This window comes from Adiantum capillus-veneris, chromosome 26 (assembly GCF_014529385.1).
Source record: "Adiantum capillus-veneris isolate H3 chromosome 26, ASM1452938v2, whole genome shotgun sequence".
Taxonomy (NCBI): domain Eukaryota; kingdom Viridiplantae; phylum Streptophyta; class Polypodiopsida; order Polypodiales; family Pteridaceae; genus Adiantum; species Adiantum capillus-veneris.
Genome location: NC_140956.1, coordinates 83,732,179 through 83,804,267, shown reverse-complemented (window position 1 = coordinate 83,804,267; position 72,089 = coordinate 83,732,179). Strand labels below are relative to the sequence as shown.

The following is a 72,089-nucleotide window of genomic DNA, read 5'->3' as shown; positions in this document are numbered from 1 at the left end:
CAACAAAAGAACTTTTCTTCAATGAACAAGGGGGGGTCTCATCCTTAAGAGCAACACACCAACGAGTCCATAAATCTGTAAAACCGTGTACATAGGCATCAACACCTTGACAAGAACCTTGCTTAAGAGCATTGAGCTCATTCCATACTGCATTTGCATCTTCAAAAACTTAGAAACGCTCTAAAAAAACTTCTATAAACTTGTCAAGACTCAAACCATAAGAAGAAGCCACTGCCTCTTGAGCTTCCAAATCCATGAACCAAACACGGGCCTCATCTTTCAAAAGCAATCCAAATAGCCTCAAAATCTTCTCCTCATCACACATATTGTTGCTTATGCATGCCACCTCGACTTGCTCCAGAAAGTCTTCCGCATCTTCACCACTTCTTCCATGAAATTCCGGATAAGAGAAAGCCATGGCTACCCAAGTTTAATGCTTTGAGAACCCCTTTGAACACACATGCAAGAACCCAAAACTTTTGACTACCTAATCCCCAGAAACTTCAATGGAGCTCAGCTTTAGATAAGGACAAACACATGCACATCAAATGAGTTTTCATAGTTGATCATCGGAATTACAACAGGCGAAGGACATTCCAGTATCTCTCTTAATCTTCTTGGCCCGAACATAAAGACTAGGCGCTGTTGGGAAAAGATCTTCCTAGACACATGAACATTAATCTAGATTCTTTGAGTTAAATGAAATGGAGTGAATTGAGGGCTATTTTGAACATCCATTAAAGCCAACCATGCAGCTCCCAAGAAGGCACACCTGTCTTATCCTCTGATTTTGCCAAAATTTCAGTAGCATAACAGCATAAATTCCTTAAAAGACCAAAAAACCAGCCATCATAACTTGGAAAATTTTTGGCAGAGTTTCCCCAGAAATAGAGCAGTAGGAACCCAAAATATAGACTGTATATGTATGCATAAACTGTCAACAATAGAACCCGAGCATCAAGTAGGACTCACTAGTACATAGCCTATGGCGAGGTCCCAAAAAGGGTGCTCCAGCTACCTATATCACCGAAAGGATCTCCACATTTGAGAATCCCCCAGCTCAAAAAAAACCTCACGCTATCGACCCTCACACGAAGGCTAATGCAAATCGCATATAGTCAAGTCTCAGAAATGACTATCTTCCAGACCAAGTCTCAGAAATGGCTGGGACTGCCAAATACAACCAAGTATGGCTCCACAAATGCGTACAATGGCAGTTTCCACAAGTAACGTACAATCCAGCATACAATGCGCTCAAATAGGCGCCAAGTGATGCATACCCACAACAACTGCAAGTGACCCAATGCTAGTATATCACTGTACTCCAGCTACCTATACCTGTGTGAATCACCTGTACCTGTACCTATTCCTGTAACCTGTAATCTGCAACCTGCAACCTGTAATCCCAAATCTCGAAGCAGAAGGTACTCGAAGAAGATCCTCTGTGGGGGCGCCAAAAGAATGTGAGCGGGATGAAAACACACACAGCGCCTCTATAACGACCCGACACACACTCTTGGGAAGATACACACACACACACACTATGGGGCACCACTCGGCTTACACAACACACCTGGCCGAGACAGGGAACACACCTCTGGAGTGAGAGGAGAGAGACTATCCACTTGCCCACTCCACACAGACACACACACACACACACACACACACCCAAAAAACTCAGCTCAAAAGAGGAGAATTTCTGATGTTTAGATACAATTGAGCTTGGGCCAACACCAATGGGGCAAATAGCTCACACAATATGGATAAAATAAGCCAGATACAATCACAAACTAGAGCAGAAGCTTCGCTCATAGGAGAAGATTACACAGAAAAAAGCAGGAAAAGAGCGAGGAATTTGGCAAAATGGATAGAGCCATCGCGTCCGGAACGGCCCAAAACCCCAGTCTACAATGTCAAAGTGCTCAAATCCGACCTCGGATGAGCAGTTTAGGGCCAAAACAGGCTCCAAAATGGGCAAAAACACACCTGCGGCTGTTCCTCCTCTCTTCTCCATGCTTTTTCTGGTCTTCTCTCTTGTTTTTCAGTTCCCACACTTAGATTTATTAGTTGGGCACCCTTGGCCTTTTAGATGACCTCAAACGGACCCCGAACAGGCCAAAAACTGACCTCACAGTGCATAGTTGTCACCTTTTTTGCATCATCCGCACACCTGGCACTCATTTCTTTTCAATAATGCGTCTCGCAACCACGTGAAGTGGCCCCAAAAAGTGGTCCTAATGATGACCTTTCTGCATAACTCTCACAAGAAAACACCACTTTGTGTCCGTATTCATCCACGTGCAAATATTGACCCCGTTCGGCCTCCTGACGCCACTCGATGCCATCTGACGCACCTGCTTACCTCATGTCGTCGGCCCGCGGAAAGCTTCCTCAAGAAGTTTTACGCGCTACCAACTCCTCCTTATTGTAGAAAAAACACAGTGGTACTGGTAATAGTGAAAATCGATGCACTATGTACACCGTGTCCTACCTCTACACATGTGGGCCCCACGTAACCACCTGGCTCTGAAAAATGGGCAATTCTTTATTCGATGCACCATGCATGTGTATGTACATATGCGCAATCCCTTGCTCCGAAAAACTCCTGACAACGCTTCAACTCTAATGGTAGGGTCATAAAAGTTGAGTGGAGAGACACATTCTTGACCATACAAGGCACAAAATGGGGTCATACCAATGCTTTGATGATGAGAAGCATTGTAAGCATACTTCACTAGAGGTAAAAATTTAATCCATCTCTTAGGTTCTCTACTGCAATAAGCTCTAAGAATATCTTTGATGACTTGGTAACTGGTTCTGTTTGGCCATCTGATTGAGGATGGTATGCGGTACTAAAGTTTAACTCTGTTCCAATTGCCTTGAAGAGTGAGGTCCAAAAGTTTGAAGTGAACTTCACATCTCCATCGCTTACAATCTGTTTGAGCAATCCATGCAATCTGTAAATCTCTTTAATAAATAGTCGTGCAATGTCAGAGGCGGTAAAGGTTGTCTTGAATGGTATGAGATGTGCAACCTTCGTGAGTAGGTCAACAACTACCATGAGTGAATTATAACCTCCTTGTACCGTAGGTAATCCAATGACGAAGTCTATACTTATGCATTCCCATTTTATTTGGGGAATGTCCAGTGGTTGAAGTTTACCGAGAAGTTTATTTCTCTCAGCTTTAATCCTTTGGCATGTCAAGCATTGACGAACATAGCGTAGAACATCTGCCTTTTGCCCAGTCCAATAGAAACTTTTTTGTACGGCATTGAGAGTCTTCGCATATCCTAGGTGTCCTAAAGTAGGGCTATCATGGGCCTCAAATAAGATAGCCTTCTTTAAGTTAGGGTCCTTTGGTACACATAACCTATCTCTATAGTAGAGACAAGGTCCATCATGTGAGAAGTGTAACATTGAAGGTATATTCTTTGAGTCCCCAGATCGAACAAGGTTAAGCTGCCTTTGATACTCTGGATCAGATGACGCAACTTCTTTAATCTTTTCAATGGTTGTGTTGCTGGGTATAGATATGAGGCTCAAAAAAGGTTTTCAAATGAGTAATTCTGCAACCATGTTTTCTTTTCTGGGACAATAGATAATGTCAAAGTCAAATTCTTGCAAAAATTCTACCCATTGTCTTTGTCGCATATTAAAAGTTGCTTGCGTAAAAATCCACTTTAAGCTCTTATGGTCGGTTATAAGTTGAAACTTCCTTCCCAATAAGTAGTGTCTCCATAGCTTCAGAGAAAGAATGACTGCCAATAGTTTGAGGTCATGGGTGGGGTAGTTCCTTTCATGAACCTTAAGCTTATGTGAGGTGAAATCTATTGGTCTGCCTTCTTGAGCTAATAATCCTCCAACTACTATTCCACTAGCATCAGTGATGACTTTAAAGGCCTAGCTAAAATCTGGTAGCTTTAGGCATGGTGTTGTAGTCACATACTGCTTAAGTTGATCAAATCTTTCTTGGTGTAGTGGTCCCCAACTTATCTTCACTCCTTTATTCAAAAGATCGGTCAAGGGTGAAGCAATCACTGCATAATCTTTTATAAAGATTCTATACCATCTTGTGATTCCCAAGAATCCTCTAAGCTCACTTTCATTTGATGGCTGAGTCCATTAAACAATGTCTTGAACTTTAGCAGGGTCCACTGAGATTCCTTCATGCGAAACAATAAATCCCAAATACTCAATCCTTGGAGTGAAAAATGAACACTTGCTCATCTTTGCGTATAGTTTGTGTTCTCGAAGAATATCCAACAACTTTCTCAGGTGGTCTTCATGTTCTTCTTCATCCTTTAAGTAGATTAGAATATCATCAAAGAAGACAAGAAAAAAGTCATCTAGGAATGGCCTGAAAATATCTTGCATCAATCTATTGAATGTAGCCGGAGCATTAGTGAGACCAAATGACATTACTATGAACTCAAAATTTCCATATCGAGTGTTGAAAGCTGTCTTTGGAATATCTGATTCCTTTATTTTGATTTGATAATAACTAGATCTTAGATCTATCTTTGAGAAAACCTTGGAACCATGTAGTTTGTCTAGCAATTCATTGATTGGTGGGATAGGGTAGTTTTTCTTAACTGTTACCTGGTTTAGTCCTCTGTAATCAAGGCAGAGTCGTAAAGTCCCATCTTTCTTCTTCTAAAAGAGTACTAGAGCTCCCCAACTTGATTTACTCGGTCTAATAAATCCTTGTTCTATAAGTTGACGAAGCTGTTCTTTAAATTCAATGGCCTCTTGTAGCGCCATTTTATAAGGTCTCTTTGACACTGGCTCACTTCCTAGAAGAATCTCTATCTCATGATCAATCTCTCGATTTGGAGGAAGAGAGGTGAGATCTTTAGGGAAGACATTTGAATATTCATGAAGCCAAGAGGGTTTTGAAATGCTTGATTTTGAATCCATCTTGTTCAACTTGACTAAAAATATTTGTTGTCTGACCATCATACCTTTGAGTAGATGGTTGGCTTTAACTAATTGAATCTTTGGAATCCCATTCTTTCCATGTACTTCAACTTGCTTTGCTTGACTATCTCTAAAGCTCATAGTACCTAGGCCATAGTCACGTGCTAGCGTGAATCTTAGATAACCAATCCATCCCAAGAATTCCATCATACATCCCAACTGGTAAGGTTCTAAAGAAAGCTGAAGTAGCATGTCCTCCTAGTTCAAAGTCAATGGTTCCCACAGAATATCATGATACCACGGTTTTTCCATTAGCCAATTCTACTATCATGGGTTTATCTTGTTTTTGATTCAGGTTCAACTTTCGCAAGCATTTTGGGGATAGAAAAGAATGAGTACTGCCACAATCAATGAGGAGGTTAAAAGGTTTACATTGATGGGTTGCTGGTGTTTGAATAACAACAAATTGTCTTTGGGCTCCAGGGTTGTCAATAGCTACATAAATTCTTGCTCTCTCTTCTTCTTCACCAAGGGTAGGCTCTCCTAAGACTGCATGTATATGGGCATTCCTACCTTGACCTATTCCAAAGGCTCTCGCTGTGCTTCCTTGTCCTCTACCTCGTCCACCACCTTGTCTATTGTTATCTCCAGCAGGATGGTGTCTTTGATCTACTTCAGTTGTTGCTTCTACTCTATTAGTCAAACGTGGATATCTGTTCCGATAATGTCCCAACTCTCCACATTCAAAGCCTTATTGGACGTCTGGCACTGTTAAAACTCTGATTTTGTTCAACTCTCCTTCTAATTCCTTGCTCCTTCATTAAGGGCTTATCTTGTAGTAAAGAATCTTGCATAGAAGTAGGTTTGATGGCTTCTAATCGCGAGCTGATTGGTTCTCTTAAACCTTGACAAAAACGAGCTACCTGCTGCTCTATGGTCATTGGCGAAGCGTAACACCTAAGCCTTACAAACTTTGAGTAGTACTCTTCCAAGGTTAAACTGTATTGCTTCAAGCTAAAAAACTTATTCATCTTCAATGCTTCGTGTGCAGGAGGTAAGTATCTTTCCTTCACTACCTGCTTAATTTCCCTCCAACTCTGGGAGTTCTTCAATACTCCCATGTCACGACAATGTTGTTTCCACCATAATTTCGCTTCACCAGAGAGACGAAACATCCCTAGCATCGCTTGATTTGCAGGTGCACTCTTTGCAGCCACCAAGAAGTAATCATCCATAGCTTCAATCCATACTTCTGCATCCTTCTCAATATCAATACCCTCTCCTTAAAAAGAAGGTGGTTGCATTTGTTTCAGCAATAACGTCTTCTCCTGAATCTCCGTATAGATAGCATCATTCTAAGGGTTTTCCCTATAGGAGTGATTTGAGGGTTCTCCTGAGTATACACATACATTAACATTAATATTCGTAACAACTCAAAACATTAGGATATTTTCTAGACTTAGACTTATCTAGTCCACTAAAGGTTCAACCACATAACTTTACCAATTTTGACTTACACACCAGTCTATTAGAACTTAACCATATGACAACCAATTATGACTTATTCAGTCCATCAAAACTTAGTCACATGACTTAACCAGTCATGACTTACCCAGCCCATCAAAACTTGGTCAATGACTTAACCAGCCATGATTCATCCATCCACCCAAAAAAAAACTCACTTTCATGACTTAACCAGTCAAAAAATTTCCCTGTAGAAAAACAACTCAATCAAATGACTTAACCGGTCAAACAATTCTTTTGAAGCAAAACATTACTATTCATAAATTCATCAAAAAGCCATATAGGGGTCTACAAAAGATCTCTCCATGAGAATATATAATAGAGATCTCAACCATAGTTGTAATACACATCAACTGACATGTCGTAAAAGATTGGTGGTTGGTGATGTGGATGTAAGAAGTGAAACACAAGAGGAAGCTCGGGGTAGCCAATGAGATCTTTTTCCTTGAAGGTCGGTCGAGTATGATTGTCAATAACAACTTGATTGTTAGGGATAACTGATGTCACTCTATCATTAACCCATTGATTACGATTTTCGACTCCATCAGGGGCCATGACAGTCAGTGGTGCTCATAAAATTGAAAGTATGAAAGCAACTTCAATTCTTCAGCCCACTTGATTCGATGTAGGTCAATCTCCAAGTGTTCAATGTGCCATGCTCGGATAGCAAAGGTTGTTCCATGAACCCAACGACTTGTATATAACCGTGTATTTGGTGGATCAAACTTGATGTGATGTACCAAAACCTTGTCAAGGATGCGGAACACATTCTCACGAAATTCGAATATTGGTGATTGGAAAGCAGTGTGATATATTTCCTTAAAGATAGTTAAATAGTCGGTGTCCATAAACTTGTGCTACAAAACAGATAGGGTAGCAGTGCCAAGCAAGTTTTCATGCAATCAAGCCCAAGACTAATACAGACGGTTAAAAAATCAAACTTTAAACATAAGGCTCTGATACCAATTGTGAGGTCCCCAACCCCAAGAAGAATGGGACGACTTGATAGATGGCCTTATTTTATTCTCCTTTTCCATTGATGACAGCCTACTCCGTTTTCACAAAGTATAGATACGAGCAACAGAAGAGAGGAAGTCCTCTATCCATCGTTTATGTGGTTATAAGGGTCATACGCCACAAGCCAGGTCGATAAATCTAGGATTCTAATGAAGTTGTTTCCTAACATAAAGATGAAATCCCATTGACATATTTAGAATCCATAAACAACGCCTTTTTTCCCACGTTTAAGAGGCACGGCCGCCATACATAAACCATAAATATGATATGAGACTTAATTTAAACTAAATAGTAATTTTATGTCACGTAGATTTGGGCCATTTCGACTCTTGGCACAATGAGTCTCTAATTTCACTTCTCTTAATAAGAGGGAGTGGAGAGTTTCTCGACTAATCCAGACCACCCATCCTTGATCGGAAATCTGAGCCAGCCCCCACTTTCCACCCCATACTCACACGTTTTAACTTGTTTTCTAATTACTACCACACTGCTTTACATATACAAACAATGTTCTTTAATTAATTCCAGACATAGATTCTTTCATCCAGCCCTTCAAACGTCACCAAAACATTTCTTTCTCAAACATGGTTTAATGAAGAAAGTCCTATGATTCGTTAAAAATGAATCTTTAAATTATTCTTAAGAGTTGCCGCTACCAGCGGACTTTCTCTATCTAACCAACAGAGCCTTTGTAAAGGATTTACTTATTCGCTAACCGCGAAATGCGCATACTTTCCCAGTCGCTAACCGCAAGGGAGCATCTCGCTAATCGCAAGGCATCCTGCTATCCACAAGGTATCTTGCTAACTGCAAGAGACAAAAAGAGAGATGATAACCTCAGCTTAATCTCCGCTAACCACGAAATCACCTCGCTAATCACGAGTTCCATCTGAAAACAAGATAGTATTTCAGCAATTGTGTTCTTTATGTGATTTCTCAAACAAGATTAACTAACTTCTAATATCAAATAGAGATAGTTTATCAAACAATAATCATAAATCAAACAATTCCTTCTGTACTCTATGAAATCATATGCTTGTTTCTTGTGATATAATCACGTTTTTTGGACAGTTTAAGGAAATTCTTAGGCTTGACTTACCGGTCATCATGTAAAATGATGCAGAATTGTAAATTCATCTTACCGGATTAGCAACACGTTCGACTACCTCTTGTGGTTGAGGTTGTACGGCTTCAACTTCTTCCGCAACCAATACCTCCACTTGAGCCACGTTTGGAGTAGTTGATGCCTTCCTCTGCATCTTTTTTGGAGGTGGAGTGACATGAGCGTCCTTTGAGCTTCGAGTCACTCGCTTCGGGGCCATCGTATTGCGAAGGAGAAGAGAGAAAGTGAGAAAGAGAACTCAATAATTTGAGAGGTAACACGATGATGGTAGAGAAAGAAGTTGGAGATGGAGATGGCATGAGGGTAAGAGCTTGAGGGAGAGAGGTTGAGGGAGAGAAGGTAACTCCGACGTGAAAGCAAGAGAGCTTCCGCTTCTGAGAGTGTGTGTCCTCAAAGTGAAGGGAGGGGGGTCTTTATATAGGCTCTCAAGGACAGCTAAGAATAGAGGGAGGAAGGAGAGATAAGTTCGCGCACATTCACGGGGTTGAAAAAAAATTTTATTTTGTTTTTTTGCTTTTTTTACGGACACGTATTTCGATGCGCGATTTCGAACCTCTTGGATGAAACTTGGCTCCCAAGAAAAGAGCTCTAAACTAAGCTCCTCCTCTCTTTCTTTCCTTCTCCTCTAAAATTACTCCTCCTTTCCTAAAATTGCTCTCCCTTCCTAAAGTTACTCTCTCTTTTAAAAAGAGTCAACTCTTATCTTTAGATATAATCTTGAGGCTTAAGTTTCCATCAACCTTATTGTTTTCAAGTGAATAAGGTTCATAATTAATAGTTCTAAAGTCCGATTTTTGATGTGATCGTTCCATTAGAATGCTCTTTGACTTAATAAAATGCAACTCTCAAATATTTGTAAAGTAAATGAAATACTTTTATTGAAAAATTTTGGGTACATTACAGATGCTTGATTGACAGTAATGTAAGGTTCTAAAGTAAAAAGCAAAGGCGTTTCCATGTTCCAGTAGGTCAGACGGACATTTGGTTCATTTTTAAGAAAATATGCTATTTTTAGCTTTTCCATGCTTTTTATGCTTTTGAGTGCTTTTTTGCAAAAAGCAAGGTCGGATCCATAACCTGCGTGTTCCGGGAAAGCTATGGTTCAATTTTGTAAAAATCTGTTTTTCGAGTGCTTTTCATTCTATTTTTAGCTTTTCACAATTTTTAGTGCATTTTAGTGAAAAGCGAGTCCGCTTTCTTATTCCAGTGGACAAGGAGAACACGTGGTTCAATTTTAGAAAATTTTACTTTTTCTTTTCTTTTTACGCTATTTGTAGCTTTTTGGTGTTTTTAAAAAGCAATGTGCTTTTTAGGATGACCTAAACATAAGAATATTAGTTTCAATATCCATCAAATTTAAAAATTACCATCCGGAGAAAAACGGGAATTATTTTTATAAAAACAAGTATTGTAAATACACCGGGGCAGCAAGTCATAATTATGTCGAGACATAACGATGCGGCATAGTCTAGCCAAGGTTTCATTAGTTGGCCGGATACTATTCAATTGATCAACTTTATTGTAAAAATTGGATGGTAATTGGGTGAGTTGACCACCAAAAGCCAAGCCATGTTTTTAGCAAAGTGCCCAAAAGCTTTCAGCTATTCCTGATTGAAAAACTAGCGCTAGTTTTTGGCTTGGGGCTCACTCTAGGTTTGTCCAATGCCTATAAATTCACCTGCAGTGCTTAGTTTTCAGTGCCATCCATTGCGTCTACTACCGTAAGGCAATACTTACCTATTATACGGCATGGTGTAAGCTCTTAATCACCATCTCCATAAGACCTTCTCTCTTGTTTAGAGGAAGAAGAAGAAGAAGAAGAAGAAGGATATTCTCTATCTACTTGCTTACTATCTCCTCTCTCGTTTCACGGTGTACGCGCTCTCGGAAAGCTCTCGTGGTGAACACCTCTACGTGGCTCTCATGACCTCTCTCTTGAAGCAAAGAAAGAAGCCTTTCAACAGCCCCTAATGAATTCTAAATGGTGAGAAGCTCTAAAATCCATAGCCATCATCATCTCTCTCTCTTTGTTGTTTTTCTGAGTAGACACCCTCTCGGTGATCGCTTTTTCATATATGAGTGTATATATGGATTTGTCCCATGATTATTTTATCATGTTTAAGACGTTGATTTGTGCTAGAGGGATGAAGTGCAAATATGATGCATCAACTTTGCATGGTTGGATGTTGTCAATATTGGATTTTTATATCATCTTTAGTTTTTGGTCGAACTTAATCTATGCATGAAAATATCATGTCTTAAGATTCATGTGTGTAGACTCCGATTGACTGCAATGGATATGTCAAACTCCAAGTGTGGGAGTTGGTTCAATGTGAATATGATTTGTGCTTAAGGGTTGAGATTCCCTCATGGACTATGGTTGTGATTTTATGGTGGAAACCGGTGTGGCTCTTGGATTTTTTCTTTTGGATATGGTTATACTGCCGAAATGTTGCCAAAATTTTGCACCCATGTTATGTTCTAAAGTGGTTATGTAGAATTGGTTGTGCCTCACCCGAGTTGGGTGGAGTGCTCACCCTTGTGATATGATTGGATTATGGTTTATGGTTTTGGGATTAGATCATGAAGTGATCTCAATGGTTTATGGTAGACATGTAAGGGTAGAGACCCTGTACAGTCTAACTGATTGAACAAGATTGTGTGTGCATATGGAAGGTGCTATTGTGATTGGACTCATGTGTTATGTTTCTCATGACAGCGTCCCTGCAAGGCTAGGATCACCTACATCGCTTAGTGTAGCATTTAATGGCCTAGTAGAAAATAACATGAACATAGTGAGCATTTCATTAGGATAGATTTCTAGTGAGCATAACAAGAGTGCTTGGGTGGATAGAGCAACAAAAAGCATAACACCTAGATAGATAGGAATGAACAATACTTCAAAAGAGAGAAAAATTAAGCTATTGACAACAATTGAGGATCCGATTTACATGGAGCCGGTCCCCCCTCCAAAAGGCTTTGTATTATAGGTTTCCCCTATCAAGGGAGACATTTTACAATACAATTCTTTGTGTTCCTTCAATCACTAGCTAGTGCAATGAAGATGGAAGATTCAAGCACTTAGCAAACACTTATAAAACACAACATCAATTCCCTCATGGTCTCAGACCCAAGACCTCACATACATTCGAAGATGGTGAGAGCTAGTGGCTTATGAGAGTAGAATGAGAGGAAGAAGGATTAGTCTTATAAGAAAGATGTACATCTCCTCACATAATCACTTATATTAGCATAGGATAGCTTAGTAATTAGCATGGTAGAGGAGATGAGCATGCATTGAAGCTTGGCTCTTGGTTGGATTTGCATCACAAAGCCAAGAGTTGTTGGTGTAGGCCTCCCTTCTCACCAGCTTGGAGTAGGTGATAAGCTTTCCATTAAAGCTTGAGAGAGAGAGAGAGAGAGAGAGAGAGAGAGAGAGAGAGAGAGAGTGTCTTCTTGCTTAACACATGAGCTAGTGTCAGTGTGTGTGGCATAATGCCTTGAGAAATTCAGCCCCCCCTCTCTCTTGGTCACCCCTCATGCAAATTACTCATGCTGACACCCCATTGGACCTCTCCAAGCTTAGCCAATGAGAATTAAGTAGCATAAGTGATAGCCTTCTAACATGTGTCCCCCTTTTCCCTTTTGTGAGAGCTTTAAGTAATTAATTAATGCAACTATACTCTCATTGGACCCCTTTGTCTTTTGGCCAATAGGAATCAAGCAAGCCATTGGGCTGCTGAATGCTCATTGGACCCCTTGGGAGACTGTCTAGTAGTCTTCTAGATAGCCATTCTTATTGGTCCTTTTATTAAGTGTTTTTAAATTAATTAAACTAGATTTACTCTAGACTAATTCTCATTGGTCCACCTCCATGGCCATCCAATAGGATTTGAGGACACCTTGTGGGCATCTGTGCTAGGGAGCTGTCATGTGTCCCTCATTCCCTTTGTGTAAAGGAAGATTGTGAGTGTGTGTGTGTGTGTGTTTCTCTCTCATCCCCTACTTACAGGGCTCACCCCCTCTTGTGTAGGAATCATGAAGACATTTTTGTACACACACAAAGCATCCAATTTTTATAAGCTTGACCATTGGACACAACCTTTGATTTTTGGAAACTTAGCATTTTGGAAGTCTTAATGGGCTGAACCTTAGGGTCTTTAAAGCCCATTGTTTCACGTTTCTCTTTTGCAGATGCCCCCCCTTTGGATCCCTATTTTCCCTCCTTTGAATCCCTACTGTGGCTGGTCTGCCAACTTAACCAATATTCTAGCTTTTTCTCCCCTTGTACTTCCCCATATAAATTGATCAGTTTAGAAAATCATTTAGGAGAATTAGATATTAGTTATTATGACATTACCTCTCTCTTGATATCATAGTCGTCCTCGACTATGGGGTAGAAAAGATAAAGCCTATTCATTAGTCCTTTTTCTAGCGGGTAGAGGATCCCTATCTTACCCTACGACATCATTCCAGAATGGATGACTAGTCCATTTGGTGCTTGAGAGCCTAAGCTGCCGCAAGCATGTCTGCACATTAGTCCTATCAATCTTCCATACTAGAGTGACAAGCTCTACTTGGTGTTTGGGAGACATCATCTTGGCAAACTTGATTCTAAGCATGCGTACTACTTAACATTTGTGCATAATAAAGAAAAAGACAGTCTTATAAGACAAAATATTTGTTCATTTTAAACATTTGTACATTTTCTTACTCTAGAGAAGCATTGTAAGCATTGACAAAGTTAGGTTATCATTTAATTGTATGCCTTGCATCCATCTATCATCTTCAAAAGGATAATTCTTAAACTTAATAAGATATCGTCGGATAGTCTTACCGCCTCTTAATACCTTGTCTTCATGTTAGAGAATGGACTCGAGCTCCAACACCTCTTCTTGGTCCTTGATCTCCAGTGGGTCTTCAATAGTTGGTTCTTAAGGCGGATCTCCTTTGTAAGGATTTTGTAGGCTCACATGAAAAGCATTGTGTATGAGCCAATGTCTAGGCAACTTGAGTTGGTAGGCCATCTCAGTGATTGGTCTAAGAATCTGGAAGGGACCATAGTACATTTTTGCTAACTTAGCATATTACTTTTGGTGTCCCGTAGGATTCTTTCCCGTCGTGTGCCTTAATCGAGCCTTGGGAAATTTAAGCAAGACCCAATCATTTTCTTTAAAGGCTTGGGCTCTTTTGTGCTTATCAGTAGCAGCCTTTTGCCTTTGCTGTGATAATCTTTTGGAAAGATTCTTGTAGGTCTCGGCTACACTTATCTGCAACGAAGATCTTCCCGTGTACCTTAAGTAGCAGGGGACTTTTTGATCTTCCCTCAATTACCTCAAAAGGTGCTTTTCCCGTGGAAGTATGTACAGTTTTATTGTAGCATACTCCACTAAGAATAAGTACTTCTCCCATTGGGATCTTTGATCTACTTCCGTTACATAGGCTTTTAGTAGATAAAGAATTGTTAGGTTAGCTATTTCACTTTGGCCATCGTTTTGTGGATGATAGGCCGAAGAGAAGTTTAGCCTTGTCACTAAATTTTCAAAGAGACCCTTCCAAAAATTAGTGGTCATTCTAGGATCTCTATCCGACACCATGGACATTGGCAAGCCATGGTACTTGAAGATTTGTGATATGAAGAGGGTTTTCATTTGATGGGCTTTGATAGTCTTTTTGACAGGTATAAAATGAGCTTGTTTACTGAATCTGTCTATTATCGTCCATATTCCCGTAGTCCCATGGATAGAGTTAGGCAATCCAAAGATAAAATCCATGGATATGCTCTCCCATGGTGAATTAGGGATTGACAAAGGTTGAAGAAATCCAGGTTGCTTCCCTTTATCAAATTTCGTCTTTTGGCATACCACACATTTAGAAACATACTCTTGTATGTTTTCTTTCATGGTAGGCCAATAGAAATATGTTTCAATCCCTTTTGAGGTAGACTAAATCCCTCTATGCCCTGTATAAGGAGGAGGATGAGACTCATACATTACTTTCTCACATAGTGAGTCATTAATGCATAGCCTATTGCCATAGAGAAGATAACCATCTTGTAAAGTAAATGGTTTCTCTTTTTTCCCTAGTGCAAGGTCTGAAATCACATCTATAAATTCGGTATCAATAGCATAATCATCTATCATAGAAGATAGATCATTGTGAGTTGCTATGGAAACCGCATTCACTCTCGGTCCTCTTGAGAGTGCATCGGCTACTTGATTATGCTTTCCAGCAATGTGAGCAATATGAAAATGAAATTGCAAAAGGAAATTTGCCCACCTCATTTGTTTGTCAAAGAGCTTGGTCTACGCTTGAAGTACATCCGTCCGTGATTGAAAGGAGTCCCCAATAAATAGTGCTTCCATGAGTCTAAGGCATGTAGAATTGTGAGGAGTTCCTTTTCATATATGCATAGAGCTTGCTCAACAGGGTCGAGCCTTTGACTTTCATAGGCTATGGCATGCCCTTGTTGGAGCAAAACAGCTCCAAGGCAATCACCACAAGCATCACATTGGACCTCAAATGGCTTTGAGAGATCCGCTAGTGTAAGCACAAGTTGAGAGATAAGCTCTTCTTTAATCTTTTCAAAAGAATTGCTCTCCTTGGTAGACCATGTATACCTAACGTTTTTCTTTGTTAGGTCATGTAATGGTCCCACGATTTGTGAGAACTTTTCTATGAAGCATCTATAGTATGCACACATACCTATAAAGCTTCTTAGTTCATGAAAATTCCTTGGTTTAGGACATCTTTTTATTACCTCTAACTTTGATGGATCCATTTGGATGCCATCTTGAGAGATAATGTGACCTAAATACTGAATCTCTTGTAAGAGAAACTCACTTTTCTTTCGACTAACATTAAGTTTATTCTCTTTTAAGACTTGGAATATTACTTGGAGGTCTTGCTTGTGTTCGACTAGTGAATTATAGATGATAATGGCCTCAAGGAACACTCCACTAAAGGTTCAATGAGACCAGAATAGCTTCTTCATCAAGCGGTTGAATGTGGCTGTGCATTGGTCAAGCCAAAAGGCATGACAATGTATTTGTAAAGACCAAACGTAGTGCAAAATGCGGTCTTTACAATATCTTGATCAACTAGCCTTATTTGATGGTAGCCACTTTTTAGATCAATCCTACTAAAGAAGGTGGACCCTTGTATCTTATCAAATAGGTCTTCTACCCGTGACGGAAAACATATTTTTGATAGTGATCCTTGTCAGGATACCGGCTAGGCCGGACTATACAAGGTCAAGGCCGGGCTAGGCAGTGTGAAAAGGGAGTCGAACTAGGGCAAAGGGCCAGGGGCTATGCTATATAGTGGTTGGTTGGGTGGTGGACTCCTAGGTGCTAGTTCCCCTTGTCTAACATTGGTATCAAGAGATTGGTTATTTTTTGGGAAAGGCACAGCCGTGGAGCAGGGGAGCCACACAAACTTGCATGAGCAAGTTTCATATCGGGGTCAAGAATCCATGGAGCACCTCTCATGTGAGGAGGAAGACGAGCAAGAAATCTGTGGGCAACGCCCCTTGCAAGGAGGAGTCGCCGAGGCGGGACCTGTACCAAACTCACCCCTTGCGAGCTCTACGGCATCACGCCGGGTGGGGGAGCGTTTCTTGACACAGGGCCAAAGCCCCTTGCTCAACACAGTTGCCGCCATGGCCTCTTTGCCCTGCTCGCATGCTACTGTAAGCGGCCAAAGCCACTGAGCTCGTGTTTTTTCACATTGCAAGGGCGCCCAACCCCTTCGGGGCTAGTGGCCAATTTGTTTTTTCAAAGTACAAGGTACTCACAGTGGGGTACCCCACCCCCTCCCTCGTGTGCGCATTTGGCAAGGCCCGACAAGGCACGGCATCTCGACATGGCCGGCACAAACTTCGAATACCCAATTCTCTGCATATTATCGACACAAACTCGGTTTTTTATGTAAAGCATTCCGACGGGAGTTCAAAATACCATTATCTTTTAAAATCAATTAACAATTACAAGCATAATTGATTCGGCTACCAAGGAATTGCGGAATTCCCTATATGGCGGACAATTCGGATCGATTTCCACCGGGATACTATCGATTTTGACGGAATTAGCAAGGCTAATTACACTTTGCAAGTGCTCTCAGATATTTTTCTGACTATTCCTTGCACCACACTGTGTCGCCATGGATTCAGATATCAATATGACATTTGATTTTGAGCAAAGTACGCCTGATCCTGCCCATGATGGTCTGCGACCAAATCCTCTCAAGGAGAATACCCGCAACGCTACGGCAAGTGATGACACTTACAAATTGCTCAATATTCAAGAATTTCGTGCACTTCAGACACGCATGTCAGTCATGGATGAAGTTTTTGAAGCTTTAAATGAAAATGTTACTAAACTATCCACATTAGTGATTCAATTAATGCAAGAGTAGTCCAAGGGTCCTGCTGACATGCACATGCATGAGCATGTTGCTACACAAGGGCAAGACCCTTCTAATCTAGGGCAAGGCCCAAATGCTGATACGTTACATACTCTCACTACAAAAGAGGTGGATGAATTGTTGAAAAACACGAAACCAAATTTTTTTAAGGGAGAAGACCAAAACTGCAATAAGGATGCAGTGAATATCTTTCTTAGCCAAGTGGGATGGAATTCATGCCTTACAACGTACTCCGGACGCAGTCAGAGCTCTGCAAACGAGCTTAACTCTGGAAGGCAAGGCCTACAAATGGTGGATATCTCTCAAGGAGAAGAATATCATACCACAGAGTTGGGCAGCTTTTGAAGCTATGTTTAGCAAAACATTTTTGCCTACAAATGAGGAAGATAGGAATTGGACGGCTTGGGACACATGTTCCATGCGCCAATACCCATCATTGCTTGAATATATCTCTCACTATCGGGATGTTATGCTCAAGTTGGAAGGCTTAGATAACTTTCAACAAGTACGAGGGTTTATACGAGGTCTGACACCAGATCTTAAGAAGTACGTCAAGATCCAAGACCCTAAAACACTTGAGGAAGCCATAGTGAAAGCACATATTCATGATGATCCAGATGAAAAGAGAGCACATAATATTCACGTGCCTGCTAATACACATGGGGATACATGCACTCAATATGGGCACAATAAAAGGAAATTTATAGTTGCCAATTCAGATGCATCTAAAAAACCCAAGGGGTCCAGGGGTCCTCTCTCTCCTAAGGACTTTGATAAAGCTAAGAAAGAAAAATTATGTTTTCAATGTTTAGGAAGCAGTCATGGAAAAACAGGATTGTCGCAAGGGGAAATGTGCTGCTCATGGCAAGGAGAAAGCAATGCACAGGGTGCAACTGCTACCTCTTGAGTCTTCCTCACGATTCTCTACAGTGGAAGTAACACACACAGAGGTGGTACATGAATGTTGTCCCACAGCTTCCATGTGGCACCTTTGGACCACATGAGTTAGTACGTATGCACGGATCTCTGCAAGGCCACAAGGTGTGCATCTTGGTAGATGACGGTGCTACTCACAATTTCATCAATTATGGATTGGTGAAAAAACTCAAATTGCCTCAAACTTCGAGTACCCACCGCTACAAGGTAGCAATGAAGAATGGACATGATACCAAAACCTGGGATACTCAATGCCAAGCTGTTCCATTGGAAGTACAAGGTTACTCCACGTGCTTGGATTTTCAAGTCATGAACATGGAAACGGAAGATGTGGTTCTTGGTATGGAGTGGTTGCATAGCCTAGGACCATTACTGAAGCGTAGCTGTGAGCACAACAACTTGATGTTTGAATCCCATGGCGCACATGTGTTGTTGTTAGGAGAGAAGGATATACCTTCATCACCATTGATTTGTACCACTGAGCTTATGCAACTCGTTTTTGATAATGAAATAGATCAAGTTTTCTTGTGTTACTCACTGTCTCATTTTCTTTTTAACATTGAATCTGTTGAACATTCCTTGACGCCGCATGCTTCTCTCTCATCTCTTCCACCAATGGCTAATTCTAAACAAGCAAATGTTGCTAGTGAGTTACAAAAATTATTGAAGGAATTTCAAGATGTTTTTCCTAATGATTTGCCACCAGGATTACCACCGACACGATTGGTGCAACATAGCATCGACGTGGCTGTAGGCTGTAAACTTGTCAGTAAACCGCCTTACCATATGAGTTATTCTGAAGCTGCTGAGGTGGAATGTCAGCTTGCTGACTACCTCAGCAGAGGGTATATACAACCAAATTCTTCACCATGGGCCTCTCCTATCCTATTAGTGAAGAAAAAAGACGGTAGTGTGCGCATGTGCGTAGACTACCGTGGCTTAAATGCGGTTACGGTTAAGAACAAATACCCATTGCCACGAGTAGATGAGTTGTTTGATAAACTCACTCATGCTCGCATTTCTACGAAAATAGACTTGTGGTCAGGATATCACCAAGTCCGTGTTCGACTTGATGATATACCCAAAATTACATTCCGAACACGGTTTGGACACTACAAGTTCTTGGTGATGCCCTTTGGATTAATCAATGCGCCCGCAACATTCATGACACTTATGGGTAGTGTCTTGAAGCCGTACTTGGGAAAATTTGTCATTGTTTTCCTCGAAGACATTCTAGTCTACAGGGCTCCTAAAGAAGAACACTTACAACATCTCAGGCAGGTGTTCGAGTTGTTACGAACAAACAAATTATATGCCAAGGAATCTAAGTGTGATTTTCTGAAAGAAAAAAAAATCACTATTTAGGGCATGTTATCTCAGCTAATGGGTTATATATGGATCAATCCAAAGTGGATACCATTCGGAAATGTCCTTCTCCTAAAAATCTGGAAGAGTTATATATTTTTTTCGGATTTGCAGGGTTTTACTGAAGGTTTTTAAAAAACTATGCTAATATTGTTGTTCCCATGACGGATCAACTAAAAGGCAAAGGCAAAGCTTTTCAGTGGGGATCCACTCAACAACACAGTTTTGATATGCTCAAGGATGCATTAGCTACAGCTCCCATACTTGCTATTGTAGATCCTTTGAAACCATTCGTTTTGGAAACGGATGCCAGTGATTGTGCTATTGGAGCAGTCTTGTTACAAGACAGATGGCCAATTTCATTTGAAAGCAAGAATCTTGATGCAGCTCAGCAGAACTACTCTGCTTATGAGCGCTAACTTTATGCAATAGTGTCTACCTTAAAAACATGGTGACATTATCTGTATGGTGCTCAGTTTGAGATTGTGTTTGACCATGAAAGCATCAAATGGTTTACACAACAAACGGATTTGAAGGGTCGATGCCAAGCTAAGGTATTGTAAAGGTCGATACAATGTGGTGGCTGACACTCTAACTTGTATGCCGGAGATCAATTCTCTCTTGTTCACGGAACATCGTAGTGAATTTTTGGATTCTCTCAAAGGAAAATATGAGTATGATGAAGCATATTCCAAAGTGTGGAGCAATGTTCAAATGAGGGATCCTTCTCACTCCAATGATGGTAGTGTAGCGTTAACCTCCACACCTAGTTCTCCTCTATCAAGTAATGAACTACAACGATGGAAGCATTTCACCATCGACAATGGGTACCTACTCATAAGGGGAGAGTTTGTGTACCGATGGACAGAGACATTTGATGCCAAATTCTTTATGAATGTCATGATAGTCCAAGTGCAGAGCACTCAGGTATTAGAAAAACTTATGCTCTCGTACGATGACAGTTTTACTGGCCAGGTATACACGGCTTTATTCAAACTTATGTCTTGCATTGCCACAAATGTCAAGTTAAAAAAGCAGAGCGCTTGAAAGCAGGAGGACTCTTACATCCTTTGCAGATTCCCAATGGAAAGTGGGAAAGCATCTCTATGGACTTTATTGTGGGTTTACCAACCATTGTACGAGGTCATGACTTGGTATGGGTGGTTGTACGAGGTCATGACTAAAATATGTAAGTTTATTCCAACCAAATCAACGGTTAAGACACCAAAACTAGCCAAGTTATTTGTGGACAATCTATAAAAATTGTATGGTTTTCCAAGTAACATTGTCAGCGACCGTGATCCCAAGTTTAACAGTCACTTCTGGACAAATGTGTTTAAACGATTGGGTACACAACTGAACCTCAGTTTAGCCGATCATCCAGAAATAGATGGTCAGACTGAACGAGTTAACCATGTGCTAGAGGATATGCTCAGAGCATACGTCAGCAAACAACACTCAGACTGGGAAGAATACTTACCTATTCTCAAGTTTGCCTACAACAGTGCTAAGCATGTCACAACTAGATTTAGTCCTTTCATGCTCATGTATGGGTTTCAACCTAGGTCACCTATTATGGTGGGGTTGGCAACCAAAAAGCTCCAACGGGTTAAGGATTTTCTCCAAGACCACATGGATATGGTGAAACTCGCTCGTCAAAATGTCTGACCAGCACAGGATTGGTATAAGAAGTATGCTGATGAGAAACGTGGGCAAGTTACCTTCGAGGAAGGGAGGAAGTATTTTTACGTGCGCTAGAACATTCAGAAAGTCTGAAAACTGGGCCAACACCTAAATTATCTCCCCGATATTGTGGGCCTTTCAAAATACTCAAGCGAGTAGGTGATCGTGCCTACAAATTATTGTTACTTGCACATTCTCGTATTCATCTGGTGTTTCATGTAAGCCATTTACGTAAGCGGTTACATGGGGACGACAATGTCATTGACCAACAAATTTTGGTTGATTTCATTGAACCTCCTACCTTACCACATGAACCTGAACGTGTTCTCGATTATCATGAGTTGCGTACACATCATCATGTATGTCAACAAGCCTTAATCAAGTGGAAAGACCGACCTGAGGAAGGTGCCACTTGGGAAAACATTAGTGTTCTTAAGAAGAAGTTCCCCACTTTTGTTTTCGAGGATGAAAACTCTTCTTAAGGGGGGAGTAATGTCAGGACACCGGCAAGGCCAGACTAGACAAGGGCAAGGCCGGGCTAGGCAGTGTAGAAAGGGAGTCCAACTAGGGAAAAGGGCTAGGGGCTATGCTATATAGTGGGTGGTTGGATGGTGGACTCCTAGGTTCTAGTTCCCCTTGTCTAACAATCCTATTTAGTGCACACATACGATATGTGCAATCTTTCTTTTGCACTAGTAGCACGGTGAGCAAAGTGGAGATGAGCTAGGACTAGAGCTAGGACTAACCATGCCCTTCTCAACTAACTCATGCACTTGCCGCATAATCTCCTCTAGGGGCTATGCTATATAGTGGGTGGTTGGGTGGTGGACTCTTAGGTTCTAGTTTCCCTTGTCTAACAATCCTATTTAGTGCTCTATAGTCGACACACATACGTGTGCCATCTTTCTTTTGCACTAGTAGCACGGTGAGAAAAATGGAGATGAGCTAGGACTAACCATGCCCTTCTCAACTAACTCATGCACTTGCCGCATAATCTCCTCTTGTTGAGCTTGAGAAACTCTATAAGGAGGTTTATTAGGCGGTGAACTTCATGGAAGGAGTTCAGTTACATGGTCATGATTGCCTCGTTTGGGAGGTAGTTCACAAGGGATTTGGTCAATAAAGACATCTTGAAACCCCTTGAGAAATTGGATAACTCTAATTCCTTGTGGTTGTTTATATTTTCGTTTGCTAAAGCATTAGGTTCATTTTGAGAATCAACCACAGTTATGGTGCATGGCCTTTGGGAGTTGACATACTCCACCATTTCTTCAGCTAAGTCTGCACAAAATTGCTGTTTTTCCTCTCCAAAATCCATCTTTTTCAAGACAGTGGCTTTGAGATGTAAGTCCCAAAACTTGTTGACATATTTGTGAATGGATTCATAGGGAGAGAGCTTCAAGCTTCGCCATTTGGTGAGTACTTTGTCTTTGGCATCAATGGCCAAAAATTGCTTCATAATGGAAGCTCTTAAAGCTTTCCATGTTTTTGGAGCTTCACCATTTGCCCGTAGGCTAGACCACCATTGCCTGGCGGAATTTTGAAAGTGCATGGCTACATGGCGTAGCTTAGAGGACTCCATGAAGCCCTCATCTCCAAATGCCGCATTGAATTGTTCGATAGAGGCCAAGACTTTGTCCGTAGCACCAAAGGTGACATCGTAGGTAAGGAAATAGATGCTCTTTCCTCCCTCTTTGAACTTCTTAAGCTTGGGATGACCTATTTCATGCGGCATACGATTTCCTATGGCCTCTTATTTTTGATAGTTCAAAAGTTGCACCATCGCTTTCTTCAGAACATGAAGAATTTGAGGAAAATGGAGAAGAGGGTGACCTCTTTCTTGCCTTGGTTATCTTTGTCCACACCATCACTTTCTTCATAAGAGGAAGAGGATGAAGAAGATGGAGAAGAGGGTGACCTCTTTCTTGCCTTTTGCTTCTCTTGCTTTTTTTCATCCCTCTTAGAATTATCGTGTGGAGAAGTGTGGATGGTCTTCTCCATTTAGGAGGTGATGGAGAGCGTTTAGCCTAATGTCTTTGTGGAGACATCTCTGTCGAGGTGTCAGGAGACTCACTTCTTTCTCGCTCCTTTGGGAAGGAGATGCGTCATTAAGAAGCAAATTTTTGATCCCTTCGTATGTATCCTCTTCTTCTTCCTGAATTGGAGAGAGGCCTCTTTTGGAAGTCTCACAAGGAGGCTTCCTAGGTACTCTCTTGCCATGTGGGGAGCTTGGAGAATCCCATGAGCACAAAGCTACCGTTGCACTTCACTTTGGAGGGATGGATTGCCCATGGCTTGTTGAAGCCTAGAAACAAGGTAGTTAACAAGCGTAGGGGCATCATTAGTAGCCTACTCATTAGCAAAATCAAATCTATCGACATTAATTTCACTCTCTTTACTATTGTCAGCCATTCTAACAACTTTTAGGTATAAATTTTTTTTAAGGTGTACTTTGGCACTTCAAGCCCTAGTTGCTACTCCTCTTTACCCCTTTACAAAAGCAGTCAAGCTACTGTACTCATGGCTCGAATACCATTAATTGCAAGGAATAGAAGAGAGGGTCTTTCAACACCAAAATAGCACCGGCTCCTGTCAAGCTTCTAATAGCTCAATAGTGGTTAAGCAGTAGGCAAGCCCCGTAGGACTCCACTATTAAGACCATAGCTCTCGACGGTGATGCCCCGTTATCTGCACAAAGGCAGGCGCACTGTAAGGCTGAAAAATACCTATTCTACTTACTCAATTGCAATTAATAATACCAACCATTTATAGCTAGCTTGAGGACCTCCCTTCTTGAGCAAGAAATGAGAAACCTTGTGCTCTGATACCAATGTAGCATTTAATGGCCTAGTAACTTGTGTGTAGCGGGAAATAGCATAAACATAGTGAGCATTTCATTAGAATAGACTCCTAATGAGCATAACAAGAGTGCTTGGGTGGAGAGACCAAAAAAAATCATAACACCTAGTTAGATAGGCATGAACAATACTTCAAAAGAGAGAGAAATTAAGGTATTGACAACAGTTGACGACCGGATTTACATGGAGATGGTCCCCCATCAAAAAGGCTTTGTATTATAGGTTTCCCCCATCAAGGGAGACATTTTACAATACAACTTTGTGTTCCTTCAATCACTAGCTAGTGCAATGAAGATGGAATCTTCAAGAACTCAACAAACACTTATAAAACACAACATCAATTCCCTCACGGTCTCAGACCCAAGACCTCACACACCTTCGAAGATGGTGAGAGCTAGCGGGGCATGAGAGTAGATTGAGAGGAAGAAGGAGTAGTCTTATGAAAAAGATGTACATCTCCTCACATAATCACTCATATTAGCATAGAATAGCCTAGTAATTAGCATGGTAGAGGAGATGAGCATGCATTGAAGCTTGGCTCTTGGTTGGATTTGCATCACAAAGCCAAGAGTTGTTGGTGTAGGCCTCTCTTCTCACCAGCTTGGAGTAGATGATAAGCTTTCCATTAAAGCTTGAGAAGGAGAGAAAGAGAGTCTTCTTGCTTCGCACATGAGCTAGTGTCAGTGTGTTACAAGACTAGGCACCCTCTTGTTATAGTGGTTAGCTGTAATTGGGATAGCTGGGCGTAATGGTTAATTATGTGTTGTCTATGTATTTTACTAATTGAGTTGATGATGATTTTGTAGAGTGGAATGTAGGGAGTTGATGAAGAGCAACGGCAATTACTCTTGGCCATTTTATATTTGCACAGTATCTTAGAACATCATTTCAATAAGCCACTATGGCTCTGTAAATAGTTGTAGTGGGAACTTCCCTTATGGGTCATGCAAGAACTAATGAGCTTCACTCATTTGCAAAAGTAAAGTGGTTGTAAAAAGAGGGGCCTCAAATTTTGGCACCTTAAAACTCAAAATAATATATTAAATACCAACTCCGCAAGAGAGGTGCCATGGAGTTTGGGGTTAGATTTAGGCCTTTCTCTTGCAGATTCTCTTCTCTACTCTCTTAAGCTATGGTTATTTTGCTGTGTACTCTCTAATCTAGTCTCCATCCCTTACACATCTCTTACACTCTGTTACAAGCATGTCTATGTCAATTCTATGTTTACTGTGTGTGTGTGTGTCATAGTCTAGGTGTGAGTGTCTGTGCTTGGAAATTGGAAGAAGAGGTGGACAGGTTGATGGTGATGCTTGGGAGCTTGTGTTGAATAGTTTAAGCGGTTGATCTCCCCCTCTTCTCCCAACAGTGTGTGGAATAATTCCTTGAGAAATTCAACCCCCTCTCTCTCTTGGTCATCCCTTATGAAAATTACTCATGCTGACACCCCATTGGACCTCTCCAAGCTTAGCCAATGGGAATTAAGTAGCATAAGTGATAACCTTCTAATATGTCTCCCCCTTTCCCCTTTTGTGAGAGCTTTAAGTAATTAATTAATGCAGCTATACTCTCATTGGACCCCTTTGTCTTCTGGCCAATAGGAATCAGGCAAGCCATTGGGCTGCTGAATGCTCATTGGACCCCTTGGGAGACTGTCCTGAAGGAGTACGAGCGGAAGTGCGACGCGAGAGAGAGTGCAAGAAGAAGAGCACGACGATATGGTGAACTCGCTCTACTGTAATGTGTAGAGCATAGTGAGTTCTTATTAGGTTTTTACAAAAGAATATGTGTACATACCTGGCGGCCCGCCCACTTACTTGGGCGACCACATTGGGCTTTATACCCCAACAACCTCCCACTTAAAGTCCAATGTGGTACTTTAAGTGTGAGAGAAGCTACTATACAAGCTAATATACAAGAGATGTAGAGAAGTGATGTACTACCCTACACCTAACTGCTTGCGAAAATGCACAAAGCTCTCTGAGGGAAGTCCTTTTGTAAGTAGATCAGCAGGATTTTCTGTGGTGTGAAATTTGACAAGCTGAAGTTGCTTATCCTCGAGCATTTCCCTGATGAAATGATACTTCACATCCACATGCTTTGTCTTTGAGTGATAAACTGGATTGCGAGCCAATTGTATAGCACTTTGACTATCACAATATAACACAGGCATCTCTTCTTTGATTCCCAAATCTGTTACTAGTCGATTAATCCAAATTGATTCTTTGCATGCCTCTGATGCTGCAACATATTCAGCCTCTGTAGTAGATTGAGTAACACAATCTTGTAATCTAGAACGCCATGATACTATTCCACCAGCCAATGTAAAGACATACCTTGATGTAGACCTTCGGTTGTCTAAGTCACCTGCATAATCTGAGTCTGTAAAACCCTTTACACTTAGCTCCTGACTCCCATAGCATATACGCATACTCTTTGTAGCTTTCAGGTATCTCAATATTCCTTTCACTGCCTCCCAATGTTTCTTGCCTAGGTTTGACATGTATCGACTTACTACTCCCACTGCAAATGCAATGTCTGGGCGAGTAGCAATCATTGCATACATCAAACTACCCACTGCAGACGCATATGGAATCTTATCCATTTCAGCCTGTTCTTCCTCAGACACAGGACAATCTTGTTTGCTAAGTTTCACATATGGTGGCAATGGAACACTCAGTGCCTTTCCCTTCTCCATATTGAAACGTTGCCAAACCTTGTCAATATACTCTGTTGAGATAACCAAATCAACTTCTTTGATCTGTCTCTCTCAATGCGCATACCAAGTATATGACTTGCCTCACCCATGTCTTTCATGTCAAACGATTTTGCCATCTTTGACTTCAAAGCTTAAATTTCTTCCAAGTGCTTGCCAGCAATCAACATGTCATCCACATACAAAATAAGGATCAACCAACTACCATCCTTAGATTTCTTTGTATATAGACACTGATCGAACTCACTACGTTTGTAGCCTTGAGAAAGCATAAACTTGTGGAATTTATGGTACCATGCCCTCGGTGATTGTTTTAAGCCATAAAGACTCTTTAACAACTGGCATACCATATCTTCCTTGCCTTTCTCAACAAACCCTTATGGCTGCTGCATGTAAATTTCCACATCTAAATCACCATGCAAGAACTCTGTCTTGACATCCATTTGGTGCAACACCAAATCTAATATGGCAACCAATGCAAGAAAGCATCTCAATGTAGTCATCTTGACCACCGGAGAGAAGACTTCATCAAAGTCAATGCCTTGTTCTTGCTTAAAGCACTTGTCAACAAGCCTTGCTTTGTACTTTGGCTGACTATCATGAGCGATGATCTTATACCTGTAAACCCATTTACAAGGTAGAGCCTTTTTGCCCTGTGGTAATTTAACTAGCTTCCATGTCTTGTTTTTATGCAGAGCTGTCATCTCTGACTACATGGCCAATTGCCCATTCCCGGAGTCCTTCATTTGCACTGCTTCCTTGTAACATGAAGGCTCATTGCAATCAGTCAACATGACATAGTTCATAGATGGAAAAAACCTATTAGGAGGTCGCGTGACACGTCCATATCTACGCACAATAGGTGGCTCAGGCTCAGCCACAACCTGTGGTTCCACTCTATCCTATCCTTGCTCCTCTTGAGCCTGACATTTTGTCTTGAACGTGCAGGTCCATCTTCTTGGAAGACAACTCTTCTAATCTCCTCAACCCTCTCTGGTTTAGAATGATATTTGGATTCAGTAAAGTGAACATCATTGCTACGGACAACCTTTCTGGATTCAGGATCCCAAAGTCTGTACCCCATCTCACCAGAATTACCATAGCCTAGAAAGATGCACTTTCTACTCTTTGGCTCAAGTTTGTTCCTAAATTCTTTTGGAACGTGAGTATATGCCTCACAGCCAAAGACTCTGAGATGCTTGTATGAGGGCATTTTGCGTGACCATACCATCTCTGGCACTGAATCCTTCTGCAAAACCTTGCTAGGAGATCTATTTACAAGATGAACAGCTGTTGATACAACTTCAGCCCAAAACCCATTTGGCAGCTGTGCATTAGACAACATACTTCTAACCTTCTCTTGTATGGTCCTATTCATCCTCTCAGCACCACCATTTTGAGGAGGATTGTAAGGAGCAGTAAGTTCGCGTTTTATACCTTTTGACTCACAAAAGTCCTGAAACGCCTTTGAAACATACTCTCCACCATTGTCAGTGCGTAAGCATTTAAGCTTCTTGCCACTCTGATTCTCCACAAGTGTCACAAACGTTTTGAAAACACTTAACTCTTCATCCTTGTGCTTGAGAAAGTAAACCCATACTTTCCTCGAGTAATCATCTATAAATGTCATAAAGTAAGAAGCTTCCCCTAGAGATAGGTTAGGCATAGGTCCACACAAATCACTATGAACAAGTGCCAACTGTGTATCTCTTCTACTGCTTCTATGCTTATGTGGCTGCTGTGTTTGCTTACCATACAGACAATGTTCACAGAATTCAAAATCATTAAATGAAAAGCAAGGCAAATAACCAGAACGAGACAAGATTTCCATTCCCTTCTTGGACATATGTCCTAACCGGCTATGCCACAAAGAAACGTTCGGCTGCTCGGTTACATTGATTACATTTTTAGAGACATTTGATACATAAATCATGTAAAGTCCTCCAGACTTTACTCCATGTGCTACTGTCATAGAACCCTTGGAGATCTTCCACATGTTCTGTCCAAAAGTGGTGACGTAGCCAGCATCATCAAGTAAACCTGTGCTGATCAAGCTCTTTGTAATTGCGGGAACATGTCTCACATTCTTCAGCGTGAAAGAAGAGCCATTCTGAAACTTCCATTGAACATCTCCAACACCTAAGATCTCACATGTCTGCCTAATGCCTAGCCGAACATGATCTTTAGTGGTCACATAAGAAGTAAACCACTCCTTGTTTGGAGACACATGAAGTGATGCCCCTGAGTCTATAATCCAGTCACTCAGTGAATTTCCATCAGATGTTGTAAGAAGAGCTGAGTCCATTGTATTCTTCAAGAAGTAGATGTCTCCTGACACTAGACTGTCATCCTCTGCAACAGTGTTTGTCACATTTATTTCTTGAATCTTCACTGAGGACTTGTTCTTCTCACCATGGTCTTCAGCTTTCTCTTTGCCTTTTTCTGCTTTCCATTCTCAGCAGTCTCTTTTCATGTGACCCTTTTTGCCACAATGGTAGCATTCTATGTCACTCTTGCCTTTAGCACTGTGAGACTTTCTACGAGACTGATTCCTCTTTCCACCTTTGTAATTTTCTTTGGTCCTTCCCCTGACAACTAAGGCTGTTCCTTTGCCTTTGTCCATTGTCTTTCTATTGGTTTCTTCAGTAAGCAGACTTCCTTCTACACCTGCTATGTTCAAACCATCTGGAGGTGCAGAATTACTCAAAGTTGTGCGAAAAGTGTCCCAACTTTCCGGCAATGTGATCAACAGGAACATAGCTCTAACAGGTTCATCAAACTTGACACCTTGAGCTAACAACTGACTATAGATTGTGTTGAATGGATTCAGATGATTGGACATAGGTGTCCCTTCTTTCATCTTCAAGTCAACAAGCTTCTTAAGCCAGTATACCTGTGAAGCTGCACTCTGCTTCTCATAAAGATCACTCAGCTTTAACAATGCTTGATAAGCCGACATTTCGTCTGCTACATTGAAATAAACGCTTTCTGCCAAAGTCAGCATAATGGTAGAAAGTGCCAATTCATCCATTTCGCTCCATTCATCTTCGTCCATATCTTCTGGTTTTATCCCCTCGAGCTTTATAGGTTTTATCTGCTTCTTTTGTACCAACACGTGCCAAATCTGCTTCTTCCACAATGGGAAATTGTCTCCATCCAGCTTCTTGATATTGTAAAGAGCAGTGTCCTGTGATCCAGCCATAGCTACGCTTCACAGTAGTTTACTTTTCTGGGAAAAATTCGGCAGAGTTTCCCCTGTAAACTGACCTCTGAACCAATATCAACCTGTCAAATGAACCAAGAAAGCTTCAGATTCTGCAGAAATTTTGGCAGAGTCTCCTTTGTAAAATGGCTCTGGTGTACTAAAAAATAGACCAAAAAACAGCTCAAAAAAAACTGTCTCTTTAACACTGTAAGATGCGGGTAAACCTGTCCTGCACCTGTACTATCTCTGATTGTCCTGTCACTGTCCTTTAAGCATAGACTGCGACAATGCCTCAATGGCAGTAAAGCAAAGATGCAATCCCAACTTTCTAACTCACAGTCAATACATCCTAGCTGCCTATCTAAGGGTGCTCGAGGGATCTCTCCAAGACCGGTATCACCGAAAGGATCTCAACATTCGAGAATCCCCCAATTCAATAAAACCTCACTCAACCCTCAACAAAGGCTGCAGTAAATCTGACAGTACATAGACTTCCCACAAAGTCATACATCCACAAATTTCCCACTATATGCTATAACCGCTGCGGCGGTTGTTTGCTACGTGACTCACAGCCAGCAAACCCTCAACAGACATACATCATCTCTGACAATACATCCCATGTGGAAGTATCTGCAATGTCAGGATGAAATCTGGAATATCAAGCAGCAAACACAAGCTACCTGATGAACTAGTGGATGTCGCCTACAGTCTATGTGTAGATGCGCCCGTGTCGTATGTGACACGCCTCCAAGAACTGTGAGCCGTCCTTCGATGTGTAGAAAGCCACAAATCAACACTCTAGGAGTGTCGATATCCTCAGCACCTACAGTCGTAGGCCAAAAATCCCAAATTTGCAGAGTCGGATCTGCACCCGCTGAGACCACGTAGTCGAAAATGGCCTGCGTAGAACTTTGTCGAAGCCGAACGGTGACCGAGATGACCTCAGAATGAAATTCTGAGCACACCGAGCCCTTCGACTTCTCACACGAGATTTGGGGCCGTGTCTTCGCCTATCGAATTTCACTCCAATCTGAGTTGGTGACTCTAGCCTCCTGCAGTGCTGCCCCGAGCCTCGATCTGAGCTCTGATACCAGTTGAAGGAGTACGAGCGAAAGTGCGACGCGAGAGAGAGTGCGAGAAGAAGAGCACGACGATATGGTGAACTCGCTCTACTGTAATGTGTAGAGCATAGTGAGTTCTTATTAGGTTTTTACAAAAGAATATGTGTACATACCTGGCGGCCCGCCCACTTACTTGGGCGACCACATTGGGCTTTATACCCCAACATGTCCAATAGTCTTCTAGATAGCTCTTCTTTATTAAGTGTTTTTAAATCAATTAAACTAGATTTACTCTAGCCTAATTCTCATTGTTCCACCTCCATGGACATCCAATAGGGTTTGAGGACACCTTATGGACATCTGGGCTAGGGAGCTGACATGTGTCCCTCATTCCCTTTGTGTAAAGGAAGCTTGTGAGTGTGTGTGTGTGTGTGTGTATGTGTGTGGGTGTTTCTCTCTCATCCCCTACTTACAGGGCTCGCCCCCTCCTATGTAGGAATCATGAAGATGTTTTTGTACACACACAAAGCATCCAATTTTTATAAGCTTGACCATTGGACACAACCTTTGATTTTTGGAACCTTAGCATTTTGAAAGTATTAATGGGATGAACCTTAGGGTCTTTAAAGCCCATTGTTTCACATTTCTCTTTTGTAGATGCCCCCCCCCCCCCCCCCCCCCTTTGGATCCCTATTTTCCCTCCTTTGGATCCCTACTGTGGGCGGTCTGTCACCTTAAACAATATTCTAGCTTTTTCTCCCTTGGTACTTCCCCATATTAAAGATCAGTTTAACATGAGAAAATCATTTAGGAGAATTAAATATTAGTTATGACACTTAGCCTTAGATAAAAGGGTCGTTGACCTGGGGCTTTGCTAGATCGGGGGTGTTGCCTTAGGTCTTCTTATTTTTGTTAGGCTCATCTACATGGTTAGTGCATCAGGGGTTGAATGACCTACATGGTTATCGTGTCGGGTTTTTTGCCTTGTATTTTCCTAAACACGCAATGTTGGGCATCAAAGAGGCATGGCCTCGAAATTGGTATGGTTGGTGTTGATTCCCTACCACCTACTGGTACTTGGGGATCCTTTAGAGCTCGGGTTCATGGAGGGAGGCGAAGCGGCGTCGGCTTATTGCTGTCTCAGGTAGGTTGGAGGTGTTCTGGATTGCTCTAATTGAAGTGAAATTCTCTCTATCCATAGTAGAGCGGAAATGGATGGGTGGACCAGTCGATCCCTACATAGGGTCCGATGCTTTGCTAGTTATTTTGTCATATTCTTTTGATGTTATGGTATACCCAGATTTTGTCATTGTATTAATATACGGTTGCTTGTTTCATTTAAATGGGGCATTTAAAGATACTCTGTTGCCATTCTCTTATGTCTTTGTGCACTATATTTTACCCTCCACTACTCTCTCTCTCTCTCTCTCTCTCTCTCTCTCTCTCTCTCTCTCCGCAATGCGGTGTACACATATATTCACCCTCCACAATGATATATTTTCCTTGAGTACGTTTCCATTCATTACACCTACTCAGGGGAAGCACTAGCTGCTAGGTGCCTCTTGATGCGGTTTGGCTCATGGCCTAAACTCCATGCTTGGTCGGGTGTTGAGAACTCCTCCCCTATGCAAATGATTTCACAATTCTGATGTATATTGAAAATCATATGAAGGTGTAAATTGTATATTTTGTGCATAGATCCCTGGGGAGGGGTATCTCTCATGTAGCTTGTTGAATCCTCCCGCTTTCTAACATGGAATCATTATTTTACCACTACAGCCTCCTCCATTCACCTAGACATTTGGATGGTTCTTTAATTCCTATAGTACCTTTGGTTTCAACCATCCCTCTCCAAGAAGTCACCCTCGTGCCTCTTACCTTATTAAATTGAGCATATTATCAAAAAGTTGACTCAAGCCCAGTTTGGTATAGAAACCAAAGCCAGTATGCTTTTTTTATAAAAGCCACTTCTTGGCTAGATTGTATTTTGCCCTGAAGAGACCCATTGAGGTCAAAACGTGTTGGCAACTAGGCCCTTGTAAACATAATAAAATCTTAGTATCATTTTTCTAATCTTTATCCTCCCTTCCCCCGTGAAAGTTTTGCACGCTAAAAATTAAAATTTTTCAATAAGTTGGTGTGTCCTATTGCTTGCAAGCTTTCTTCCTGGCTATACCTAACGCAATTTGGAGTTGTGTATCAAAACTTAGAGCAATTTTGGTGAATTTACTTGAAACAACACTCAAACAGTTTTAGGACGGACCACGACACAAGAACTTTGGCTTGTTTCTTGGTCTCCAAAAGGTAATTTTAGCTCAAAATTGAGATTAGAGATGTACTCAAGTATGCCTACAAGCTCATCAAATCAGATACCCCAACTATGAAGAGGTACACAGATCACGATCCATGACCCCCTATCAAATTTTGACTCCAAATTTTGACATATGTAGAGCAAGTCTATGTAGGATCTGTGTCAATTTGCATCAAATTCAGAGGTTGGGAGACATGGATTGCAATCCATGTTCAACCACATCTAGACTTGATCTCTTGATCTCTTGGTGGGCTGCTTGTTACTCACTATTTCCACAAGGTAAATCTCCAATATTTTTGAATTTGGACCTGCTTTGATAGGTAAAATACCCAACACTAGGTCTGCACTACAAATCTGGAAATTTTCAAGTCAAGCTATCACTATGGGGATATGGATCACGATCCATGTTTGAAGGCCAAATTGACTTTTTTTGGTACCATCAAGATCAGCATGACTAGTAGATGCTATGGTATAATTTTTTTTTGGATTTGGACCTCTAAATGGAAAATTAGGTACTTGCTCAAATTACTTGGCAGTTTTGGGCTTTTGACTTGGCTTTTGATATCACAATTCAGTTTTGAAAAGACCACTAGACTCCTTTTGACCTGCTCTAGCTATGGTACAAGTTTGGTCTTAGTGTGTGGTGGGGAACATGGATTGCGATCCATGTACCCTTGTATCAGAATGCACTAAAACTTGGCACACAGCTTGGCCTTGGTGAACTGATCCCTGCTATATGGCTTTTGTGTGGTTTGGACTTGATTAGGTCAATCAAAAGTCAATCCCCATGTATGCTTTGCACTCTATAGATGCCAGATCTCCACTTACTTTTGGATTTGGATCACAAAATCTTAAGATTTGCTCAATTTTGTGTTAGAAATCCCTATTTTTGTTGTTTTTTCCCTATCATCCCCTTTTGATGTGATTTTTTATTTTTCCTTCAACAAATTTTCTCTGAGCAATGTCCCACTCATGCGTAGTGTCACTGATCACTTTCTTGCAAAAGTGGTCTCTAAGGAACATGGATCGTGATCCATGTTCCTCCACAGAATTTGCTCAAACTTTTTAGATTACTTCTAGAAAGTCTACTAATGCCCTTGACCAATACATTTTGAATTTGTATCACTTTTCAGGTATGTACCATCAAATTTTCAAAATTTTAGAGTTGTGGTCGTTTTTTGCCAAAATATGGTTTTCAACCATTTTTTCCATGATGTTTCAACCCAAATTTGATGGTGGTAGTTTCTACTTACCCTACTCCTAAGTACTAAAATGAAACTATAGAGAAAAACAAACAAAATAGGACAAAATAAAGTCAAAACAAAAAATGATACAACACTCTGAAATCATAGAGAAAATTGAAGAATGAAATGCTTATCTCACTCACAACCCTCTTTACCTCTCGAGAATCGATCTAGCAAGTCCTCGACTTCTAGACTGTGCCAAGCACTAAACCCCATGTCTAGCTGCTTCACAGCTGAAGTGTAAATGGAATGAAAAGACAACTCTTTGGAAAATAAAGCTCTAAATACGCATTGGGTCACTCACCATCTAAGGATCATTCCCCGACAACGGTGTCAATGTTAGCGGGTCACCAGGACGAACGTCTGTTGCATAGATAATTGGCACTAACATAATGCCAATACTCAAGGAAGTGAGACTGATGGGGCACAAAGACTCTTTGAGGTTGTCAATTTCAAGAAATGGACCTAACAAGAAATGCAACAACTCAACAAGTAAACCACCACTCAATGATAAAAAAATCTGCCTATGTCCTACCTCACTGCTCTAGGTCATTGTGCTATTTTGGCACTCAAACAAAATGCAATGAGACTTTAAGATGAGTTCAAAGAAACCTAGGGGCACTATCCTACCAAGTTTTTTTGCAATCCGACAAGGTACCAAAATCACGATCCATCATGAAAGAGGTCCTAAAGGATGCAACATAACTATCCAAAAAGGTCGCCCTATGGTTTAGGAACACTCTCCTATGGTCAAAACATCAAAAAACAATAATATAAGCACTCAAATTTGAAGATTAGGCTCACTAATATGTAGTCACGAACCTCAACAAAATTGACAATGCTTACACTTAATTGAAAGACCAAGGAAAAAGGAACACAATGCAAGTCTCAAAATTGAAAACGAATTACCCAATCATTAGCTGCAATGATTACAAGCTAGATATTTGTAGTCTCTTCAGTGCCGTATGTACAGAAGAGCTCTTTTATCTTCAAAAAGATAAGTCCCCCCCTTTTCACATTTCAGTTATTGACTTTTATACCTAGGGCTTGCTAAATGGCCAGTGGCCGGCTCACATGGGTCTTTACACATATCATGATAGAATTACAGCTCAAGAAATTTGGATTTGCTACTTTGAAATCAGGATTTACACACAATGTAGGTACACTATCTAGATAAAATAAGAGAGTACAATTGTGGTGTCCGGCTACGTCTCCGGCCAGGTGGGGACCTGTTCAGTCAATTCGCCAACAACAAGTTTGCAAGACATGAAATTGTAATTGAATTTTGTATTCTTTATCAAGATTTTAATGTATATACAATGCTACTTTAAGTCCATATTACAATGTCTACTATTGTGAATGTTGATGTCCAAACTGTGCTTCTTAAGTAGTAAATAGATTTCTTATTTCCCTAGGGGTGCTTTGTCGGGATTGCTTGAATTTATACTCATTTTCCATCCCAAACATATAATACACACCCTACGGTATTTATTTAGAACAAATTCACATTCACTATTGTTTTTCATTAGTCTAATTAAGAAAATGAGATGGTAATAGTGGCCACACACCAATGTGTAGATACAACTCCATCCATCAAAAATTTTGTAGCATATTGGGCATTGAGAGGATGAATTTGCATCTGAGTCTGATGCGGGGACTAACTTTGGATGTACAACCATGTGTGTCCCTTGGGCAGGCGGGGAATCTACTCGTTGTGTTAAGTTTTGAACGTCTTGGCTTAGACAATCAATACTTTTTTCCATTCTAGCTTGTGACGCTGGAGGTGTTTGGAATACTTCAAGGAACTATGTGATCTTGGCATCCTTCTCCACTAACTGTGAATGTCACACAGCTCTCTTATATACCATGTGTGACCACGGTAGTCTCCTTTCAGAATAATTCTACCGGATGTTGATGGACAAATTGTGCATACAACATCTTTGCAAATTACAAGGCATATTCTGCGTTGTGCACCGGATGTTTAAAGACTTCCAAGTAGATCTTCTCAGCATTTTCTTTGATCTCTTGGTGTTGAGAGCTTGATACTTTTCACTAGCCTTCCTTGATTTGCGCATCTTATACTGTCTTGATCATTTTCTTTGTCACTTGTTTTTTTATATCTTTCCATTGCATATGGTTTGGGTCTTCCTATTTGGATAGCCAACAAGTTGTGCATTGTTGTGTTGACATGCCACGTAGTAGAGACTTCATGCATTATAATGCATTAAGATTTTCTTGGTGATGATCTATTGGGATAGGTTGTGCATCATCTATTTTGTCTTGCTCAGCCATGGTGTCTCAGAATTGCAATTCACAAATAGACAGATATTAAACATCTTGGACAAACATTGTTCTTGCGAACATCTACTCTTTCATTGTTTAGCTCAAAATGTTTATCAACAATGACAAGATCAAATTAGACGATAGAATCCAAAATGAATAAACAAAGTAATCAACACGATTGTAGATAGTCGGTCCAAGTGAAAAAACATTCAAAAAATAGAGTAACCAATACGACTGAAGTGGTAATAACTTCCAAGCGTGAGGAGAACTTTGTATTAGAAAAAAGGGGGGGGGGGGGGGGGGGGGGGGGGGGAAGAACAAGAGGTTTAAGGTTTTGGTCTAGGGATGTACCAAATGTGTTTCGCTGCTAGAGAAGCTCATTAGTGGTAGTAGTAAGGAGTTTTAGAATGGGCTAGAGGGGAGAAGATGTTCTTATATAGAATGGTGTGGGGTTGGGAGAAAGAAAAAGAGAAGGGGGGGAGGGGGGGGGGGGGGGGGGGGGGGGGGGGGGGGAGGGTTTTAATTTAAAGGAGAAAGTACTAGAAGGTGTTTAGGTAGGATGCTACCTACCTAACTTATGGAAGAGGGGTGTATGGTGAGTAAAGAGTATGGGGTAACTTTTTTTGGGAAAAGAGTATCAAAAAGAGGGGGGAAACTAAAAAATAAGGAGCTTTTGCTAGGCGGTGGGGGGGGGACTTTAGTGGCAAGATCTGCAAGATTTGTAACATAAGAAGTTTTAAGGGCAATAGACCTCCTACATACGGATGTTGGGGGAGAGAGAGAGAGAGAGAGAGAGAGAGAGAGAGAGAGAGAGAGAGAGAGAGAGGGAACTTTTTTGCACAAATAGTGGTTGGATGCTAAAATGTTTTCTGATGAAACATATCTAAACAAGTGGTATAAAGGGGAAGGGTGATTTTGAATCAAAACTTGGTAGAGATTTCATAATTAAGGAGATCAATGTGTACATTTATGAGGAGTTCAAGGTGTACAATCCAGGGGGGGTGTAAGAGAAACTAAGGAGCAAGGGGGGAAGAGGTTAATTAAAAAAGTGTTCCAAGTATAGTCCAAAAAAGGGATCGTACAATCCAAAAAAGGGGGGGTTGTTGTGGTTGTGGCCAGGAAGGAGTTTGTTGCAAGAGAACTTTTAAGGGGGGAGGAGTGATATTTGAGGATCAACCTGCAAAAATAAGAGGTAGGAGCTAGGGCAAGGTAATAACAGAGAGTTAATATAAAATCAATTTATGTCTTTGGATTTAGTTAGAAGAGTGCCTAAGTTGCATCCATTGTTCCAACATATTATAGAGACAAAAGGGTGGGGGAGAGAATACAACAAAGATGGAGAGGTTTGCCAATTGTTAGGGTTGGGTTCAGTCTTTGAATTTCTGGTGTAAAAGGGAGTTTGAGGATGTTTCAAAGTGGATTTTTGGAAGACAAAGTTCGGTTAAGAGAGCGGTCCGTTCTTTATAGATGATCAAACAAAATATTTTAAGGAGGAAATTCCTTGGATATCCGCTGTTGGAAGAAAAGGTTTCTAAGTGAGACAATCATAAGGGATTGCTTTTCCTAATGATATAACGTTTGCGTTTTGCTTTAATGAAGGCTACTTTTTGGTGGAGAGGGTGCCAAGAGATCCAAGGGATACATTGGTACAAGTTGAGAGGCTTTTGGCAGCAATTGGAATCAAGGATATCATATTGGTTGAAAGTTTGTCCCTTGTAGAAATGGACATCTAGGATGGTAGCTTCATGCAAGGATATGATGGGTGTGATCACTATATGTTCTTGTGAAGGGAAAGAGTAAGAGGAAAGAGCGTTGGTGAGTGAGCTTTGAGTGTCACTCTAGACCCTAAAAGCATCATCTATAAACCTTTTGTAACAAGCTAGGTTTGGACTATGGATAAGGAGGGAGTGGTTTTCTAGGTGGCAGAGAAATAGGCACGCATATACCATTGTGAAATTAGATCCCATTGTGGTGTCTTTGATTTTCTTCCACACTTTATCTTTAAAGCAAAGATAATGGTGTGATAGAATAACAGTGGCTAGTGAGATGATAAATTTCGTTTTTGTGGTATCAAAGAAGTTTGTGATGGTGTTCTTGAGAGCTATGAATCCCTCAGACATAGGGATGCTAGGGTAGAGGGAGGTCACATCAAAGGTGAAGAGGAGACAATGGGGAGGGAAGAGTTTAGTTCGGAGATCAATGATGAGGGATAAAGATTCTTTAAGGTGTTGTTTTTGTGAAAGGAGGATGGGGTAAAGTCGAAAGTGGAGTCATTTGGAAGCTTTTTCAAATAAGTAGCTGCGATAGGAGTAGATAAGACGGGCCACAAGTAAGGGTTTGTGTATTTTAGGGAGGAAATGGATAGGACATGGTTTGAAAGGTTTAAAGAGCGGTGCGAGGATAAAGGAGGTTTCATCACGGGTGAGCAGAGTATATCTGATGGTGATGGAATGGAGTAAGGAGGCGAGGTAATTTTGTGGTGGTGGGGTGACAGGTTGGTATGTGGAGGGGTTGTTGAGTTGCCTAATGGCCTCTAGCTCATACCATTCTCGTGACACGATGGTAAGGCCTAGGCTCTTATCCGTCGGTTTATTGACTATAGTGTGGTCCGTTGAAAGGGTTTTAAGGGCACGATTGACAAATTTAGGAAATTTAGAGCGGGCGGTTTTGTAGTGGGAAAGAGCATCTCTAAGATTGAGGAGGTTAAGGGATGCAATGTTCTCTAGTGTAGGATCTAAAGAGGGGGGCATCCAAGAAGGATTTGGGGTTTTATAAGGGGAGGGTGGGTTGGATGTGGGTGATTGAAAAAACATTTTGAGTTGTAGTCTCCTTGCTAAAGAGTCACGGCTTTAACAATGAGTTAGGGAGGGGGGTTAGGGGGAGGGGGAGTGTATTTAAGGCCTAGGTCTAAGCATTTATTTTCATCAATAGAGGGCGGTCGGGTGGTGAGATTGTGAACAAAGCTAGTACAATGGTCGTTGAACAAGGTGTGTGAAGGGAGCTTACCAAAAATATTAAGTTCATAGGCATGTGGGTTTATGAGTGGAAGCCAAAATTTATGTCTTTTCCTTCCTCTATCCTTGTCTTTATCCTTGGAAGGTTTTTTAGTAGAGATGGCGGCAAAGAGGATAGGATAGATGAGGGTGAGGTACAGAGGGGTGCAGTTTCTCCGAAGGAGGGTGGGATAGAGCGGGGAGTGTTCATCCAAAGATATGGGAGGAAGGGGGGGCTTGCTAAAAAGCAAGTGTAACCAAGAGGTTGGACAAGAAGGCCATAATCCCTTCTCCCTTTTCTGTTTCCCGAATCATTGTAGACACGCTTGTGGTTGTTGTTGTCGTCCTTGTTGTCGTTGTCCTTGTTGTCATTGTCCTTGTTGTCGTTGTCCTTGTTGACATTTCGGTTGTTGTTGTGGTGGTGATTGGGGTCATCACGATTGTTGTTGTTGTGTGGACAAAATTTTGCAAATACAGTTGCAGATTCAAGGGCTGTTTCACATGCAAAATTGTGGCATGTTGTTGTAGGCGTGGATGGAACTATGTGATTTTTGCATCCTTCTCCATTAATTGTGTCATCAAAATGTCTTTTTCCTTTTTCAAGTTTATCTTTGCGCCTTCAACTATTAGCACCAACTTCTCTAATGTGAATGTCACACAACTCTCTCTTATATCATGTGTGACCACGGTAGTCTCCTTTGAGAAGAAGTATACCACATGTTGATGGACAAATTGTGCATACAACATCTTTGCAAACTGCAAAGCATAATCTACGTTGTGCCATGGATGCTTAAAGACTTCCAAGTAGATATTCTCAACGCTTTCTTTGATCTCTTGGTGTTGACAACTTGATACTTTCACTAGCCTTCCTTGATTGTGTGTCTTTACATGGCCATATTGTCTTGATCATTTTCTTGGTCACTTCTTTTTTTATATCCTTCCATTGCATATGGTTTGGGTTTGCCTATTTGGATAGCCAACAAGTTGCGCATGTCGCTTGTTGTGTTGACATGCCATGTGGTAGAGACTTCATGCATTGAAATGCATTAAGATTTTCTTGGTGATGATTTATTGGGATAGGTTGTGCATCATCTATTTTGTCTTGCTCAGCCATGGTATCTCAAAACTGCAATTCACAAATAGACAAATATTAAACAACTGGGACAAACATTGTTCTCTTGAACATCTCCTCTTTCATTGTTTAGCTCAAAATGTTTATCAACCATGACAAGATCGCATCATACCATAGAAATCAAAATGCATAAACAAAGTAATCAACCCAATTATAGATAGTTGTCCAAGTGAAAAAGCATTCAAAAAATAGAGTAACCAATACAATTATAGATAATTGGCCCAAATGAAAAACAATTTATGTGTATAGTAATCAACACAATTGATTATAGACAGTTGGTCCAAAGGAAAAACCCAGATGAAAAATCAGAACAAACATTTCTAAATTTTAAGTGTTTATGCCGGAGAAATAGTCGGTGTAAGATCAATGAGAGGCCCTTGAATAGGGTTAGGATCTATCTTTAAATTCTCTTTAAAAAAGAACCAAAATATTAAAAACTTTTGGCCTCATTTTCTTCCATGTGTCCACCTTTTGTTGAATGGCTTATAGAGTATCGTGGTCAGGGTGACAAAACACTTCATCTTTGAAAAATAGTCTCCTAGCAACACTCCACAAATCTATCAACATCTTGTATACAAAATCAAGCACACATATATCACTAACCTTTGTGTAGGCATCACTACATTATGGATCATAGATTTTTGGAGCAATCTATGGACTCTTTGAAATTTCATATTCTCTTGCACGCTTTGCCTCCAAAACTATTGTCAAAGTTTTAGCTGTATTATATACATCATTAGTTGGCACCCACTTGGTTGGGATTCTAAGTATCATGTCCCAATCGATAATGCCAATGCAAGATTAATTTGTTAGTGTAAAATCTAACATTATATTATATGGATGTAGATCGCAATGTACAATGCCAACTGAGTGAGCAATTGGATGCCGTCAACCAATGCATGAAAAATGGTTGGCATTTGTTCAATCACCATTTTGAGGCACACATGCTCTATCTCCGATGCTTGTTGATTTGTTGGGGCCAGTTTCTTTCAACCATATTGAAGTTTGTGCATGCAACTTCAAAATGCACCTTGCAAGAAAGGTACTCGATACATCAAGTCTTTCAACCATACTAGAGTCTGTGCATGCAACATTGAAATGCACCTTGCGAGAAAGATACTTGGTACATCAAGTGTCCCAACGAGCCTCCAATATAGTATGTAAACAGTCATGATCCATGGAGCCTCTGTAATGAAACCAATGCATGAATGTAATGTTTGCATGCCTTACTTTGTCAAGAAGTTATTGAACTTTTATTTTTTCCTCCGTTATAGCATTTGCCTATGTAACTTATGTGTTCTGGAAAGAAATAAATGTTCTCAATGGTCTGATCTAATTTTGGTACCTTCTACTAAGGCGGGGGGGGGGGGGGGGGGGGGGGGGGGGGGGTCACTTAATAATTATGTGACTATCACGTGAGTGCAGTAGACGAGCTTATTAAAGTTCTTTTCTTCTCATGTTGTCACATACAAAAGGGTACCATAAAAAGGAATTGGGAAAAGATATAAAAATTTAATAGGAAATGGGTGTACTTTATTTGTTAAAAAATCACAAACAAGGAGTTTAAAAAATAGCCCTTGAACACTTTCATGGCAGATAAAATTGAGGCGGTTACGCACTTTCTTCAAAATTTCTTGGTTATAGTTGAAAAACACAGCAAAATATGTACAATGTTGAGGTCACATGGAGGTGGATAGTACTTCCTTGAGGCATCCACTATTACAAAACCCTCTATATATATCACCTGCTTCAAGTTACATTTAAATAACCCCTCTTCACATACATATTTTCATGAGTTAAATGCCCCTTCTTCCTTTAAAACCTATAGAATTTTGTCTAAAAGTGATGTTTAAGAACCCTTTTTATCGATGTAACATCTACCTTTATTGAAATTAAAAAAACTCTCTTGGTGAACTCACATACTCATAGAAAAGATGGTTTTGGGGATGATGTGAATGATAATGTGGCTGCACAATACGATAGGTTTTGACTGGTCTTCTACAAAGTCATCTAGTTCAGGTCATGCTGAGGATCTATGGAGTGGCAAGTTAGATGAAAGAGTAAGTCCTAGAAATATGTCAAATGTATCAAAAAAAAAGAGAAAGAAAATAATGAAAGGGCCCCAAGGATGCCAAATTTGAGTGAGTCATGGTCAGGTGATCCAATTGGCTCATTATGAAAAAAATAATAGATCAAAAGGGCCTTATAAGTAATTGGGTTACTGTGCTAAGTTGTTGGTGATTAAGGGAACATAGAATACCACGAGTGGTTTTGAGCTACTTTAAAAAAAAGTCTCTTCTAGAAAAATAACATGTGTAGGTCATTTTGATGTGGATATTGGAAAAGGACTTCAATGGATTAATTTCAAATTTTGGGTTGTTCAAAATCCAATGCAAAAATAGAAAAACGTTTAAATCTCAAAGGCAATAAATATAAACCTTTAGATGGCTGAAATTGAGAAGTAAGGGCCACAAGCCTCCAAAAACAAATGAACTAATTGATAATAACTAGCTAAATTCTAAAAAGAAAAAAGTATAAGGTGTGGTAGTGTTCAAGAAAGGTTTGCGTCAGCTTAGACTTGAGCCAATTGACAATCAAAGGTAACAGTTGCAAACCAAGGTCAAGGAAAGAAAAACCTGTAAAATATACAAGAAAATAGTTCGAAAATCCTATAAATATAGAAAGTTCTACTACTATTTTCCGTTTGCATCTTGGCAAGGAGGAAACCCTTTAGGAAAAAAACTTTATTGAACACTAGGGGTGTGAAGAAGCTTTCAAGTGGAAAGGCTCGAGAGAAAGGGTTTTCAGATTTGAATGAAATAGACTCTCTCTCTATACTCAAATGGTTGGTCTCACATTTAAGGGTTTGCAAGCTAGGCTATATCACTCCTATGGTACAGATTGGGAAAAGGAAATAGATGCAAGCATTGTATGGGTGAGTATGGTCTCCTCTAACAGAGAAAAATATGCTTAATTTGTCATTGGGGGAACTATAGGAAAGCCTTTTTTATTGTGAATCTAGTGATGGACCATGAAGTAAAAAGCATGTTCTGTTCGATTTTCCAAACCTAATCTTGATGTCACTCCGTCCATCTTGATTTTCTTCAATGAGTCTTTTGGACATCATACTTGTCTCTCTTAGAATTCTAGGAAACTAATACTGAGAGCTTTGGTGATTCTTTAGCTAAAAACTCTGGCCATGCCCATAAACTTAATAGGAAGTCCTCTGGACTCAAGGAGAAGGGGCATGTAAGCTAGTTGTATCTTCACTTGAGAAAGTTACAAGAAAATGCTTTTGAATGTTTTTGGACTCTTTCCAAGTGGAGAGAGAGAGGGAGGGGGCGGGGGGGACCAAGGGGGGGAGAACAAGCTATGATGCAAACAATGACATCTTGTGGTTGTCACCCTCTTCCTATTGGCCACTGCAAACAATGACATCTTGGGTTGTCACCCTCTTCCTATTGGCCACTGCAGAATCAACCTTAATCTAAAGGGGCCCATTTGGGGTTCGGTTCCTTCTAAAGGAGGAAATTCTTGATGAGGAGTTTGGTATGGTCTTTGTTGAAGACTTCCGGTGCAAGAAGGTTGCAATTATAATGTACGGTTCTCGACATTGATCTTGGACCACATCGATCGAGGAGAGCAAGAAATCCTATGTAGGGATTGATTTGACAGTTTTATGGCTCGGCATTGTGCTTTTATGGCGAAGATTGTGTAGGATATGTAGTTTATGTATTTTAAGGATGCCATTGGAGATCCAAACAAAGATCGAGCTATGGATGAGAACATGACTGCCATGGATGCTAATGAAACACAATTAGCAGAAAAGATACAAGGTCGATAAAACTTGGGAAAGTTTTACACATGCACATGCCCCTTAATCAATGAAAGCGCACCAATGTCATAAGAATTTCAACAATGTCCACAGGTGCTATCATAACATGTTTGAGAAGAACGAAACTAGACATCTCTAGCATGCCATAACCAATGAGAAAATTAGAGTAGAGGAGACATATTAGCATGACAAACTCTATGTGTGTGTGTGTGTGTGTGTGTGTGTGTGTGTGTGTGAGAGAGAGAGAGAGAGAGAGAGAGAGAGAGAGAGAAAATTTACATTGCGCGCGCAAATCGGCGAACATCCCAAACATCTTCGACGGTCACGACGAGCAAAGATGCCCCACTCATTACATGGGTAAGAATGACGTTGATGATGTGGTTGGTGCTGGAGGGATGGCTTTATCACATTGAACAATCTGGCTTGCGGGCTGTAAATATAATTGGGTGCAACCTCAGCTCGCTAGATGATGCTAGCACAAGTCCCCCATCGGTATATATAATACAGTGTAGAATATTGTTGTTCTCCCAATCCCAAATGAAGTAGATAGCGGCTAGTCTACTTTGGGTGACCAGATATTGAAGCTAGAATTTCTCGCCGCTGAAGGTTTGGTGGAAGCGCCAATCCGCGGGCGCCACGTCGTAGAAGGTGAGGGTGCGGCCGTCGCTGGTGGTGACCTGGAAGGAGAGGCTCTGGCCATCCAGCCGCGCATTGCTCTGCCAATTCTGGCCCCAGTTTCTGGTCATGGCTTGCCATCCCGTGCTCGAGCCCTTGACGGAGACGGAGTGCACATCACCCACTCCTACCACATTCGTAATGAGGACCAGGTTGAAGTAGGCGTGACCATTCATGGTGAAGTGGATGCCACCCTTCTTGGCACAGGGCACCCGGCGGTACTCCATAGGCACGATGCCGCCCCTGTAAACTCCAATCTTCTCAAAGGCTGGCTACGCCATGTTGAAGTGCTGGAGAGGTGGGTTGCACCAGCCGCCCGCATTGTTGGGCAGGGCATTGTTGGGAGGACACAGATTGGTGGCTGTGATCGTCATCGATTCTTCAGCAATGCACCCACAAGAAGTTTTAGAGTTTTTCACACTATAAAGTCACATAAGGGAATAAATTCACACTATTTTTACCACAAGTCACTTATTTTTCCTTCGTGAGAAATGATGTGGATATTTTTTGGAGGACTTTTTCTCTCGTGTGAAACTTTTCCACACTAGAAGTCACATGAATGAAAAGTTCCGTCCACTTTTCCCATTAGGGAAAATAATTCACTCAAGGACTTTTAACATTCACAGTTGTGAAATATATTTCTCACTTGTTAGTCTCTTAACTTTTTATAATTCAACATAATAATGAGGAAAATTTCAAAAAGTGAGGGCAATATTAGAGAAATCTACTATTAAAGGCATTTTCAATCTTGCGAAGAGGGACATATCCATAATATTGTAACTCCTTGCCACTACTAGAAATTGAATTGTTTTTCTGTAAAAGTGGTATTGCTTGTGCCTATTCTACGTTGCCTACTCGCTTGTCTTAAAAGAAAACTGGCCATTACTATGAAATATTCGCCGTAAGTGGGAGCCTCTTTCTTTCTTTCTTCCTTCCTCCCTCCTTGCTTGCTGCCTATCGCCCTCCCTTCCTCCCTCGTCGACTGCTGCCTATCACCCTCCTTCTAAACCATGCGAGCACATGGCAGCCTCCCCATCATGTCAACCTGCAGGCCAGTGTGCCACCACTTGAAACTCGCTAGCACATGGAAGACATACCACATGGGAACATGTAGCCCTAGTAGTACCGTTGGCCCATCACCTTCTGACTATCTGCCACTCGCATAGGCTCCTTTGTTTTCACATGTCGAGGAGAAGAAGGTTTCTTGCCTTATGAAAACTTGAGTAATGGCCCGTCTAAAATCGGAAAAATCTCCACACAAGCGTGCACAGAGAGAGAGAGAGAGAGAGAGAGAGAGAGAGAGAGAGAGAGAGAGAGAGAGCTCTTTCTTTTGAGGTTTCCCCAAATGTCCTTAATTGATCTCTTTACGTAACATGACCTCCTGCCAAACAAACACCATCACAAACAAAAGATTCATCACATTCATTACAAACTCCTATCATACTACAAGATTGCCACATTTCACAACTTGATATATGCTACTTATGTGCTTTATTTCTGTTATATCTATATGTTTCATTCAACCATAGAAGTGATGTTCCCTTGTGCAATGGACTTCACTTTTCTTATTGATCAATACATTGTTCCTTGTAATAATGTTCACATTGATTACATATCAATACACTGTTCTATGTTGAAAAATGTCTTTTCATTAATGACATGGAGAGCAAAAAATTAGCAGTTGCAAACTAACTTCAAACCACTCCTGCAAGGCGAGCAACAAGTTACAACCCACACAAAATAAAAACCTCATCTCTTGACCATAATTTCCTATACAATGGTTATATTAGCCCAAAAGACACCAATTATACAATCGAGACAGACACTTCCAATTTAACAATCACTTGCCAGCATAGAGACAATTGACACCCTATCCATGAAGGTATCAAAACAAGTCATCCTATGCATCCAATGTATTATTATTTTTTTGGGTACAAAACAATTTGCAGAAATGGACTAACAACGAACATACATATTGACACCAGCTCTATGGGCAGATCAAAATTTAGTTCATTGTGCAGGTCAAATTTTAGTTTATAGTTCATCATACCCAAAGTTAATTTTATGCCAGTGAAACATCAATCTTTCAGGATCTTGTGTATGATTGTATGAATTTGATGCGCTACTCTAGTCTTACAATATTACATTATACAGCTTTGAAAGGCGCATCAAGAGCAAATGGCCATGACAAGTGATGCACTCGGCTATATCAAAACTAGGTGAACCACCAACATTCAATACTTGTGCTCGTAGTAGATAAAAGATCCTCGGCCTCATCACAACATCAACCTTTATACCATAGATAAAGTCAAAGCTTAATTTCATCAAAGATGACTTGGTTTGCCTCTTGCATGATGTAACCAGTAGTGTCACAGTTGGATTCCACAGCACTAAAGGGGTCATCCAAAAGATAAATATATGCATCACTATACAAAGATCTTGCAAGTTGGATTCTTTGCTTTTGCCCTCCACTCATATTCAGACCTCGTTCTCCAATCTCCGTAAGATCACCGAAAGAAAATCCTTGAATGTCTTTTTCAAGGGAAGATGCTCTTATTGCCTTCTGATAGTGCTCCTTCTCATAAGGCCCACCGAACAAAATGTTATCCTGAACTATGCCACCTTGAATCCAAGCATTCTGCGATACATATGCTACCCAACCAACTACTTCAACCTACAAAAATCCAATGGACGTCCGACATGCAATTTAACAGACTGACTTGTTGGCAAGACTGATGACTCAAAAATTAGCCAAGAAAACCAACCCTTGACAAACAGAACTTTATCATCTACATAATCATGGACTAGACGAGTAAACTATGAAATTATGCACAAGGAAAACATTCAAAATGTAGCTCCAAAACTAAATTTTTCCCCCTCCTTCAGATGACTTTATCTGATGTGAAATGAACACAACATTGGCATCCCTTCAAGAACAAGCTTCCAAGGTTTCCAAGGTCTAGAATTCTGTAAGCTTCCTCTCATTCCAGGCTTAATCTTCATTTTTGGCTATCTCACGGCTTTCATGCATGCTGGATTCTGGCCCTAAAGTCCCTGTGCCACTGACTCTCCCTAAAGTTCCTAAGTCACTGACTCGTCATGCTAACACCCATGAAGTTTCTGTGCAAAAATACGTGCTCCCAAAGCCACAGCATGCCACTAGGCAACAGGTGGTGCACATGAAGTAAATGATGAAGTTGATTAGAATCCCCTCCACAAGCATCCATAAGAGACCACAGACCCCAAGACACTGCTGGGGATGCCTTTACTGGCAATGTCAAGAGGCATAGAATAATGGCCGAATCATTTGAATGAATCAAGTCATTCATTCCTTTCCATTTTGCTTTCAATCCTGTTTAAGCTCCCTCATAATCCTGCTGCCTTCTTGCGGCTTGTCCCTGTCATGGGGAACAGCATTGTCCATACTTCAGCTCCACCGAAGCACCCTCTTCTGCTGCTCCCACCACCAGTCTTGCTAGCACGACAACAACAATACGTGCCTTTTCATTTACCACCATTGTCCCACAAAATAAAAAAGGAAGAAAAGAAACAAAAACAAAAACAGAGAAAAACCCACCACTAACAAAAAGCACACAAGTTATCAATTTTGCCCAAATGCATTAATTGCGTCACTGTTTTGATCTCTTACATACCTGTTTTGATCTCTTACATACTTGCATCGACCTCAGGAACTTGGTGAAACTAAACTGTAAATAAGTCACCTAAGCTTTTGGCAAAGTCCAACAAGAAACATATATTTGCTTACATATCAAAATCATTGTTTGACAAAACTGCTAGTGCAAGTATTATGCACCAGCTAACAAAAATAAAATAGTTTCGTTGGATGATCGAACAATCCATAGTCAAGTCGTCTTAGGACTGCAATGCATAGAATTATCTACAAACAACCATAAGAGAGAGAAGTAATATAAACATGATTCCACGACAAAATAAAGAAAAACAACAAAGTAAAATAGATGTATTCTACTGAACATAAGTTAAATACCTTGCATAACCTTGTAGATATGTTTCCAATCCACCCACTCTTGTCCATGTTCCTCATCTTCCCATGCTACAAGTGCCCTTTTGTTGTCCATATCCACACTTCTCACAAATGCATTGCTATTCAAATCTTGAGTCTGTCTTGCAAGGAAAAAGTCACCCTCCTCAATCCATTGCGGGATACACCCCACCTCTCATGGACATACTAATCTCGAGCAAACTTTGGAGCCGCTAGTTTCATAGAGTATCTCTTCTTCATCCAACCTTGTACTAAGCCAAAAAAATTTGCATTGCAAACAATCAATAGGCAAAACTATGAGAGCGCAATTTGTCTTCAAGCTTTTGCGGATAAGACACATTCCAGAGATCCCATCGAGTGTCTCAAGGTTGTCTAGTAATCTATTCACCATGATAAAGACATTCACTTCCCCGTCTTGTTCATGAGAAAATATTTTCTTTAAACATCCCCTGAAAATGATGTTATCTCCTTGTGTGTTGGGCACTTGGATGACCACAAACTCCCCCACAGTGTACTTCACATTATTCATAAACGCCTTGTGGTAAAAGTATGCATTTGCGTGGATTTCATCCAAGGTAAATGCATAACCATCTCTTCTCAACCAAAACTCTATCATCCCATTTTTCTCTAATAGGCCGAGGTCCATTGGCTTTGGTCTCTTTGATCCCACAAGAACTCCTTTCTTCTTAATCATGCTCTGACATGGGCATGACACCAATCGAAGACAAGCATTCCAAATATTTTTGGCCTTCTTCTAAGAAGATGTATGAAAAGCAAATTTTTCATGTATCGGGAAACATTTATCTTTTGATCCATGAACGAAACTTTCAGGCAAGATCAAGCATGAATGTATAAGAACCATATCTCTTTCACAACTTGTGAGACCATCCTTCTCTACATCGAGTTGTTTGTGTATTTCAGTACATAAAACTCGACTATGATACTTGCTGTAAGATATCTCATTAGACTTGTTGTTGGTGTGAATGCTCAAATAATTGGAAACATTTCTCTCATGCGAAAAACACCATGTGCCATCATGAGATCCATGTCGATAAACATCATCTAGGATCTCTCCCTTACCTTCAAGTAAAAACAAAACATTTTTAGGAATAGGTATAGAAATTCTTTTATCTTAACCAAAACGAATTACTTTTTCACTTAACCATACCTGCCACGTGTTCAAGAGGAGAAGAGTTGGCATAATACTCCTCAGAAAGAATAAGCCATGATAAGAATATGGAGCGACAAACATCAATGTATTCTTGGGTCCAACCCTTTTGCCGGCTACAATCAAAAAATATGTGGGCGATGTCAATTAAAAATATCCCAAGTTGTTTATCCTCTTCACTAATACCATCGACCACATTGAGGACATGCGGTAGGCACCATTGAATAAATTTTTGACATTCCTCTGCCTTGAACATTTTGAATTGCATAGTAGCATGTTTTGGCCATCTACCTGCATTCAAAATAGGCTTTGGAATAGAATTGGTAACTTCTTTGACGGCAAGATCAATCTTCTTTTTAGTTTGAGTAGAAGCTGATGACATCAATCTCTTTATGTATTTTTGAAAGATATTTAAGGGTAGCACATGCATTACATCATATGCAAGGTCTTTAGAGATATCAAATCCATAAAGATGATAGAGTTTCCACAGCACAGATTCACCTGCTAAACCTGCATCTCTTAAAGTCTCTTCCATCTTCTCCTTTGTTGTACATCGTTTTGACATTTTAATACTTTCCCACAAGTCATCTACATGTCGTCGCTCAGGTGGATATCTGCCTTGATATCTATTGTTTGAATAGACATAGCGATGTGTGCCATTACTATCTCGCTGAAACTTTGTTTTTGCCTTGTCTCGCCTACAAAAGGCCATTCCGCCATCTTTTACTTGACCAAGTTTACACTGAGCAGGGTGGTCACCCGCGCACACCATCAACATGCATCTTAATCTTGTTTTTACCTCTTGAAGGTCATCACAAATGGCCGTATTGGGCATAGCATAGTCAACATCAAAGCCATTCAAGAAAGCTGTTTCAAGCTCATCCATTAATGGTTGAAGAAAAGATGAAAACACGTCGCCATGCTTTCTTTTAAGCTGCTCATTAGACAAGGGCAAGAAAAGAATAGGTATAGATCCAACTATTGACTTCTTGCCACCATTTAAAACAACGATTTCCACAACAGCACTATCCTTTTGTGTTGTTGATGCATCTTGAAATCCATCCCAATGAAGAAGAAGAGCCAAATTTCTTGGATCTCCCTATAACACAAGCTTCTGTTAGCATAGAGTAAAGCATATGTCTGAGAATCAAGAGAGAGGAAAGGATTACCTTGACCCAATTCCTTCTAGCACATAGTTGTTTTGCACACTTTGAGCACCTAAAAGTATACTCTTCTTGGTCAGCGATGCATCCTCTCTGCAAGGACTTGCACATTAGCTCCTTTTGAAAAGCTCTATGTGCTTGCATACACCTAGGATTATCACATAGTACAGGTGCTTCCCACTCCTTGTCCGGATTCCAAAAATCTTGGTAGATTGTTGTCGAGTCTTCTCTCCATCCCAAAACTCATCTATAAACTCTGCATGTTCATGACTAGCTTTGCCTAGCCATCTTTCTCTTGCTCTCCACATGGCAAGAAAATCCCAACATATTTCTTCGCTCTTACATAAGAGTCTTAGCTGGCTTATCAAAGAGACAAAGTGAAAAGACATTATGTCCTTTCTACCTCTGCTACACAAAGGACATCTTTCACAGCATATGGTACAATCTCTTAGAAGAATCATATTTGGGCAATGACACTTTAGTGCATCTTTGTGGTCCTGCTCATCCTCCAAGCTTGGTTTCATTAAGTGGGGAGGATGTGAGTTGGCCTCATCTCCAAGACATAACTTCCACTCTTCAAGTGGAACCATCCCCATATCTTTGTAAAGCTTGATTATGTCCGACCACTTGCATGGGACTTGTGTGTCATTAAGTTTCCCATCCCAATCCATCGACTTTTGCATCAAGAGAGAAGCCAGAGGCTTCTTTTGCGTTTCAGATGTGGAGCGCTTTCCCTTTGATGTACCTATTGCTTCAAATAGGTGTCTGAGGAGTTTATCTTGCAGATCCACAGAAGCATGGTGCTCATCACAAATAGATTGAAATCCTATTATTGAATTCAAGATTTCATCATTTAAATCTCGATCAGTTGCTTCATCCATAAGACCTGATAAGATACACACATGGGGATTTTAATACTTAATGTATTATCTAGCAATACTTCCTTGATAACACTACAACAAAAAAGGGGGTTATCGATGTATATAGCGACACTTAACGTCGCTATACGCGTCGATATATGCGTCCCTGTGAAACTATCGCAAAGAGCGTCGATATACGCGTGGAAAGGCTTTCTTAGCGACACGTATATCGACACTGGTATAGACAGGTATAACGACGCGTATATCGACGACCATAACAATAAAAAAAAATTCTTTGGCAGAGGGCAGGTAGCCTGGCCTATGCCCAATGAAAAGATGGACACAGCTACCATAGCCAGACTTCATGCCCTCTGCCCAAGAAAGCGAGCAGCACCAAAATCAACCGTGCTCCCGCAGAAATTTCGGCAGAGTTCCCTTTGGTTTTACATAAACTTTTCAAAAAAAAAACCATGTATACACTCCTACATGCTATCCATGTTGTTTTAATATATATACTCCTCACAATGTAAACTACCTCGCATTCTCTAGTCTTGCCCAATCTCCATACACCTCGGTCCAGAGGTGTACGGAGATCAGGACCACCGGGTCAAAATCTCGTATTTATTGGTCAAATCCTATATGGGTAGACACATACGTGCACTCCCAGGTGTACATGGCAATGCATATAGCGGGCAAAACCCCTTTGCCTCTTTTAGTTCCATAGTTTCTTCAACATCCTATGGCTACCTACGGCTTGCGTAGTTGACGTTAATTCAAACCCATTGACCTACGGCTTGCCATACACGCTCTTGACATTGCTTTAAGACTACTTAATGAACTACGGATGGTTTCGGTGTGGATAGAAGCCATTTCCAAAGTCCGTTTGCATTTTTCCGTAGAAAAACGCAACTGGATTTGACTTACAGCTTGTGTATTTGGCGTTTCTTCTATCAGTTTGACATACGGCTTGCCATACGCGCTCTTGACATTGCCTAAAGACTACCTCGCAGTATTCCTTTCCTTGAATTTGCCAAGATAATTTTTAAAAAAAATTACATTGTTTTTTTGGGTTTTACACTATTTTTCTCTATTTTGGAGCGGAATTTTGAGACACAAACTGGTGAATCAAATGAGAGAGAGAGAGAGAGAGCAAGCTAGATCAATAAAGAGAGAGATTTCAAACCAAAAATGATTTTGTGCTTTTGTGTACTCTCTCTCTCTCTCTCTCTCTCTCTTTGAAGGTAGAGAGAGAAAGGAAAATCCCTATGAAATGTTTGCAAGCATAAGTGAAAATGCACAATAACTCGCACGATATATTCCCCCCCCCCCCCCCCCCCCCCCCCCCCCCCCCCCTCTCTCTCTCTCTCTCTCTCTCTCTCTCTCTCTCTCTCTCTCGCACCCAACATGAAGTGGAATAAATCGGCATTTGACATCATGTAAACAAGTATCATTAAATTAATTTAATTTGTGTCATAGTAAGAGCGAGCGAGACCCGCCGGTAGGCGGGTCGTGCAAGCTAGTGTAGATAGTAGCCATACGTTGGAGACGTTGATGCCATGAGAGTGTGAAGAGCTTCCAATCAGTGTCACCTCTTCATGGCCTCCTCATTCAACTCTATATATAATTTTTTCCTCGTTGCTTATGCGACCTTTGGGTCCATTATCCATGTTCCAATATGCAGATAGTAGCCATATGTTGGAGACGTTGATGGCGTGAGTTTGTGACGACCTTCCAATTAGTGCCACCTATTTCATGGCCTTCTCGTTCGACATAATTTTTCAAAAATTACCAAAATACCCCTCTAATTTGTGGAAATTTCAAAAATACCCCTCAAAATTCCAAAATTCCCAAAATACCCTTATGTCTGTTTTGGGTGGATTTCATTGGATTTTTTAGAGTTTATTCCTTTTGACAATTAAGATGCATTTTTGATCGCTGAACACATAATTTCTCATGAATTAGCTAGAAAAAAAGCCATTTTTTTTTCTCAAAAACAATGAAGCAAATATTCGTAAAAGCCTGCATAACCAGCTCAAATTCTAGTTTTAACATCTTACAATGATATGCAATCAATCTTCTTATAAAAAGCTACAAAATTTTTTGTCTTTGGAGATGTTTCGTCTCCTATCTAGAGGTATTTTGGGAATTTTAAAAAATTTGAAGGACATTTTGGGAATTTTTGACAAAATATGGGGGGTATTTTGGTAATTTTCCCTAATTGTTTTCTAGTTGCCTAACACATGAGAAGAGCGAACTCCCTTTTATCGGTGTGAGTCCACGCTTAGAGAAGAGAGAGACACAGAGGGATTGTTTGGTTTTTGTTGGGGGGGTGGGGGGGGGAGGCAAATGGAGCTTTAAAAGGCGTTCAGCAACAAACTACGAAAATAATAACTCACTCACCAACTCCAGCACGACCAAAAAAGAGAGGGAATCATAAAAAAGAGCACCTAAAAAAAGCGGTAAATATGGCGCCCAAAGTCTGGCCTTTTTCTCTCCTGCCATTAGCTTTATTTAAGCACGTGTGTGTGAGAGAGAGGTAGGGAACATAGCATCAATCTGAGTGAGACCCTGCATGCAATACTACGTACTACTGCCTCCAGGCTCAATGTCCACTAATATTTTATCATTAATCAGGCCTTTCCCAACAAAATCTCCAACTGCGGCGCAATGCGCACAACTAACTGTTAATTACATTCGCATTGTGCACAGGGCAGAGAAACAATCAGCTAAGTGATTGAGGGCGGGTAGCTCCGGGTTCAAACCGCACAATACGCAGGCGCCTTTGTGGCTAAGGCAATGCGGGTCTCCATCTGGTTTTCTGCTGAAAGTGATCAGGCTGCCCGTCTCGATTGTGGGGCCGCACTAGCTAGGTAGCTCTTGGGCTGCAGTTTGAGCCCGTGATCTGAAGCAAGAGACTAGAGAGAAATCTGCAGCCTGCTCCTCTGCGCAGCAGTTTCTGAAGTGCAATAAATTGGGGCATTTTGTGTGTGTGTGTGGGGCGCCGCCAAGGACAGAGTCCAGAGCACCTACCGTGCATTGCATGAGAGAATACTAGTAGGGAATTATTAACGTCATTGGACAATGCAGCGGTGCTACAAAACCCCATGTGTGTGTGTGTGTGTGCGTCAGAGAGAGAGAGAGAGAGAGAGAGAGAGAGAGAGAGAGAGAAGACTAGGCGTAGGGAATTAACGTCTTTGGACAATATTGCAGCAGGTGCTGCAAAACCTCGTCTGTGTGTGTGTGTGTGCGCGCGCGCTCGCGCGCACGAGAGAGAGAGAGAGAGAGAGAGAGAGAGCGGGGCCTGGCTCTAATTCACTCCTCTCCACCTTTTCTAATTCCATTCTTAAGAGCACCTCTGCTATATTCTCGAGCTGCGCCCATGCCCATGGTGCATATAAGCAACGTTAGTTTTGCTTCAAGAGCGCCTGTCTTTCTTCTAAATATTGAAGCTTCACAACTCCTTGGTGTTCTCCAGTAAGCGATGATAAGCTCGGTTAATTGGCAACCTTCTTTGTTTTGTTCATCCTTCTAAAGATTGAAGCTTGACAACGGCGCTTGGTGTTGTCCATTAAACGATGACAAGCTCAATTAATTGGTAACCTTCTCTCTTTTGTTCATCATGCAGAAAGAAAATGCTTCCTTAAAACATGGCATAAGAAAATGGTCTTTTCATTCTCTTGTTCATTAGGTGCACACCCAATATGGATGCTAGTACCCTTTTGAATTGGGATGTACCAGCTGTGATACATTTTGTGGAAAATTTTTGTGATACCACAGAATATTCCCACAACATTAGGGTAGGAAAAGTGAATGGTAAATGCCTTGCTTTTATGACAGCAGAGGGTTGGTTGGAATTGGGGGTAGTTTCTATGACACATAGACATATGCTAGTGGGATGGTGTCGAAACCTATTGAAAGGGCAAGAGATTTCCCATGGATTCTCTCAACAAAATCCTTCACTGGTTATTTCCTGTGTTGAGCATAATATAGCATCCAATCTTGCATTAACATCATCGGAACCCTCTCCCCTGCATCCTCATGCCACTCCAATCACTTACGAAAGAATTTTTCGTCCGAAAGAAGTTCGCCACTTGTTTCCGGTTGTAGGAAAATAATTCTTACAAAAGTTTCACAAGGTGCAACACAAGTCTTATTGTGATAGCATGGACTTAATTCGAAAGGATTGGTTCAAGAATGGATTCAACAATATGGCACTAGAGGATTTCTCTCAAATTAATTTGAGAAGAGATGTGGAGAAAAGAGAGGCCCTTAAGAGCTTCATTATGTCTAAAGTGCATACTCTAAAGCCATTATACTTTGACAAGGATAATATAATACATTGGGAAGTGTCTGGTGCTTATGCCAAGGTAATTGGGTGGAGACATTACAATAGGACTAAAGGCACAAATGCTTCTAAAAAAGATAACCTCCCCTCATGGCCATCACATCTCGATGAAGACGAGAATATGCCTATTGATGCTACGAGGAAAAGATGTTACGCACAAGAAGAGAGTCTCAACGCTAATCTAAATTCAAATATTTCCAATGTAAGTTGCTTCCCATTTTTTGGTGGTTAGGATTTTTTTATTGCCACATCTATAAATGACAAATTTAGATTTTGGTTTTTTGTCCTCTTTTAGAGCAATGTTGTAGCTGAACCGCTTGACTATGTGGTGGAAATTGAAAGTCCATACTTTTATGATACAAGGGAAGATTGATATATCTATTTGTTTAATATTGGCAAGATGGTAAGAGATATTTGCCTTTCTTTAAATGTGTGAGATATGCTTAGTCTGGATGTGTTACTTTTTGCGTGACTAGGAAAGGGATTGCAACCAAAAACAAGACAAAAGCTGCTTGAATGGTTACATGGTAATGTTAAGCTAATGTTAATAAAAGCATGCCAACATGTTTGTATTCGCTAACTAATTATTTGTTGCACGTGGAATAGGGCCATCAAAATGAGGTGTTAAAAGAAATTAGCAGGTGCCATCCCAGCTTGCAGCGCACCACCCTGACTGACCTGCAGATTCTAATTGCTTAATGATAGCAAGCTTGGGTAAGCCGAAGCAAATTGAGGACGAGGATTGCGCAGCTGCTTGCGGGGATCAGCGGATAGCGCCCCTTAATTTATACATCAGGACAAGGTGGCCGCTCTCTCCTGGCCAGATAAGGGGAGTTCTATTGCCGGTAATGGTGGGCCATGGCTGCCTGGACGTCGAGGGCAGCTGGGCCATCGACAATGGACATGTATCGCGATTGTGAGTAACATGCAGCAGACAGGCAGCGCCTAATCGTGGCCCTGCAGGCCTCGCCTGACCCTGCACTACCCAATATTATATTGCACATGCACCTCAATCAATGAAGAAAGGGCCCCAGGTCGAGCAGCTTGAGCTCTCCCTTCTCGATCTTGCGGAGGCACGGCGCTCATTGGCCACAACGTCGTTAGGCAAGCTGATCTGCCATCCAATCCGTAAGTTGTGGGCTCATCGCTCTTCCGGATGACCTTTGGAGGAGTCACGAGTGGCTCATATTGAACATGCATTGTCGTCGCTCGGCAGACACTAGCCTACCAATACTTTCCAAGGACGCTTTGACACGTGGACCCATGGATTTTCCATCTAACCTCAAAATTCCTTTGCATTTCGAAGCCTCGAGCCCCCAAGTACGCTGTCCCCTCGTCTACACAATGTGATTGGAGGAGGTAGCTAGGTTTCAAAAGGGAGGTAAAGACTTAGTGGTTCCCCTATAACATGGTCGAAAGCATAAGCACACTTTATTTGACCTACACTTGTAATGCCTCCATTCATTAGTAGTAGCACAAAGCGCTCTCTACCTTGGCCTTGTGAAGTGCTCCCCATGTGCTAGCCTTTGAAGTATTTGTGCATGCATTAGAGATGTTCTCAAAAACCAACACAATGATTCTCTGTAGACATAAAATGCATTGAGATTTACGTGAGCCTCACTTATCCCTAATGGAGAACTAAGGCCTATCGTGCATCGACAACAATTTCATAGGCAACTATAGGGCGACGTTTGTCAAAGCATGCTAGTAAAAGGTTGGAGATATGGGGACACTTGGGCCAATGCATGGAAAATTTTGGATGGTAAAAGTTGGAGATATGGACATGCCCAATTGAATAGGCTCGTGAGACAATCCAAGGATCTCGATCACTTAACATCATTTCTAGGTTTTGTCATTGGCACCCTACTAAGGTATAGACAAGAACTTTGTCATGTTTTTGTTGTGATTGTATCATATGAAGCCATTGGAGGACTTGTTTCAACCAATCATATGTACATACAAATGGAATTATATCTCTTTGAACGGTACACCGGTGTGTGGAGGTGAATGCCCGGTGTGGCATGTTGATCAGCCTACTAGACCACGCACACACAAAGTATGTCAATCCATCCCGGGTTCACCTTTGCCTTCATTAGAAAAGACTACATGGAACTTCCAAATTTTAACTTGAACTATCCAAGGAGGGTGACTGCTTGCATTGTAGAATCTTGATCAAACATTCTAGCGAGGATAGACCACATTCCACTGGCCATTTTCAATGTCTGTATGGCTAGAGAGATTTCCTTTGTGAGTGAATCTCTAATGTTCGACATCGCATTTGCATTGATCACATCCCAATCAAAGCAAGATCTGAGATCTATACTCCTCATCTTAAAGCTAGGTGTACCTATTTCTTGCCATCCCTTGTGGGTCATGCCTCCGTGCCATCAACAATAACCTCTAACCTTTTTTGCAAAGAGGAGGTTCACATGATCAAATTCCAATGAGTATAGTTATTGCCATTCAATTTGTCGTTAGCGCTTGATTATGGTGGAGCCATTTTGCGGATTCAAGCTTCACATGATCAAATTCCAACGATCATACTTTTTGCCATACAGTTTGTCGCTAATGCTTGAGCATGGTGGATCCATTTTGTGGGTTCAAGCCTTGGCAAGCCTTTAAAATTCCTTTTTCCACTCCAAAGAAACTTCAAAAGTCCACAACCTTCCTACATCCCCAAGTGCACATGGGGCGCTAGCACTTTAAAACACAAATTTCATAGCCCTCTAAAGTCGCCAGTAGTGCAAAAAGAAACTCTATGGATAGTCATGACCAAGTATCTCAAAACATTGTCGGATGTAGGTATCAGGGTTAGGGAAAATCTAGCCTGAAGGAATCAAGAAGATTTTCAAACTAACGTTGGCCCACATCTACATCAATGTGATGTTCTTGACCCATGATAGAGTGTACCTTCCTCTAATCAGGTACTTCCTTTTATTATCTTGAACGATGACCTGCCAAGATGGCTACAAAGGCTTGCACCAAGCACAGTATATGTGTGTGTACACGCGCGCGCGCACACACACACACACACACACACACACATGAATCTACACAGGAGAATAAGAATATGGAAAAAGGAATTCTAGGGAATGGGAGGACCATGTGTTAAAAAATTCCTCCATGTTGTACCTTGTGTTGGAGAAGGAGCCGCTAGGGTGAGTGGTCTCAAGACATGCAAACTTTGGATAGTCCTACCAAGGATGAAACATCGCATTCTATTGCACATATGAGGAATGTGCATTGTCTTTGGAGTATGGAAAAGTGAAGTATTTGGATGATGTACTACATGTGCCCAATATCACAAAGAACTTGGTGTTTGTTGGGCACATGGTTCAGTAGGGTTTGCAGGTTAGGTTCAAAATATTGGTTTGTATATAGAGGAATACAAGAATAATGGAAGGCATTCAGTTGTCATATAAGGTAAAAAGGTGGCAGAATGTTCACTCTTGATGTTGATGTATATGATTGAAAGGTTCCATGTTTGCATGTTTGCACAATGGTCATGAATTGCTTTAGAGCTAGACATTTGGTATAAGCATATTGGCCATGTAAATGTGCAAAGGTTGGAAACTATGCAAAATGAGGAGCTTTTGATAACTTTTCCATTGTTTAAGATGGATGGAATGCATAAGGTTTGTGAGGCTACCCACTTTGGAAATCCAAAAAAAAAAGTCAATTCAATATGACAAGAATGTAAGCAAAACTGTGGTGATAGTGCATTTTGATGTATGGGATCTCACAAAGGTTGCATCTATAGGTGGTTGTAGATTATATGTTATCTTCATTGATGGAAATACAAAGAAGTAATGGGTATGTTTGATGACGGAGAAAATTGAGGCGGTTGCTTTACCCATTGGGGAGTTATATATTGTCTAGGAAGAACTTATTGCAGGGAAAATGTATCAGATGCAATAAAATGGAAACCATGAAACACCTTTTTTTGAATTGTGCACAATCTTGGTGGAAGGCTCTCCACAACATGTGTATGATGTATTGGAATGTGAAAATTACCAAGTTTAAACTTGTTTTTGGGTTAGTGCACAATGAGAAATTGGGCATTCAATTATGCTTGTTGTTTTTTAGAATTTGGATGCTAGTCTTAACTTGAAGTGCTCAAAATTTTACTGTCTTTGACAAGTCTTCCTTTACTTACTCCTTGTGATGGAGTCTTTTGGGATGTATGCATAATCAAGCGTACCCACTTTTTGCACTTCTCCCCAAGTGTGAGTATTACAATGTGACTTGAGAGACATATCTTGTGAAGAAATGTTACCTTCCGAGCCTTCAAATGATGCCATGTGGTTTTCTCAAAAAACATGGCGAGTTACGTGGACTGTCTATGTGGCATCGATCTCGATGCCATGCCAGACATCCACGTAACTTGATGAGTTATGTGGCCATACCGCGTGTCACCAAGCTCGGTGCCACATGATGGTCCATGTAACTCGACCCTCCACGTGGCACCAAGCTTGGTGTGCCACGTGGAGGATCCACGTAACTCGTCGAGTTACATGGATGAACCTTATTTTAAGCATGTAGAGTGAGACTTGTAGAGATGATTGAACATGGACCCACATGCGTGCATGGACTTTTTTTACCAAAATCTTACTAGTTTCCAACTCAACGAATTTTTGGATCAATTCTCCATCACTCTTTGTCTCTATTGAGACTCTTTCTCCCTCTCTTTTTCTCTCTCCTCATAAAATGTGTATAAGAGTCCCTCCACCACACGATAAATATCATACTATTTTTTGTAAAATTATTTCCATCCTTTGGGGGTGCTTCCCCTCTTAGATCTCCCTGGTGACAAAAATAAAGAGATAGAGAGAATGAGAGATAAAGAAAGAGTTTTCATTTTAACTTTTTGTCGCCACCCCCCTTGGATCCCTGTGGTGACAAAAACGAGAGAGAGAGAGAGAGAGAGAGAGAGAGAGAGAGAGAGAGAGAGAAGGAGAGATAAAGAAAGGGTTTTCTTTTTCAATTTTAGTCGCCGACACCCCCCTCCCCCCTGGATCCCTCTGGCAATAGAAACAAAGAGATAGAGATAGAGAGAAGGCGGGATAAAGAAAGAGTTTTCTTTTTACATTCTCGACCCCCCCCCCCCCCCTGGATCACCCTGGAGACAAAAATAAAGACATATATATATATATATATATATATATATATATATATATATATATATATATATATATATATATATATATATATATATATATATATATATATATATATATATAGAGAGAGAGAGAGAGAGAGAGAGAGAGAGAGAGAGAGAGAGTTTTCCATATAGATGATGATCTAGTTGTCTAAGTAGAAACCAATCTAGTTGACCATGCAACAATAAAGATGATGATATAGTTGACCATATAGATAGAAGTCTAGTTAACCAAACAAAGAACCATTTAAAAGGGCTAGGAGCAATCGTATAAGCAACCATATCGGATGACCATATAGATGATCACATAGATGACCATATGTACGCCTATATAGAAGATCGTGGAACTGACCATATAGACTACCATATACATATTGTCTATGTCAAAAGGATAGCACTATATTTAGATGACCATGTGGATGTCAATGTAGAGGACTATATAAATGCTCATTTATATAGTCATAGAGGCAATCCTATTATAGAAAATCCATATAGTTGACAGTTGGGTTTTAGGCCCCGTGGTCGGGTTGTGACCGGGCGCCCGCTCATTACATTCTTGCTTATATAGAAAATAAGGAGAGTAGAAGTGTTCTTCTCACAAGATCCACCACATCCTGTGTATGTTCCTCATCCCCTTCCCGTTCTCTCCTTCCCTCTCTTGCACTCTCCAAATCCGCATCTACAAGTAGTATTAGAGCCCAATTAGTGCAGTTGGCACATTCTATGTGTTTTTTAGTTGATTTTTGAATCCTCATACAAAGGAGACTTTTCCGTATTTTCCCTGCAAGTCGTGACTTTCATTGTTGGCACTTTTGAGGCTATTTTGGTTGAGGTTTTGCTCCCAATACAAAGGTTACTCTGCCCAAATTTCTACAGCTTCTCGCCATAGTTTGGCACCTCTCGAACCTTCTTGTCAACGATGACTTCTTTAAAAAAAAAGAGTAATATTTCATCTGCAAGTTTAATGATAGCAACTTCACCTTGTGGAAAGAGCGATTGAAGGATGTTTTGACTGACAAAGGTCTATCAGAACCTTTGAAAGAGCGTGCAAAGGGTGATGGCTATACGCAGGCTTAGTGGGAGATTTTGGATGTGAAAGCCATGGCTACAATATGTCTACATCTAACTGAGTTGTCGTCCTTCACTATCATAGGGAAGACGACATCCAAGTCTCTATGGGATAGCTTATGTTTAGCATGGGAGATAAAATGTGCATCCAACAAAGTTTTTCTCATGAAAAATCTTATGAAGCTCAACATGAAAGAAGGTAGCACAATTTTTGGACACTTAAATGAGTTCAAATCTTGTTCAGTCAGTTGACCTCTTAGGGATTTAGTGAGTTTGACGACAAACTCAAGTCTATTTTCTTGCTATACTCTCTACCCAACTGATGGGACATATTTTGCAGAGCTAATTCAGCTCCAAATGGCAAGCTAGTGTTCAATGATGTCACAAGTGTGTTGCTCACTGAGGAGATTAGACGTCAACTTCTTGATGCGAGTGGGCATGGTGATGTGTATGTCGCTAGTGGCAATCATGACAAGAAAAGGTAACGTGGTTGCGCCCACGATCGTTCTCAAGATCTCAAGCAAGGTCGTAGCAAGAGTCGGAGTGGCAAAGACATGAGAAATGTTAAGTGCTACTTTTGCCATAAAAAGGGACACTTGAAGAAATATTCTCGCACAATGCAGCGTGATAAGGGCAAAGAGAAAACGGAGTTTGAAAGACCTAAAAGTAGTGTGAGATTGAAGAAATTAATGTGGTTACGGTCTCCAACTGTTCAGACAGTTTTTGACGTGTCAAATGACGTGTTGATTTTCACATCAAATTTGAGTCCTGATGCAATGTTAGCTCATGACGAGTGTTATGCGTAGAATTGGATTGTGGACTCAGGTGCTAGCTTTCATGTGACTCCTCATGGTGAAGCTAGGCAATTCTTATGAGCTTGATATATGCGGTGTGGGAAGCATCAAGTTTTCTATGCATAAAGACACTGAGTTTATGCTGCATAATTTCATACATGGACCCAACTTGACAAAGAGTTTGGACAGCTGGATGATTTGGGTTACACTACCATATTTACTCATGGTTCTTGGATTGTCAAGAAGGGAGATCTGGTCATGCTTAAAGGCCAAAATTCTGGCTCATTGTACTCACTTTATATATCTTCTGTGAAAGAGAATTCTATTTGTGTAGCCGAGTTGCCGTCTATAGAGTTGTGGCATAGCCGGATAGATCATATGAGCCAGAAAGGAATGAAATTCTTGCAGTGTTCAAGCTATATCCTTGTGTCAGATTGCTCAACTTTTCTTTATGTGAGCATTGCATCTATGGAAACTATACTAGGTTGACATCAGCACCTTTGGACAAGGAGTTAGGTAGTCCTCTAGATCTTGTTCATAGTGACTTGTGTAGACCTATGCAAGTCAAGTCTCTAGGGGGATGATTATAGCATTCATAGATGACTCTACTAGAAAGGTGTGGGTTTATCTCTTGAAGCAGAAGAGCGATGTTTTTAGCGTTTTTTAGAAGTTCTTAGCATTGGTAGAGAACCAATGGGGTAGAAAGCTTAAAGCTTTGGGTAGTGACAATGGAGGCAGGTACATCTCCTCCAAGTTCAAGGACTTTTGTAATAAACAAGGCATTAGAAGAGAGTTTACCATGACTTACACACCCACCCAAAACGGTGTGGCCGAGAGGATTAATAGAACCTTTCAAGAATGGGTCATTTCTATGTCGTCTATGGCCAACTTACCTCAAGAATTTTGGGGAGAAGCTATTATGATGGCTGCTTACTCTATCAATAGATCATCTAGTACACCACTAAAGTACAAGGTTTTGCAGGAGATGTGGACGGGCAAAGAGCCCAATTATGACAAGTTACATGTGTTTTGAGTGTGAGGAATTCTCACATGTTTCAAGAGCACTTAGACAAAAGATAGACACAGATCACACAAGTGTATCCTCATTGGATATGGTGTAGACGAAGAGATGGGATCTCTTCTCTGGAACCCAGAATCTAAGAAGGTTATATGAAGCTCACAAGTGATATTCAACGAGTCTAAGATGCATAAAAAGCCAATGAAAGACATCGAGTATCGTTGAGTATGTTTTGAGAATGTTTCCTCACCACCTGTTACACAGAATGTTGGACGAGCTAGTGATGCACCTTACACTAGTACAGACACACATGTTTCTCCAGAGAGAATGGAATCCAATAGTCCAGCACTTTGAATATCTACTCGTACATCTCGTGCACCTGAAAATTTTGAGCCAGGATTGGAGTACTTGCTAGTCACTGACTGCAGTGAACCCACTTGCTACAAAGAGGCCATTCAAATGGATGATAGCATGAAGTGGGAGGAGGCTATGCAATATGCGTATAACTCAATCTTAGCAAATGAAACTCGGGAATTGACAGAGTTCCCTGTGGGTAAATAGACATTGCCATGCTAATGGGTGTACAAGGAAGAAGTACACAACAGATGATATCGAGCCTAAGTATAAGGCTAGATTGGTTGCTAAAGGGTTCAAGCAAACAAAAGGTGTGGATTTCGATGAAATCTTTTCTCCCGTGGTCAAGATGACTACATTGTGTTGTATGCTTGGTTTAGTAGCCATCAAAGACATGTAATTGGTTTAAATATTGGATGTGAAGACATCGTTTCTTCATGGGGATCTTGAAGAGGATGTCTACATGAAACATCCAATGGGTTTTGTGATAAAGCCTGAGAAGCCAAAACAAGCAGAACTAGTGTATAGACTGAAGAAAGATTTGTATGGATTAAAGCAAGGCTCAAGGCAATGATACATAAAGTTTGATAATTACATTTAGTCTAGGGTTATGTATGGAGCCAAGAGGATCAATGCTTGTACACAAAGAGGTTGAACGATGGTTTCCTCATCATTTTGATTTTGTATGTGGATGATATGCTCATAGCCAAGAAGTCAAAAGATGAGATTGCACTTCTCAAGGATGCCTTAAGCAAGCAATTTACTATGAAAGATTTGGGTGATGCACATCAATTTCTTGATATGTGTATCAAGAGAGATTGCAAATGTGGTATACTTGAACTTTTGCAGGAAGATTATATTCATAAGGTTTTGCAACATTTCAATATTCAAGGGGGAAAGCATTGAGTACCCCAATGGCTGCATACCAAAAACTTAGCAAGCATGATTGTCCCAAATGAGGATGTTAAAAAGGCAAAGATAGCAAAGGTGTCATATTCTTCGGTAGTTGGAAGTCTCATGTTCACCATGGTTAGCACATGGCCAGACATTGCATATACAGTGAGACTAGTTAGAAAATCTAGGCAGAAAGCATTAGGAAGCAGTGAAGCACATATTGAGATACAACAAGGGCTCAACTAGCTAGTGCTTATGCTTTGGGAATAGTGATGCATCCATAGTTGGATACATTGATTCGGATGTGTCTAGGCAATACACATGTGGCTACGTTTTCTTGTTTGTTGGAGTGGCAGTTTCTTGGAGATCATGTATCCAAAATTGCACTTTGTTTTCCATCACTGAGGCAGAGTATGTTACAATTGCTAGCTCCAGTAAGGAAGCTGTGTGGTTATCTTGTCTAGTGGGAGACCTTGGTATACACTAGACTCCAATGCTACATTGTGACAGTCAGAGTGCAATTGTGTAATCAAAGAACCCCGTGTTTTACTCTAAGTCAAAACACATAGAGGTTAAGTATCATGTGGTATGGGATATTTTGTATAGCAAAGCGATTGAGTTAGTCAAAGTTCACGCGAATGAAAACCCTATGGAAGCTCTAGCGAAAAGCTTAGCCTTAGAGAAATTGGCACATTGCATACAGATGATGGCCGTAGGGTGAAGCTACAATCATGTAACCAAAATTGATCTTCGTCTTCCACCAGTGAGGCAGAGTATGTTACAATTTCTAGCTCCAATAAGAAAGTTGTGTGGTTATCTTGTCTAGTGGGAGACCTTGGTATACACTAGACTCCAGTGCTACATTGTGACAGTCAAAGTGGAATTGCGTAAGCAAAGAACCCCGTGTTTTACTCCAAGTCATAACACATATAGGTCAAGTATCATGTGGTATGGGACATTTTGGCTAGCAAACGCATTGAGTTAGTCAAAGTTCACGCGAATGAAAACCCTACGGAAGCTCTTAACCCCAAAGAAATTGGCACATTGCATACAGATGATGGGTGTAGGGTGAAGCTACAATCATGATTCATGTTTGTAGAATTTTACATAATAGCCCCTACATTCTTTAGCCACTTGGGCCACATTGGCCTTCAAGTGGGAGAATGTTGGGTTTCAAGCCCTGTGGCCGAGCGCCCCCCATTATATTCTTGTGTATATAGAAAATAAGGAGAGTGATAAGTGTTCTTCTCACAAGCTCCGCCACATCCTGTGTATGCTCTCACCCCATTCCCCTTCTATCCTTCCCTCTCTTGCACTTTTTGTATCTGCATCTACGATGACAATGTAGATGACCATATAGATGCCAATACAGATTTCCATAGAGCCCACTTTAAAGGAGATCATATCCTAATCCATCATAGAAAGATAGAAATGAAAATGACCCTATTGATGACATTAGTTGATCATATTAATGATCCAACCAATCTTTGCAAAGTTAACCATGTATATGTCCATGCAGACAATTGTATACATGACCATAGAGAGTGACATTGTAGATGCACTTATAGAGGACCTTATAAACACCCTTATAGAATCTATACAGATCACAAGAATTTCCTAATCCGGCATTACAAAAGGATACCAATGTAGACGACCATATAAAGGTATACATATATGGCCATAAGGCTAAAGATCCACATTCATAAAGAATACCAATGTAGATGACCATATAAAGGTCCACATATATGGCCATAAAGCTAATCATATAGATGAAAATATATACAACCATATATAGACCCATATACATTGCCAACGAGCCAACTATACCGGATGATCATATCCTAATCCATGATAGAAGAGCTATAATGGATGTATGAGCCATATGTAGTCCCATTTTAGCACATAGTATGGCCCTAATTGACTTCCCAAACCATATCGGATGGTTGTGCGACTTTACAAGAGTGGGTAAATGGTGCTCATACCCACTCATACAAAGTCTCATGGACATCCAATATGGTTTGGGCGGTCCCGACCCATACTATGTGCTAAAATGGGTTGTATGAGCCATATGTTCCAATTTAGCACATAGTATGGGCCTTGACTCCCCATACCCTTACGGATGGCTGTGCAATATTTTAAGGGTGGGGGAACGGTTTTAATTCCCATGCGTGAAAAGTCCCATGGCCATCCAATATGGTTTGGGCAGCCCTGAAACATACTATGCGCTAAAATGGATCGTATGGCTCATACGACCCATTTTAACACATATTATGGGCCTTGAACACCCATACCATATCGGATAGCTATGCAACATAGTAGGCGTTGGCATGTATTCAATCACCATTTTGAGGTACGCATGCTTTATTTCCGATGCTTGTTGATTTGTCGGGGGAAATTTCTTTCAACCATATTGAAGTCTGTGCATGCAACGTCAAAATACACCTTGCAAGAAAGGTACTCGATACATCAAGTCTTTCAACCATACTAGAGTCTGTGCATGCAACATTGAAATGTACCTTGCGAGAAAGATACTTCGTAAATCAAGTGTCCCAATGAGACTCCAGTATAGTATGTAAACAAATTGATCCATGGAGCCTTTGTAATGAAACCAATGCATCTAACAATGGATGGATGTAATGTTTGCATGCCTTACTTTGTCAGGAAGTTATCGAACTTTGCTTTTGCTCCTCCGTTATAGCATTTGCCTATGTGACTTATGTGTTCTGGAAAGAAAGAAATGTTCTTAATGGTCTATAAATTGTAAACCCCAAATGAATCTGATCTAATTTTGGTACCTTCTACTAACACTGCAAGAGGTACTTCACATTAGCGACGATCACAGTGCGACGCTCAAAAGCGAAATTCCACGGCATCTCTATGAGCGTCGCTATTCTATTTGTTGCATAGCGACGCCCATAGCGATGCTCATAGTGACATCGATAGAGGTAAAAAATAAGCCAAGAGCACCAGAAACTCAAATTTCACATTTGAGTTTTCGGTGCTCAACCGAAAGAGGTAACCCGCACTCTCCCTCTCTCTCTCTTGCCCCCCGCCCCCCCACACACACACACACACATACACACATACATACACACATACACGAGGAGAGGAGGGAGAGCCAGGTACGCTCCTTCCCTCTCCTCTCTCTCATGTTCCCTTTATCTCTTTCTCTCTCTCTCTCTCTCTCTCTCACACACACACACACACACACACATTGTGTCTTTGAAAGAGAGAGAGAGAGAGAGAGAGAGAGAGAGAGAGCACATGCATAAACCAAAAGCACATACACACATACATGCATACACACACACAATGAGAGAGAGAGATATAAAACAGAGAGAGAGAGAGAGAGAGAGAGAGAGGAAAAAACAAACATAAAGAGAAATAGGGAGAAAGAGAGAGAGAATAAAAAACCAAAGAGAGAGAGAGGAGAAGATGAAAGAGAGAGGTAAGGGGAGAAAACAAAGAGAGAGAGAGATTATGTTAAGACTTAAATTAGATTAGGTTAGATTACATTTAGATTTATGTTTATGTTGAGTTTAAGATTAGGTTAGATTTAGATTTACGTTAGATTAAGATTAAGTTAGATTTGAAATTAGGGCAAGATTTAAGATTAGCTAGCTATGTTAGATTTAAGTTAGATTACATTTAGGTTTAGGATTTAAGATTGGATTAGATTTAGGTTTATGTTGAGTTTAATATTAGATTAGATTTAGATTTAAGATTAAGACAAGATTTAAGATTAACTAGATTAAATTTAGATTTAAGTTAGATTACATTTAGGTTTATGCTAGATTTAAGATTAGATTAGATTTAGGTTTAATTTGAGTTTAAGATTAGATTAGATCTAGATTTATGTTCGATTTAAGATTAGATTAGATTAGATTTAGGTTAGATTTTAACGCATGTCAATGAAGGCGTGCTTTGCCCAAAGAGCAAACACTAGTCACACAACAATATGTATATTCCCATCAGAATCTGACACCTATTAACTCACACACTAACCATATTCAATTACCCGCGAATCACCACATGTTCAATTAGGTTAGATTTAAGATTAGATTTTCGATTGAGTTTTTATATAGAGTCTACTTTCGGGATTAAGGTAAAAAAGTTAGAGTTAGACAAACGGTGATCCCTCTCTTCCTCTCTACGGATGCGAACTTAAGTTGGAAAGATTTCAATGGCATGATACTCAGATTGGAGGCCAACATGTAAGCTGCTAAGTAATCCCTCGAACAAAGATCTGTTATGAAGAGATGTTAAGATGCTGTCAATTGCTACAGCTAGAGAAGAGGCAAAGGGGTTTTGTCCACTACATGCACTATCATGTAGATGTGGATGTGTAGATTTCTCGTACCCACAAATATAGGCATTGACCAATAAAGACGAGATTATAACCCGGTGGTTGTGATTTCCGTGCACCTCTGAATCGAGGTGTGTGGGGATTGGACATGACTAGAGAACGGGAGGTAGTTTACAGTGTGATCAAAGAGAGAGAGAGAGAGAGAGAGAGAGAGAGAGAGAGAGAGAGAGAGAGAGAGAGAGAGAGATAAAAGACGGAGGATTCCAATAGAAGATTAAATTTATGTCGAGGTTATAAGGTTTTTACCTTCATTATGAGTAGTAACGAGGATGTGGGGCCGTCCAACCGAAACACCTATCTCTCAACAAGGATCTTATGCCCTTGTAATCAATGCAAGCATGTTGTGTGACGGACAAGACGCGTTTCTTTGTAGCACGTTCGTGAATTTGGCGAGTTCAATCCATCTATTATAGATTGAGTTGTTGCCAATTATAACTCGTCTGACTCTAACACTGGCCAACAGAGAGCAATCTTGCAACCCAATAGATGTGTTCGCAGGCGCTTTGGCCAAGCACCATAAGTGACGCCACAAGATGTAGCCTTTGACATCTCGGAGGATGATCATGTAGACCACATTCTCAACAAGGCAATGCTCGAGCCCGAGATCGATGAAATGATCGAGACGATCATGGATTTAGAAAGGCTTATCTATGATGATATGAAAAGTGAAGCCGATACGCCATTGTATGATGGAGCACGTGTGTCTAGATTGAAGGCGCTCCTGGTTCTTCTCGACATGCAGGCAAAGTTTGGATGGAGTGACACTAGTGTCATAACACTTTTCAGGTGATCTATTACATTGTGTTTACTTTAATAAAAAACTTTAGATGTATAATAATCTGATAGATTACTTACACAAGTGTACCGCATTTTTTTTGTTGTGTAGATTGCTCAAAGAGCACATACTGCCAGTTGATAATATGATGCCATATTCCAGAGATGAAGCAAGAAAGATCTTGTAAAACTTGGAGATGGATTACAATTTGATTCGCGCTTGTCCTAATGACTTCATTCTTTTCAGAGGGGAATACATAGACATGGAGAAGTGTCCAAAATGTGATTTCGAGAGATATCGAGTAGATCTCCACGAAACAAAAATTCCACAAAAGGTTTTGCGACATTTTCCTCCACTTCCTCGCATCAAGAATTTCTTCAAATGTAAGTCCATGGCTGCCTTAGCATCATGGCATGAGGAGACTAAATCTTCGGATGGTGTACTACGGATTCATGCAGATTGCGCAGCCTGGAAACATATAGACGAAACATGGCCGGATTTTGCCAAGGAAGCTCAAAATTTGCACCTAGGCCTAGCTATGGATGGCGTAAATCCATTTGCTCAAAGATCAACATCTTACAGTGTATGGCCCGTTGTCATCATCAACTACAACATTCCCCCGTGGTTGACTACCGAGAAGGGGCACATGTGGTTAAGCTTGATTGTGCCGGGGCGATATAAAGTGAAGAATATGGATGTGTATCTTTGTCCACTATTGGAAGGGCTACAACAATTGTGGATTGGCATAGAAGTGGTGGATATGAGATGACACACAGGTCAATGAAATGCTTTGATCAGAGGCATT

General features: G+C 40.8%; 1 pseudogene; it reads right to left on the bottom strand.

Annotated features, from left to right (window-relative positions):
- Positions 1-45,209: 45,209 nt before the first annotated feature.
- LOC147423747 (expansin-A2 pseudogene) lies at positions 45,210-45,542 on the bottom strand (annotated as a pseudogene).
- Positions 45,543-72,089: the final 26,547 nt, after the last annotated feature.